A 72,089-nucleotide genomic window follows, 5' to 3' on the forward strand; every position below is an offset into this window, starting at 1 on the left:
CATTCAATCCTTTTCTTCTCAAATTCAAAATTTGTCGCATCATTTCGGGCACCATTTTTTGATTGTTCGAGGACTATTTTTCGCATTGTTACCTCGAAAATACGTGCCTGGCATTCCGAGACCCGAACAACAATACCCACATACTCCCATACCCACATGTATAAAAGACATCCACAAAACTGCGCTTTTTATGATTTCCTTCGATAGGCAGCCTTTTTTGTATTCAACAAAACCTGGTCCACAATGCCGATAGGTACAATAAGGTGGAGGGAGGGGTGATGGAGGAGGACACATCATCATTGGCAGAATCAACTTCACCATCATCATTTGGAACCATTGACGCCATCATCGTCGTGTCATGTCAGGGAGCTCAGTTTATTTCTGGGGTACATTTTTCCGAGTACTCGTGAATTCAGTGGAGAATGGATCTCTCAACGTTTCGTTTATTCCTATAGAAATTGAACTTGAACCAGGATCTAAAATTGGATTCTACCAATATTCAATACGCATTTTTTCATTTGCGAATCACTGAATCATTTGAAATTTCCTCGTCCTATAATGTTATGGGCATTATATTCTTTTGTGTTTATTGTGGAACTTTAAACATGGGGTCCAAATTGTAGCCTTTTGAATTCTTTTTTTTACCCAAAAATCATATGGCTGAAATCGCATGGGGGAATTTGTTTATTCTGATAAAGAAGCAAGATAGTTTCTAATTCGAGGTGAAACTGCAATATTTTTTATATCATGCATGAGTAATTTTTTCAGGCAACTACGATTTTTTTTACAAGATGGAAATTTGACTTTAAACCATAACAGCCGGGTGTTTGCTGCCGTGTGTGGGTTCATCCCACTAAAACCATCTTGGGCTTCGTGTGCCAGATGTGCCCCTTGGTTTCACCCTATGATACTACATCAAGGGGTAGGCTGTGCTCATGCACTTATACATCTCACCCTTTTCCACTTTCTCAATTTTGGTCTTTTTCCTTTTCTCCATCGCCAACTTCAGACTGGTACGGGAGACCCCGAGACGTGTGCCGGTTAGGTAACGCTTTCATAGTAACTCACGCCCGTCACAGCATCCACTATCCCGGGGACCTCGAGACGTGTGCCGGTTAGGTAACGCTTTCAAAGTAACTCGCGCCCGTCACAGCATCCACTCCCGCAGGATTTCTAACCACCAAGGCATGGCCGATTGAGAAACTACCAAGCTAAAATCCCGTCACGACCACCCCGAATGGTATCTTCGCTTCCTTTTGCTGCAGGAAAGATCGTAGCTGAGTACGTGAGACTTTTAAGTCCCACCACACGTATGAGTCCAGATTAGGGTTATACCGCGCCCTAAGATCGCGTTGCTTTTGAATTGAAGTGTCATACGAGGCCCAAGACTTTCCATTAGCTTGTCAAATTTGGTTGACTATCTCGCTCTCTCCGTTCATCATCTTTCCTGATTCTTATTAAATCGCGCATGATTTGCGAGATTTCGTCAACTATAGCACGCCACGACTGTTCGTCGCGACACATTTCACTCACAATAGTTTCAGCGGTCAAATTTTGAAGTTGTTGACGCCTTGAAGTGGCAGACAAAGATAGCATGTTCTGCCGATTCCTCAGTATCTACGCACTCCGGGCAATAAGGCGAGCTGATAAGCTTAAACCAATGAAGGTATTGCTTAAAGCACCCATGACCCGAAAGGAACTGCGTCAGGTAGAAGTTGACCTATCCATACTTCCGATTTACCCAGTCTGAAAGTCGCGGGATTAGCCTATGCGTCCATCTTGCGTTGTTCGATGCGTCCCATTGCTCCTGCCACTTGAGCATTGAAGCTGCTCGTTGAATTTTACGCACTCCTATTACAGCTCTTGCATTGTAACACTCCATATCCTCCGCCAGAGTTATATCGATGGGAATCATGCCCGCGATGACAAAAGCTGCATCTGCGGATATGGTGCATGAGGCAAATACGCTATTATCGACTGTTCTTCCCCGCGTGATGAAATTAGCATTTCCAGGGATCTTCGTTCTTGTTCTGCATCCGACACATCTGAGCCTTTCTACGTTTACTACCAAAACGTCGGTCGATGTTCCTGCTTGGTTGATTACTTCCTTGCCACGTCATGTTCCTGTTACTAAATCATCGCCTTTACAGAAACATGGCTAACCGACCGCACCAGTCAAATTATTGGCAAAGACTATGCAGTGATCCGTTGCGATCGAAGCCCCTTGAATAGCCAAAAGTCAACTGAAGACGAAGTTTTACTTGCTGTCAAGTCTAGACTCCCGGCTCAGCTTATCAAAGACAGTTCCTGAATCGGTTTGGAACTCCTTTAGGCTCATCAAATTGCATCACGGAAAAAACGCAGTAGAAATTCGCCCAGTAGACCGATTCTTTTGAAAATTTTAGACAGTAAAATAAAAACTAATCAACAACTTTTGGCATTTTCTTTTATTCATACTTCGAGCCCAAGCCCGTATGCTTGCACCTTCCTCTTTACCCCGTTCATAAGTTTCTGTACAACGTCAGGTTGTAGTTTTTTTTTTAACAGAAAACCATTTTCTCTTGAAGTTGAATAGTCGCCCAATATTGCTCTATTGGGCGAAACTTCGGCGCGTTGGGCAGGTTCATTTCCTTTGGCACGAAAGTGACCCCGTTGGCTTCGTACCACTCCAACACGTCCTTTGAATAGTGGCACGAAGCGAGATCCGGCCAGAAGATGGTCGAGCCCTCGTGCTACTTCAATAGTGGTTGGCACTCCTTAAGGTAAACCTTTCCGCAAGAGCAAATCGTTTGCAACACCATGTACTTTTGGGCAAACTTGGATAGTTTCTGCTTGCAAATCTCCTCCGGAACGCTGAATTTGTCCTCTGCGGTGAAGAACAACAGGCCCGGCAGCTGACGAAAGTCCGCTTTGACGTAGGTTTCGTCGTCCATTACCAGGCAATGCGGGTTCGTCAGCATTTCGGTGTACAGCTTCCGGGCTCACGTCTTCCCCACCATGTTTTGCCTTACGTCGCGGTTGGGAGCCTTCTGAACCTTGTATGTACGCAGGCCCTCCCGCTGCTTGGTCCGCTGGACAAAAAAACTTGACAAATTCAGCCTTTTGGCGACATCTCGAACCGAACTTCTCGGATTACGTCTAAACTGCTCAACTACGCGCTTGTGATCTTTTTCACTGACGGAGCATCCAATCTTGCCGCTCTTCACTTTCCGGTCGATGGATAGGTTCTCGAAGTATCGTTTTAGTACTCTGCTGACCGTGCATTGGAAGATTCCCAGCACCTTACCGATGTCCTGATGTGACAACTCCGGATTCTCGAAATGAGTGCGCAGGATTTATTCTCGACGCTCTTTTACGTTCGACGACATTTTTCCAAATTTACGAAAAATTTACAGTGAAACGTAGCGTACAGTAAAGGTAGCGAACACCTGATTTGCATGACAGTCGTCCGGCAATCTCGTAATATGTCCTGCCCGATACGCTGGACCAGCCTTCGCCACTTTCTGGATACTAGGTTCGCCGTAGAGTCGCGCGAGCTAGTGGTTCATTCTTCGCCTTCACACTCCGTTCTCCTGCACGCCGCCAAATATGGTTCTTAACACTCGTCGCTCGAACACTCCGAGTGTGCGCAGGTCCTCCTCGTGCAATATCCACATTTCGTGCCCGTAGGCCGTATCGCCTTGTCAAAGCCCCCCTGCGTGATTCTAATTAACTCGACAATTCACCCGGAATCCGCACACAAAACTGCGTTTCATCCATCGTCGCCTTGATCAGTCTGGTCAGCTTCCCGGAAAATCCGTTCTTGTACATAGTTTTCCAAAGCTCGTCACGGTCGATCGTGTCGTATGCGGCTTTGAAGTCTATGAACAGATGGTGCGTAGGGACTTGGTGTTCACGACATTTTTGGAGGATTTGCTTTAGTGTGAAGATCTGGTCCGTCATAGACCGCCCCTCAATGAAGCTGGCCCGAGGACTTCCCACGAATCTATTTTCTTTGCAGGCTGAGGACAGTGATTGTTCGGTAGTTTTCACAGTCCAATTTGTCGTTCTTCATGTAGATGGGGCATTAGACTGAGTCGATTTGGGGTCATTTGTGAATTTCTCAAACCCTGGGGTCTTAAAAGCTTTGTTTTGGTCCAAAACTCATCCATGATTTTTTGCAGAATTTTTAAGTTACGTTTATATGAGTAAATTTGAACTTTTAGGTTTGTATGGGAAAATTGAATATTTTGTTCTGAAAAATCAACATCATTTTTGTTTATTCTGAGGAACCGAGCCTGCTAATGGTTTTTGTGCCAATTTATGAATTCCTTCAATGAAATTTCCCGCTGAACAACTTTGTCGAATATCATAACTTCGTATCTTTTTAGACAAAAAAGTTATTAGCTGTTTAACAGGTGTATGTCTTTTGGCATTGATAAACAAGAAATTCAATGGACACCACTGCTGGGTGCCTAGCGAAGTATTGCAAGACCACTTTTCATGCCATACTTCGTGGGGCACAAGCAGTGGCGTCAATTGAATTCATGGTTTATCAATCCAAAAAGACATACATCTGTTAAACAGCTAATAACATTTTTGTTTAAAAAGATACGAAGTTATGATATTCAACAAAGTTGCTCAGCGGGAAATTTCCTTGAAGGAATTTATAAATTGGCACAAAAACCATTAGCAGGCTCGGTTCCTCAGAATAAACAAAAATGATGTTGATTTTTCAGAACAAAATATTCAATTTTCCCATACAAACCTAAAAGTTCAAATTTACTCATGTAAACGTTACTTAAAAATTCTGCAAAAAATCATGGATGGGTTTTGGACCAAAACGAAGCTTTTAAGACCCCAGGGTTTGAGAAATTCAAAAATGACCCCAAATCGACTCAGTCTAATGGGGCATATTACCTCGAGAGGGGCTTCGTCAATCTCACCCCATGCCGACAGCGCTACTACGGAGTTTTGAGCGCATTTCCACCATCACCAGATAGTGGTCTGACTCGATATTGGCGCTTCGACAGAATCAGATGTCGATGATGTCTGAAAAGTGCCGGCAAGAACTAGAGCAATCATGAATGGACAATTTTGCAAACAGTAGTTTCTACTGGATAAAGTTCCTGCAAATTAATTTGAAGATAGTCTCTATGCTTATATTTTTTATAAATTTACAAATTGTATGTGGCTTGTGATATTGCTCAGTTGGCAAGTCTGTTGTCTCCTGAGCCGATGTCCGCGAGTTCGAGCCCGAGAGTAAACATCGAACACAGTTGTACCGGATAAGTTTTTCAATAACGATCCGCCAACTGGAACGTTGATAAAATCGCGAATGCCATAGAGATGGTAAAACGACTATAATCGAAAAACAAATTGTATAAACCAATCTAGAGCAACCTAGAATGTCGATTAACATTCTCAATAAGGTGTTAAGCCTGTAACTATCAAGCTACCCAGCAGCATCCCCTAAAGATTACAACCCACTACAGAACTAAAGAAACCGTTTCGGTTACAATTGAATTTTTGCAAATCGTTTCCATTTAGGGGTATTCCGATTCAGCCAAATCTTTTCACGCTCTCTTGATCGCGATTGGCAGTAGATTTTCCCACCGCACCGGCCTCGGTCGGTCTTGTCTATCAGTCATCCTTGGAAGGAAGGAGTGAGGACTCCCTTTTTCCGACAAACAAACCGCAGCACAACGACGACGACGAATCGGATACTTTTTATGCTCAATCTCATTCTCATATAAGTATAAGAATACTAAAGCTTGCCAAAGAAAAAAATCCATTCCAAAACTGATTGGAGTGGGTGGTGTTTATTTGATAGCATTGTGTCTCCGGTGGCATTGTGCCGATGCTGTCGGTTTCTTTCTTCGTGGTAGAATTTATTTTCCTGCTGCTTTGTGAGAGGAAAAATGGAAATACTATAGATATATTGCACGTGTGTATGGAGCGTTCTCGTTATTCACAATCGCAAATAACAACTTTGGATGGTAAGGGGTGAGTCAGGAAAGAAAAAACTCTTTTTGCAACATTGAAGCTATTATTACGGCTTTTGTTGGATTACTTCTTTCTTTCTTGGGGCGGGTTTGGCAAAATGGAAATTTCCAATAGAAAGCTATCAAAAATATTTAAGGCAATACTTTCCAAGGATGTGTCATCGTTAAAGAATTCTCTCTTCTTCATTACAAAAACCTATAGTAGATGTCTTTTATAAAACAAAAATCTTTTGGCTTTGCCCTATGCTTTACCTGTAAAGTTCTTGCACAATAATCCTCAACACCATTAATTCTTCGATCCAGTAACCAATTTGAAACAAAAATAACAGAAAACCGAAATGTTTACCTTACTTAAGCTATAAGAAATTATGCCAAGGTGGCTCTTTTGGCAACAAAATCCCTTGATGGTGGCTCTTTGTTGGTGAATCGGGCATATCTGTGGAATGAAGTTTTAAAAAAGCATCATTAAAATCATTATTTAAGCATAAGTTGGAGCTCAAAATTTTTTTTTTTAAATCTGGGATTTTACAGCATTTTAAGATCATTTATCTCGATCTAACGCCGTATGGGATATCGGATACTTACGTTTCCTTATATTTTTGAATATCTTGGGGGCTCAACGAAGACCTCGTACTGGCTAAAGCTTCCAAAAGGTGCCTTTGGTTTATCGTTATCTTGTCCGGAACATGCTGTAAGTTATAAACGAAAAAAAACCATACTCATTTCAATGTTTTAACCCAAATTGTTTCTTTGTGCTTCAACAAGAAAGACTCAAACGTTTTAAAAGTCGCATAAGAAAGAATCATTTCCAAGAAAAGACACTAATGTTGTCGTTATCTTCATCCAGGCCAAAGTTCGCGGGGCACCATTTTCGCCCACGCTTTTTGTCTAATAGTCATCATTAGCATTATCAAGACGGGCGCGAATATTTCGAGACACCGTTTTCCTCTTTCTTTGCAACTGAGAAGCTACTCCTGATGGAGAAATTGTCGAATCGTTTTGCTCCCTCCGCCCGGGAAAACCGAAGAAAGTGGGATGGCTTCGAAGTCGTAAGTCCCCGAATAGGTGTCATCACATATGCATTTACATAATCTTTGTTGCCTGATGGCTTCCGGAAATGGCAAAGATTATGATGGAGGATGGAGCAGGGTTGATGATGGAAGCAAAGCGCTAGAGAACAACGAACGAGTTGGCGAATTTGAGACATTACCGTTTGGGAAATTGCGAATCGCTTTAGTTTTGGCAAAAGGTGAGTGAGTTAGACGGTTTGGGGAATGGAATTTCCCTCTTAAAATATGTATGTACGGTGTAGTTGAAGTAAATTTTGACTCAGCCAATACCAGGGTATCCTGAGACTTTCGAAAAATTCTTAATTCCTTCAGTTCTTCAAAAAAAATAATCATCTATTTTAGTAAAAACAATAGGACTCTTTAACTTTGAACAGTGCATTAGTATAAAAGTTAACCGTTGGGCAAACAAAAGTGCCAACTTCATGTAAAATGAATACAAATCGACTAATAATTTTTTTTTCAAAATTTATTAAAACTATCGAAAGATTACTGTTGTACAGCAAATTTTCAAGATGTCATTACATTTCTTTACTTGTTTGTAAATTTGATTTCGCATTTTGAATAGGGTACATTGAAAAAAAAAATAAGATTCTATGATGGATTCAACAAATTTCAGCGGTAGCAGAAGAAATTAAGCTAAAGTTTAAATAAAAAAAAAAATTCCCTTTTTGAAAGTTATGGGAAGTATTAGAAAAATATAAAGTATCAAAGAAAGAAAGAACATAAGCTGTAAATATCATAAATTTCTCGAAAAAGATACAATACAATGGCTCACCGGGAGGACTTGAACCCGCAATTTCCGCTTCAGTACAACGGCACGTTAGCCAAATACACTACGGTGAACGTGACGTAATAGGCTCCAGTATACGTACATGTCGGATTCCATCGGTCGACTGCTGGATCTTTTTATCGATACACCCCATGTATATCACGCATGAGCTCTTTGCCCACAATTGATCTCTCTGTTGTTTCTCTATCACCACCCATCGACTCGGGATATTATCCGAGCGCGCACATGGTCGATTGCTTCGGATTTGCCGCTACTTATACGTATACGTACACTGAAACCTGCTTTTTCAACAGGTTATTGGCCCAGATACGTCTGGATTTCGGAGAAACGAGTTAGTGAGAAGGGTACTCGCAAGTATATTTAACATGCGGTTAGCAACTAGAGCAGCCAGCAGCCAGAGGACCACCCGGAAGAAGGTCACTAGCCAGAGGGAGCAGCCAGCGCCGAGACGAGCCAACCTAGAAGGACCAGCCAACGGAGATCGGCCAACCAGGACAGAGGCCAGGCCGCCAAAAGTCCACGGCCAACCGGAGTCCGGTGAGGTTCGCAGATTGAGAGGGTTACTCTCGATGCCGTCACGAGCCACGTTGCGGTTAGAAAGTGTGAGCTCACGACCAACGGCCGAGAGAAGTCCCAGGATCCGCATCTGGGATGGTTCATCACGAAGGTCGGCAGGTCCACCACAGAACAATTGGGTGGAACTGATAGCCGAGAGGGTTACTCTCGTGCTTTGGCTGTGCGCTGCGGTCAGCAGAAGTTGCTGATCCAAGCACAGACGACCACCAGCGCAGAGGTTACGAGGTACTCCAGGTAGGCCTGAAGGTGCCACTGAAATTCGGGGCCGGAAAGTCGGGTTCCGAGAGGGTTACTCTCGATGAAGTTGTGAGCCCCGCTGCAGTTAACAGCATGTGTTCATTTCCGACGGCCGGGAGGAAGACTTTCGGGATCTGCAACCAGGATTGGTCAGGTCCGAATGCTCCAGACAGAGGATTAGCCCGCATCGGAGATTGGTAGAAGCTGTTCAACAGGGTTACTCTCGGGATGTGTAGCTACGCTGCAGTTAGCAAACGTGAGCTGATCCAAGCCGCCAGTTTATTTTTCCTGTGGAGTAGGAGATGGTTTGGGCGACGGTTAGTTGCCAGCAACTTCAGCAATGTGAGACTAATGGTCAGCAACTCCCGGATAATTATAGCTCAATCGCAGAAGACCCTTTGACTAATCTCAGGATCGGCCTACGGCTGGGTAATTGGAGGGGAACGCGGACAAAAACTAAGGAAACAAACTGTGGGTTTTCTACAATCAAAAACAATCAACAAATTAAAACTTTGGACGAGGAAATTACTTTTATTTAAAACGAGAAAAACTACTAACTAAACTTTGGTTTTTGAATTTAACGCTTTATTAAGCACGCTACTGAGTGGTGTGTTTGTGTAGGGTGTGGGTTGGACGGTGGTCGATGACCGTTGCGGTACGTACCGGATGCTCGATGACTGCGTTGGTGAGCGCTCACTGGTTACCTTTACCGGGGTGTTGGGTTCGACAATGGCGGATTGTTGATGGCGGATCAGGAACGGGAACTTGTGTCCTGATCAATTTACCAAAATGGTGGCAGTTCGTCTGGCGTTGACGAACGGGCAGGATACGGCGTCTTCCTTCGTTGACGGGGATCAGCGGACCACGGCAAGGCCGTATTGGCCGCGCTGAGAAGGGCTCTCTTTGGGAATTAGAGACTCCGAGGATTTCTCGAAGTCCCGAGAGATAGGCCTCCTTTACGATTATGGTTCTTACCTGAACCAGAGGCCGAAGTCTTTTACGGTAAGACGTAGACTACCGTCAGGTAATCTAGGCCAAATCGTACGACGGGATTCCTCAACAATAAACGGGGTGGCACAAGAACAAACACTCTGGTTTCACCAATTTCTTGGCTGGTGGGGAACACCTCTGACTCGCACGAACGCCGGAAGAAAAAAAGCCCAGAGTCCAAAACCCTTTTTGGCGCGATACTTCACTCCTTTCCTCCACCTTCTCCATTCTAAATACTTTAGGCGAGTTATTGCACCTTGCATGCAACCTGCATGCATTCGACCTTGCAACCAGTCTTGGCTGCAGACTTGTTGACGAAGATACCACACGCCCAACTTAAAACTAACAATAACTGTATTTGTTAAAACCTATCTTCTAAACATTTATTTAAAATTTCCCTAATCCTAACTAAATTAACAAATAGAAAAACAACAGTTCGAAACAACAATTAAAACAAAATGGAAAAATTACCTAAGGACTTTGTAACGAGGACTTTCTTCACTGATGGGTCAAAAATGGATAATAGAACTGGGGCAGGGGTTTTCGGACCTAGACTCAGGATCTCAATTCCTATGGGAAACTGGCCAACAGTATTCCAAGCTGAAATTCAAGCAATTCTAGAATGCACTTTAGCCTGTTTGAAAAGGGGATACAGGTACACAAGTATCTGCATATTCTCTGACAGCCAGGCTGCTCTTCGAGCACTAAGTACGTTCACATGTTACTCCAAACTAGTTTGGGAGTGTATAGTTGCACTAAGAAACCTGGCCATAAGGAACAGAGTATCTTTATTCTGAGTACCAGGCCACTGCGGTATCCTAGGGAACGAAGAAGCAGACCAACTAGCTAGGGAAGGATCTCAGGGACTGTTGATTGGACCTGAACCTTTCTGCGGAGTATCGAGAAGTGCCTTGACTATGGAGCTCAAGAACTGGGAAAGCACCACTATTGTTTCCAACTGGAAAACAGCGGAGGGAGCAACTCAGGCAAAAAGATTCATTGATCCAAGCGCACGACTCTCCAAAAACATGTTGAATTTGAGTAAGCACGAGTTAAGTACTTACACAGGCCTCTTGACCGGACATTGTCCAACAAAACAGCATCTCAAAAGGATAAACATAATTCAAAACGATGACTGTCGGTTCTGCGGGTACGAAAAAGAAACTGCAGAGCATCTTCTATGCAACTGCTGCGCCCTCCTAAATAGGAGAGAGCGAGTACTTGGGGCAAAGTTAATAAGCGCACAAGACATATGGTTGCATATCAGCCCTAAGAAGGTTATATCATACATCTTTGATATTATACCCGATTGGGATAAAATGCTTAGTCAGCAATCAACTGTCACTCCAATCAATATTGCAGGTGAACCTGAAAGCATATAGTAACGCGGGGTAAATACCACAATAGATCAGCTACTGGTCGCAGTGGGCTCTCCCCTACAAGGAAAAAAAAAAAAAAACGACGGTTACAAATGCATTAGCTCCAGATGTTTCGCAAGATACTGAACGTTGCCTTCCAGTTTTCCGAAGTGGTCAAAGCGTTGTCTTAAGGGGACGATGTCCATAAAGCTGCAAGTCGAGAGAATTATTTCCGTACTGCTGTGGTGTGGTAAGCATACACGAGCTTGGCTTTAACTGAGGGAAGCTGTTCCGAGTGCTTTGGAGGAGGTGGTTCGGGCGACGGTTAGTTACCAGCAAATTTAATTACCCTTAAATTTCTGAGGCATCATGGGCGGGTGCTGCCAGACGAAGTCTTGCTAATTCTCGCAGGCATCGAGAAATAGCACTACTTACTACAAGAGGTTGCGTTTCAGGGGTTACCAGAAAGCATCATTGTAGCGTTATAATTAGATATGTGTAGCTATTTTGTCATGAGTGTGTAATCAAGCCTACCAATAGAGAGAACAAGATGCCAATTGTGCGTGTTTAATTTTAAGTGTGTAAGCTGTCAAACGAAAACATATGGAGAAACGTAAACAAGCATCGAACAAAACAACATTATTCATCGATAAATTTTGCTGTTGCTGCTGGTTTCGCGCACTCCGTTGCATTCAGAGGTCGTGCGTGACCAAGGAAGTACCGGATTATTCCGCATCGGCTGAAGCTGAGCTAAAACAAATCACCTCAAACGGATCGCATATACATCCATTTCCCTCAACGCACAGGCCACGGTGAAGTTAAAGGCGACGACATCCAACCTGACGAGCAACCGGTCAATTCGTGAAGAGCTGAAGCTTGCAACCTGTGCTGATAGCCTCTGCCGACTATGCTGACGGCCCCAACAGGGTGAGTGACGATTAGCGCTTATGAAACTTTTGAGAAGCCTTTTGGCCAAGCCGGAACAGAACCAGCCGGAAGCAGACAGTGGAGGTGCTCCGGGCAGTGGTGCGTGCCTCTGGAGCAGTGCAACCAGGCAGGGTTGCCAGAAATTCCGTGATATTCAGCTGTGATAAACCTGTGCCGTCCAAGCAGCTGTAAAATGATTGTTGTGCGTTTGATGTTAGAGTAGGAAAAACGGGACCGTAAGTAGATAATGTAAGCTAGCTTAAGTTTTTAAAATGTCGTGTGTAAGTAAATAATTATAATTGCTGGTTTTTGAGTGTTTGTGTTTTGGGTTATAGTTAGCCATGCAGCACACACTGAAAGTCAGTGGTGCTCAACTTGTTTCAACATGCAAGAAACTCTGTTCGTTCACGTGCTGAGGTATCAGCCACCGGAATCAACGAATCATCGGTTCCGGAAGTTCCGGAAGTCAGCGTATGACGCGAGACGAGAACGACTACGAGAGTAGCGATGACGGAGATGGCGATGATGATCAAGACTCCGTCAATCCCGAACCGAGCAATAGACGTAGCCAGCGAACAGGAGAAGCTACTCAACGCTACGTGGCTAACGTAGCCGCTGAAAATGGGGAAAAGCAACTTCGAATCGTCAGCAAGCTGAAGGGCCAAGAGGACTGCTTTTTCCAGAAGACAACCATCACTGAACAACCGTTCAACGCTTTGATCGATTTGAATCGGAGCTGGTAGAAAAAACTAAGTTCTAAGGAAAAATGAGAATTTCGTAGCCTTGTGTTACCGAACAAAAGAAAAAAAAGTAAAAACAATCAATTCTAATGCAATAGTATTGTTATTTTGTTTGTTGAAACAAAACCTCATTTTAACATTCAAATACAATGATATTTTTCTGATACACTTCACTCCCCGTTTTCAATATTTACTTCGTCATCTTTATTATCTTTAATTACTTATATTATTTTTATATTGTCATAGGCTGACCCCAGCTCTTAATCTTTTACCGATGGTCATGGGCTTAACCCCGGCTTACTATCGGTTGCTATGGGCTGAGACCCAGTTATTTTATGTTACTATCTTTTATTTCTCAACGGCCATGGGTTGAAACCCGGCTCACTATCGAATCAGTATTTGAATAGTTTTAATTTTAATCTCGAATAACTACACTCACTTTATTACAAAGTTAAAAACACTCTTTGGAACATTTGCTTTATTGGGCTGTTGAATCCCTCTTTGCCCTGATGTGCGATCGAATACCGCTTATGCCCTGACGGGCGGTCGGATCCCTCGTTGCCTAACGGGTTTATATCACCAGTACTGGGTTCCCTCAAGCAATGTTCGGAAAATCACTCAAGAAAAGCAATCAGGATTCGTTTCAAGCTAGAATACTTATACCTCCGATTGCTGTGATACGCACGTGGTAAAAGTATCTGTTGAATATTTGTCGAGCATTAACTCCAACTAGATACATAAAAATATACCATGCCCCATCGGGGGCTACCGTTGCTATTCGTCACGTGGCTTTTCAAAGGTGATCGACATACGTGATGATACATTTTGAACGTCGCTCCCACAATCATTCACTAACGCCTATCCTCGCATCATTGTTTATAATGTTCGGTATTGATAGACGATCATGAATGTTTCAGAAGGAAAAATCTGAATAAATAATAGGACCACATGTTTCAAAAAGCCGTAGCACATGCTGGACAGTTCATTGCGGTTACCTAGTAACGATTTTGTCCTTCTACGCAATGCGAAAAATTAAAAATCATATTGTAACCTTTACACATCTCTCAGAACTGATACATATCAGTTGTGATCCTAGAAGGTTGAAAACCATCAAGGAAGGCAATCACCATCGAGACGTTCGTCGCTGATAGTCTGCGTCCTTCTTTACCACATCATGTTTTGTGGGAATGTATCAAATACATCAGCGTCGTTGTCATGCATGATTGTTTAAATGATTTGGTTGGAAAGGAAAAATTGACTGCTTCGATTTTTTGGATGTGAATGCAGTAAAGCATCGCTGATCGAAAATGATTGATTTTCGGAACATTGCCCTCAAGCACTGGCCCATTCCTCCCTCCTTCCTGAGGAAAAATGCCAAAAACACTGGCATCACTGGATCGCCAATGTGGAGTCCCGGTTCGGGATCCTATTTAGATTCAAAACCAGACTGCCGCTCAACTGACCTTATTGCTGGCAAGATTCTCCATAGGTCAGTTGTGCTAGCGATTGCTCAACATCGTTGGTTAAGTTTGGCTCTCGTACACTGTCTGTATGGTGGGAGCGCAAAGACAACTTATATCAAAATGCCACAGTATCTGCAGAATTTGCGATGGCTCCAGAAAATATGTCTCAGGAGCCACCTTTGTTTCGAAAAACCTAATTTCCCGGAAGCTCAATTTCGAGTAGAACGGAATACCTTTGTGGACGAACTCAGTCGTGGTGGTCACAGTTAGACATTGAGTAAAACCAAACGTCAGTCGACAAAGCCGCCCTCCTTCCACCTCCCTTCGCGTGCCGGCACCCGCGCAGTCATTCGGTGAGCGAGTGCCATCGAGGAAGCTGAACCTGGTCACAAATAATTGTGAGCCTAGGAAATGGAACAATCCTCTCCAAAACCTTTTACCGAGGACATTTTGCGAATAATCTTTCGGGGGACAATCAGAAAAAAATATTTTCAGATCATCTGCGTATATCAGCACAACATGTTCACAACAGTGATGAAAAAAAGTGGTCCCAATTGTCTGCTCTGTGGCACACCGCAATTAACCGAGAATGCATATGCTTTATTCTCACATACTGAATTCTTTCAATAAAGTAAATGTTATTTCTCACTGTTGATCGTCTTTTCAGAAAATCACGTTGAATGTCCAACATTATTCTTTCCAATTCTTCCATCGTAAAAAATATTCTCGAAAAGATTGGGTATAGCACATAGAATTGTAACCCCACGGTAATTTTCTACAAAACGCTTTGAAGCACTTTAATGATTCTTCTCACAAAGCTGAAGTTTTTTTTTCTTCTTAAAGCACTCACCTTATCATCCACCGCTTCCGCAAGGCATTCCTGCACCGCCATCATGTTGGCCGTCGTTAGCAAGCTACGAATATCGGCACCCGTATGACAGCTCGTTTTCTTGGCAAAGAACTCTAGCTGCACGTCCTGAGCCAGCTCCAAACTTCGGCAGTGGTTGGTGAAGATAGCCAGACGAGATTTCTGTTTTTAGGAAAAATAAGTTTTAAATGAATATGTCGGAGATAAACTATTCCTTCGTATAACTACCTCATCTGGAAGACTACACTCAACGAGCCGATCAATTCTTCCGGAGCGCAGCAGTGCCGGATCCAGAAGTTCTGGCCTGGAGGTTGCCCCAATCACAGTTACCCCCTGCAAACCTTCAACACCGTCTAGCTCGGTGAGCAGTTGATTGACTACACGATCGGTGACACCGGTGGAATCGTGTCCCCGCCGCGGAGCTAAACTGTCGAATTCGTCGAAGAACAGAACACACGGTTTGGCTGATCGCGCCCGATCGAACAAATTACGAACGTTTTCCTCACTTTGGCCGATGTATTTGGCCAGCAGTTCCGGCCCCTTGACCGAGATCATTCGCAGGTTCCACGTTTTCGCCAGCTTGGAAACTTAAAAAATACGTTTTATTATAATCAGAATACCTTGTTGTTGAATTTTAACAAATTTACCTAGATAAGTTTTTCCAGTTCCCGGTGGTCCAAACAGTAGAATTCCTGCTTGATTTCGTAGCGGTGACTTCTCGAATATTTTTGGGAATTTACTAGGCCACATAAGCACTTCCTGGAACACTTCGATGGCTCCCTCCAGACCCGGTATTTTATCACCCGGAACATCCGAATCGTCATCTACATCTTCTGAATGCTTGTGATTTTCAATCCCTTGCAAACAGTACTCATTGGTAACATCTAAGGCACTCGCGACCATATCTTCCGTAACGAGCGGACACTTCAGGTCTCGCTTAAATGCATAAAACACTGCCCGATCAACCATCTGAACTAAGCTACCGATGCTATAACCCTCTGTAGCCGCACCTAACCACTTCCAGTTGATACGCCGATCCAGCTTACACTGCTTTGCTACGAACAGCTTTTTGAGCACATCTTCACGATCAGTCTTGTCCAGATTCGGAACCCGCCGAATCTGGTGAAATAAGTGGAAACCTCGCGAAGCGTACAACCGCCGATTGAGATTGCTCACGTTTCCCACGGTAGCAATCACCGAAATCGGATTGGAAGCCGTAAACTCCTCGATTTGCTTCCGAATTGAGTCCGATACCCTAAAAACACAAATTTCGAAAAATCAATAAAACAGTTTCAAAACTTACCTTTAAAAACGTGTCTTACTTGTTGTGATATTCGGAGTCCTGGGTGTTCTGATCGCCGGTGTGATGGGCTAGCACATCGAGACCATCGATGAACAGTACCGCGGGGCTGTGGAACATGCACAAATAGAACGAGTGACGAAGTTCCTTCTGGATCGAGTCCGGTTTGCGACCTTTGTGCTTGGAGCAGTGAAAAGTGGTTGAGTAGCAGTGGAAGGGAGCTTCGCCCAGGCGCTTGAGGATCGTCTGGCAAATGGTACGTTTGCCGCATTGGTTGGAACCTTGAACGAAACGGTTGTTAGACAGATAAAACACATTCAAATTCGAGAGAAAACTAAATAGTATGCTTCTTTCATGCGGATCGATAATCCGTACAAAAATTTGTCGGAAATGCTGAAGATCCGTAGATTTGGAGCATCGATGTAGATCCGTAGAAGTGCTTCAAATCCATAAAGTGCTCCGAAACCGTAGATCTGGCCAAGCTGTCGAAGCCTCACTAACGGAACTTTTATCAAGAAAGGGTGTCCACGATGCAACTGCCACACTCAAAATTGATACGCAAAATTCGAGTTTTCATCCTATTGCCATAAAATTTTCAGGGATTGAAAAATCACTATTAATCTTCATTTTACCATTTTATCCGTATTTTATTTACAGTCCATACGCAAATGCCCGCACCTTGGCCTTAACCCCGGCCGTAAGATCCTGCACAACCTGTGAATCAACCGTTTTATGCATGTAAACCCATACTTTCTTCAGTTCCTCGACTGTCTTCACTACCTTAGGTCGTTTGAGAAGGTGCTGCTTTATAATCGCCCAGTACTTCTCGATGGGGTGGAGCTCCGGAGAGTTGAACATTTTCCGCATACTAACTACTTCAACACGTCCTTGGAGAGGCCATGAGGCCAAATCCGGCCAGAAGATTGTTGGGACGCTGTGTGCCATCAGGAGAGGAAGCAGACGCTTCTGGAAGCACTCTTTCATGTAGGTACACCTGTCCGTTCATCGTGTCCTGGCTCACGAAAGGTGCACTCCGCCTCCCGCACGTGCAGATGGCTTGCCAAACCAGGAATTCATTCGCAAATTTGGACATCTTCTGAGTGCGGACATGCTCCGGAACGCTGAACTTATCCTTGGCCGTGAAAAACAGGTTGCCGGAGATCCGTTTGAAGTCGGCCTTCACTTATGTTTCGTCGTCCATGATCAGCATTCAACTTTCTTCAGCATGTTGAGATACAACTTCCTGGCACGGATTTTGGCGGACCTGTTCTGCTTCTCGTCGCGATTAGGTGCAGCTTCTTAGCTGTAGTATCCTACTTTTTATATAAAACGAATTATGCGAACTGAATTGTATCCGAAGATTATATGCAAAATTAGAGAGAGCGTTGATCGCTCTATCTATTCGAAAGAATAAATGGGTCATTCGATTCTTAGCCACTAGTGGAAGTGGAGGCATATTTTAGGTGTTTTATTTCTTATCAACTTTAAGTTACTGGTGACTTCATTTAGTTATTATTATAAAATACTAGCTGACCCGGTGTGCTTTGCTACACCTTTCAGAATCAAATGATATTTTCAGAAATCATTCAAATTTTTATTGTTTTTGGTATTATTTCAAATCAAATTATGACGAAATTAATAAGCAACCACTATAAAATGAGAGCTTCAGCTGGAGTTTCAAATTGCAACACAAACCATAACATATATTCTGAATCTTGATTTATAAATTTGTTTTAAAGATCTGATAATTTTCATCTGTTTCCTTAAGTTTCGCCCTAAAAAAGAAGGGTCCCAAATTAATCGTTCGCAAATAATCTAACTTATAAAGTATGGTTGTTTTTGCTTGATATGTTCTGGATTTATGCTAAAAAACTGATTAGAGAGCCCCCCCCCCTGTCCTTCCCTTCACCCCCTGCTGAATGGAGATTGTAATCTTTAATAAACATTTTTTTCGTTCCCAAAAATCTTCTTATGTCCTATATAGTTCCATTGGTTGATAAGTATTTAAGCTTTACAACAAAAATTGTATGGAGCCTCTTTCTATATTTCCCTCTCTACACTGTAAAGCATAAGAGTCTATAACAATCGTAGAAAAATATCTCGTAACCAAGTACCTTTCCATGCCATATTTGTTTCCATTTGTTGGCTTCGTAAGCATAAATTGAGAACATATGCTAACAAAATTGTATTCGGCTCACCTCCCTCCTCCCATGTACCTTCTCACTGAAAGGAGGATGATGTGTCAAATAATCATAGAGTCATACCAAAATGATTTTCCATGTTAAGTATTGTCCATTTCTCGGATTTTGTAAAATAAAAGTTAAATGTAAGCTTCCCTCTTCCTTCTTATATTCCATGCCATGCCAAATTTGGTTTTATTTAAGTAGTAAATTTATGAGTTATGTAAAAACTTGAAAGGGAGTACCATCCCCCTTACCGTTCTCTTCTTTCAATAGAGGGGAGATAACTTAATATTCATAAAAGTATTTTTCGTACTGAAATACTTTTTGATGATTATGATGAAACTTGGTTTCATTTGCTTAATTAATTCTCGAGTTATGCAAAAAAAAATGGAAACCCCCCCTTCTTCCTTTATATCTTACCGCTTAAAAGGTGCGGCTTAAATTTATAATAGAAACATTTCTCGTATCCAAATACACTCACATGTCAAATATGATTCAATTTGCTTGGTCAGCTCTTCAGTTATACTGAAAATTGTAAGGGAGACCTCGTCTCCCCCTTTTCATCCACCTCTTCGAAAGAGTCAGGGATACCAAATATTCATAGAAGCATTTCTCGTACCCAAATATCGTTCCATGCCAAATTTGGTTCCATTTTCTGTTGTAGTTCTTGAGTCATGCAGTAAAAATTGTATGAAACTCCCCTACCTCTTTCCTTCCTCCCCGCTGTAAGAAGGAAGGGGTCTCAAACAATCATTAGAACATGTCACGTTCCCAAATACCCGCCCATACCAAGTTTGGTTTCATTTGCTTAATTACTTTCTTAGTTATGTTGAAAACTATAAAAAAAAGGCCCCTCCCCCCTTTATATCTCCCTACTGTAAAGAGGGAGGGGTCTCAAATAATCATAGAAATATTTTTCGTATCTAAATACCCTCCCATGCCAAATTTGGTTCCATTTGCTTTATTAGTTTTTGAACTATATAAAAAATATGAAAGAGGCCCCTCCCCCTTTCAACTGGAAAGAGGGAGGGGTCTCAAATAATCATTGAAATATTTTTCGTATCCAAATACCTTCCCATGCTAAATTTGGATCCAATATCTTGATAAGTTCTCGAGTTATATGAAAAATTGTAAGGTAGCCCCCCTCCCCGCTTCCTATCACGCCACTGAAAGGAGGGAGGGGTACCAAATATTCATAGAAATATTCCTCGTTCCCAAATACCACCCCATGCCAAATATGATACCATTTGCTTGATGGGTTCCCGAGTTATGCAAAAAATTGTCTTTTGTTTGGGAGGCCCCTCCCCCCCTTCATGAGAGAGGGAGGGGTCTCAAACCACAATAGGAACCTTCTCCTGCCTCCAATACCCCCACCTGCCAAGTTTCACGCAAATCGGTTCAGTAGTTTCCGAGTCTATAGGGAACAGACAGACAGACAGACAGACAGACAGACAGACAGACAGACAGAAATTCATTTTTATATATATAGACTAGCTGACCCGGTGTGCTTTGCTACACCTTTCAGAATCAAATGATATTTTCAGAAATCATTCAAATTTTTATTGTTTTTGGTATTATTTCAAATCAAATTATGACGAAATTAATAAGCAACCACTATAAAATGAGAGCTTCAGCTGGAGTTTCAAATTGCAACACAAACCATAACATATATTCTGAATCTTGATTTATAAATTTGTTTTAAAGATCTGATAATTTTCATCTGTTTCCTTAAGTTTCGCCCTAAAAAAGAAGGGTCCCAAATTAATCGTTCGCAAATAATCTAACTTATAAAGTATGGTTGTTTTTGCTTGATATGTTCTGGATTTATGCTAAAAAACTGATTAGAGAGCCCCCCCCCCTGTCCTTCCCTTCACCCCCTGCTGAATGGAGATTGTAATCTTTAATAAACATTTTTTTCGTTCCCAAAAATCTTCTTATGTCCTATATAGTTCCATTGGTTGATAAGTATTTAAGCTTTACAACAAAAATTGTATGGAGCCTCTTTCTATATTTCCCTCTCTACACTGTAAAGCATAAGAGTCTATAACAATCGTAGAAAAATATCTCGTAACCAAGTACCTTTCCATGCCATATTTGTTTCCATTTGTTGGCTTCGTAAGCATAAATTGAGAACATATGCTAACAAAATTGTATTCGGCTCACCTCCCTCCTCCCATGTACCTTCTCACTGAAAGGAGGATGATGTGTCAAATAATCATAGAGTCATACCAAAATGATTTTCCATGTTAAGTATTGTCCATTTCTCGGATTTTGTAAAATAAAAGTTAAATGTAAGCTTCCCTCTTCCTTCTTATATTCCATGCCATGCCAAATTTGGTTTTATTTAAGTAGTAAATTTATGAGTTATGTAAAAACTTGAAAGGGAGTACCATCCCCCTTACCGTTCTCTTCTTTCAATAGAGGGGAGATAACTTAATATTCATAAAAGTATTTTTCGTACTGAAATACTTTTTGATGATTATGATGAAACTTGGTTTCATTTGCTTAATTAATTCTCGAGTTATGCAAAAAAAAATGGAAACCCCCCCTTCTTCCTTTATATCTTACCGCTTAAAAGGTGCGGCTTAAATTTATAATAGAAACATTTCTCGTATCCAAATACACTCACATGTCAAATATGATTCAATTTGCTTGGTCAGCTCTTCAGTTATACTGAAAATTGTAAGGGAGACCTCGTCTCCCCCTTTTCATCCACCTCTTCGAAAGAGTCAGGGATACCAAATATTCATAGAAGCATTTCTCGTACCCAAATATCGTTCCATGCCAAATTTGGTTCCATTTTCTGTTGTAGTTCTTGAGTCATGCAGTAAAAATTGTATGAAACTCCCCTACCTCTTTCCTTCCTCCCCGCTGTAAGAAGGAAGGGGTCTCAAACAATCATTAGAACATGTCACGTTCCCAAATACCCGCCCATACCAAGTTTGGTTTCATTTGCTTAATTACTTTCTTAGTTATGTTGAAAACTATAAAAAAAAGGCCCCTCCCCCCTTTATATCTCCCTACTGTAAAGAGGGAGGGGTCTCAAATAATCATAGAAATATTTTTCGTATCTAAATACCCTCCCATGCCAAATTTGGTTCCATTTGCTTTATTAGTTTTTGAACTATATAAAAAATATGAAAGAGGCCCCTCCCCCTTTCAACTGGAAAGAGGGAGGGGTCTCAAATAATCATTGAAATATTTTTCGTATCCAAATACCTTCCCATGCTAAATTTGGATCCAATATCTTGATAAGTTCTCGAGTTATATGAAAAATTGTAAGGTAGCCCCCCTCCCCGCTTCCTATCACGCCACTGAAAGGAGGGAGGGGTACCAAATATTCATAGAAATATTCCTCGTTCCCAAATACCACCCCATGCCAAATATGATACCATTTGCTTGATGGGTTCCCGAGTTATGCAAAAAATTGTCTTTTGTTTGGGAGGCCCCTCCCCCCCTTCATGAGAGAGGGAGGGGTCTCAAACCACAATAGGAACCTTCTCCTGCCTCCAATACCCCCACCTGCCAAGTTTCACGCAAATCGGTTCAGTAGTTTCCGAGTCTATAGGGAACAGACAGACAGACAGACAGACAGACAGACAGACAGACAGACAGACAGACAGAAATTCATTTTTATATATATAGATTAATTGAATAGCAATCAATTTATTAAATATTTTAGTGGCGACGAGGAAAAGTAAGTGCTCAAACGGAAGGTTCGTTGAGATTCCAGTGTGGGCCTAAGTAGGTATTGTTGTAAGCAAAGAAGTGTGTTTTGGCAAACCTGTATCACAAGGGTTGGAAGCTGTTTAAGGTATTATTCGATTAATCTTGCGTTGCGAGATAGTTTTGATGGTTTCGGTTTCGAGGATATATTGAAATAATTGTGAACATATTGCCTCGTGGTTACCGACATTATTCTTTTACACACCATTTTCTTTTATTCCACAGCATTTCTAAAGGTTCTATTCGTTTGAATACGTTCCATTATTACTATAGAGACGCACACTGATCGGTGAGCTACTCATCGCTGTCGTTCGAAGTGAGCACATTTTTCCATCCGTTAGCGAGTAGTGAGGACAAGCATCGTTCGTTCCAAGTTTTGGCGAAAAGATCATCAACCAGTCAATTTTGTTGGCGCAGTTTGCAATTGGTTCAATTTGCATTTTAAAACGTTTGGCTGCAATATTAAATTAGGACAAATATCATCAGATTGGGCAGAAATATTTCTGGAAGCAGATCCCGGTACTGGAGGTTGTTTTGCTGTGGCGCTGGAAAGTTGTGTTACTGCTGTTGCTGATTGATTCTTATGCTGGTTGCTCTTGCTGGTTGCTACTGCTGGATGCTAGTTGCTGGTGCTGAGTGCTAGTTGCTACTGCTGGGTGCTGGTTGTTGATGCTGATTGCTGCTGTTGGTGGCTGACTGCTACTGATTCTTGCTGTTGCTGCTTGTTCTGCTGTGGGCGGAAAGGTTTGTGCTGGTTAACAGTGAGTAGAATCTTTATTATTTTATTTTCCTTCTTTTGATTTTGTTTCATAGAAACTGACATTATAACCATGTCTGTACCAGGTATGATTGGGTCACTTGATCATTATCATCCCGGAAGACCATTTTCAAATTACGTTGAGCGATTCGAAATTTTGTGTAAGCTTAACAAAGTTTCTGCTGAGACTAAGCAATCCTGGTTTATTTCGCTAAGTGGCGATGAAGTCTTTGACGAAATTAAACTGCTCTTTCCGAAACAAGAAGTAGAAACTTTGGCTTATGATGAAATCATTAAGAAATTAAAAGCGCGTTTCGATAAGACAGAACCTGCATTGATGAATAGGTACAAATTTAGTAAAAGAGATCAAGGAGTCGATGAATTGGGAGAAAACTTTATTTTGGCAGTAAAGCTCTTGGCTGAAAATTGTAATTTCAAGGAATTTAAGGACGAAGCTATTCGCGACAGGTTGGTTTTTGGTATGCGTGAAAAAGAACTGCAGTACAAAATATTGATGGAGGATGATATAAGCTTGGAAACAGTTGAACGTATGATTGTTAATAGCGAGCTTGCTGGTCAGCGAGCTAAATTAATAAGCGAGAATAGCGGTTTAGCATCTGCAAATATTCTGTCCATAAGGCATCGTTTGGGCCGGCGTGATGATTTTGATCGTCGTGTTGAGGGTCGTGAGCATAATTCCGGGTATCGTTCAAGGACTCGGAGCAGGAGTCGGGACCGTGACAATAACAGGGAACGGAATAATTATGATTTCAATCGCGATAAACCGGAATGGAATAACCATAACAATGCCAAATGCAACTATTGCAAGCGTAGAGGGCATTTTAGAAAAAATTGTTATCTTTTAAATAAAACAAAATCGGTCAAATTCGTTGAGGAAGACAAAACGACGAATTCTGTGCCTTTCGACAAGTTCAACAGGATGAGGTTGGAACAGTCTTCTGACGAATCTGATATCGGTTGTATGATGATTTCTAGAAAAAATAATAATGCGCCTTGTATGGTTGAGGTGATCGTTGAAGGAAAAAAAATATTGATGGAAGTGGATACAGGTTCGGCGGCTTCAGTTATAAGCATGGCTGTATATTTAAAAAAATTGAAATACTTGTCGGTTACTAAATCATTAAAGAAACTTGTAGTAGTCAACGGTGCTAAACTATCGATATTTGGCGAAATTTTTGTTGATGCTAGATTGAATAATTTAGTATACAAGTTAAAGCTTATAATTTTGGAAAGTGACATTGACTTTACTCCCTTACTTGGACGAGACTGGTTGGAGCTATTCTTTTCCGATTGGAGAGCTAATTTTATCCCTTGCAAAACGATCATGGCTTTGAAAGCGGACAGCAATTTGGAAAACACTATAAGTAATATAAAAACTAGATTTGCTAAAGTTTTTACGCAGAACTTTTCTGAACCTATTACAGGGTATAAAGCGGATCTTACATTCAAAAGTGACCATCCAATTTTCAAACGGGCGTATGAGGTTCCTTTCAAAATAAGAGACCAGTTCATAACCCATTTGGACATGTTGGAGAGCCAAGGCGTAATATCACCAGTTAAGGCAAGCGAGTGGGCCTCTCCAGTAATAGCGGTTCTCAAGAAGGACAATGATATAAGAATGGTAATAGACTGCAAGGTATCCTTGAACAAAATACTAATTCCTAATACCTATCCTCTTCCACTTGCTCAAGACATCTTTGCGTCTCTGGCTGGTTGTAAGGTTTTTTGTTGTTTGGATTTGGCAGGAGCTTACACGCAACTTGAACTTACTAATCGTTCAAAGAAATTTGTAGTTATAAATACTTTGAAAGGACTTTATACTTACAACCGGTTGCCACAGGGGGCTTCCAGTTCGGCAGCTTTATTCCAACAAACGATGGACCAAATTTTAAAAGGTCTTGATCATGTATGTTGCTATCTAGACGATCTGCTTATAGCAGGTGCAAATTTTGACGAATGCCGTAATAAACTTATTCAAGTTTTGGAAAGGCTCGAGAAAGTAAATGTACGGGTTAATTTTAAAAAATGTAAATTTTTTGTTTCTTCTTTACAGTATTTGGGTCATTTGATCACAAGTGAAGGTCTTTTACCATCCCCTGAGAAGCTTTCAACTATTGCAGAAGCAAAAATTCCTGAAAATGTTACAGAATTGAAGGCTTTTCTTGGGCTTATCAATTATTACAACAAGTTCGTTCCAAGAATGTCGGTTAACCTCAGACCTCTATACGAACTCTTAAAAAAAAATGTTCATTTCAAATGGTCCTCTGAATGTGATTCGGCCTTTAAACAAAGCAAAAACAATTTACTTAAAGCAAATATTTTAACTTACTATGACCCTAAGAAGCCTTTGGTTGTAGTTACAGATGCTTCATCATATGGACTTGGTGGTGTTCTGGTACAAATTGAGCAAGGTATCGAAAAACCAATTTGTTTCACATCCTTTTCTCTGAATGCCGCTCAAAAAAAATATCCCATACTGCATTTAGAGGCTTTAGCCCTTGTATGTACTATAAAAAAATTTCATAAGTTCCTGTTTGGACAAACTTTCAAAGTTTTTACAGATCACAAACCACTTTTAGGCATATTTGGGAAAGAGGGAAAAAATACCATTTGTGTGACAAGACTCCAGAGATATGTAATGGAGCTCTCTATTTATGATTTCGTTATTGAATACAGACCTGCCTCTAAAATGGCTAATGCGGATTTCTGTAGCCGTTTCCCTTTGCAGCAAACTGTTCCCAGCCATTTGGATGGTGATAAAATCAACAGCCTGAACTTTTCAAATGAATTTCCTCTGGATTTTACGACCATTTCGAAGGAAACGAAAATCGACCATTTCTTGGGAAAAGTTTGTCAATACGTAATCAATGGATGGCCGGGAAAGGTAGATTCAAGATTCAAAGATTTGTTTGCTCAAAAAGATAAATTGGAGATTATGGATGGTGTTCTATTATTGAACGAAAGAGTTTTGATTCCCGAATCTTCTCAAAAGCAAGTTATGAAAATGCTGCACATAAATCATTGCGGTATTGTAAGAATGAAGCAACTGGCTAGGAGAACTGTTTATTGGTCCAGGATGAGCTCTGACATTGAAGAATACGTAAAACGTTGTGAAATTTGTGCTAAAATGCAGATTGTGCCAAAACCTAAAGAAAAATATGGTTGGGTGCCAACCACACGTCCTTTTAGCAGGGTACACGCGGACTTTTTCCACTTTAACAGCAGCATTTTTCTTATTATGGTTGATAGTCATACAAAATGGCTTGAGGTTGAGCTTATGCGTACCAGTACGACTGCTAAAAATGTTATAAAAAAATTTACCAGTATGTTTGCTCGTTTTGGGTTGCCTGATGTTATAGTTACGGATGGTGGGCCACCTTTCAACTCTCGGGAGTTTATTCAATTTCTTGAAAGGCAAGGAATAAAGGTCCTCAAAAGTCCACCTTATAACCCAAGTAGTAATGGTCAGGCAGAGCGTTTGGTTAGGGTTATTAAGGATGTTTTAAGAAATTTTTCACTTGACAATGAAACAAAAGTTTTAGATATTGACGATCGTTTGAATTTATTTTTAATAAACTATAGAAATAGTTGTACGGGAACTGAAGGATTGTTTCCTTCAGATAAAGTTCTCTCTTTCAAACCGAAAATGCTTTTGGATTTGATTAATCCAACTAAAACTTACAAACAACATTTGAAGTATAGTTCTGAAAAATCTTTTAACAACAATTATGAGAAGGTGGATTCCCCAGATCAATTTGACAAGCTAGTGGTAGGGGATAGACTTTATTATAAAAATAATAACCAGCATGACATCCCTAAATGGCTTGATGCAAAATTTCTTAAAAGATTTTCGAAAAATGTCTTTCAGATATCCATTGGAAGTCACGTTCTCACGGCCCACAAACATCAACTCAAAATGGCGCATCTTCCTGTGGGTCGTTCCAAAGTGTTCGTGTCTCGGAATAGCACAAGCAAACGTAGGAGAGACTCTGTAGATAACGAGGAGGAGTTCCTTGGGTTTCCATACGGATCAGTGGGACTCGATGCTGCGTCGTTGGATAAACAAATGATTAGCGGGAGAAGTCCGATTCTTACTCGATCTCGAAAACGTAGACTTTTGGACTAACATGTGGAAGCGCGTCGTGCTACCAAAAGGCATTTTATGCCCTCGAATGAAGTTTACAGTAATAGCATGTTTTACCTTCACGATTAGATATTGTAACATCAATTCATGTACGAATTTTCTTAAAAGGTGAAGAACTGTAGTATCCTACTTTTTATATAAAACGAATTATGCGAACTGAATTGTATCCGAAGATTATATGCAAAATTAGAGAGAGCGTTGATCGCTCTATCTATTCGAAAGAATAAATGGGTCATTCGATTCTTAGCCACTAGTGGAAGTGGAGGCATATTTTAGGTGTTTTATTTCTTATCAACTTTAAGTTACTGGTGACTTCATTTAGTTATTATTATAAAATATTAATTGAATAGCAATCAATTTATTAAATATTTTATTAGCCACATCCCGAACTGAGGCGTTCGGGTTTCGGTTGAAGGCCCCAATTTTGCGGTTGTGATTTTTGGTGTTGTACGGAATACTTTTTTCTTCACTTTTGAGCTTCCGATCGGTGTCGATAGTTCCTCGAACCGCTTAATCACTCGCGACATCGTGTAATCCGCGATTCTCATCCTTGTTCTTGTAATGAATGCGGAAGATTTTATCACGCACGAGCTGCTCTTTTTTTTTCCTTTGGAATTGTCTACTTTAGACTGGCTCGAACCAAGTTTGGTCCATCTGGCCAAAGCATATTTTCGGAAATGGAAATTTTTTTTCATATTATTGTTCCTTTTAATCTGATTGTCTCAGACTTGGGTGTTTGTTACCTTGATAAATTTATATATTTGAATCATGTTGAATTCGCATTCTTCTTTGAAGATCGCATCTTCTTGGAAAATCGGATTCTGGTGAGTATTCTTATTTGTTCATGCAGGATTTAGATTGAAGTGTTTACACCAAAGGTCTCTTTCTTTCGGGTGTTTCTGCAAATCTGAAGTGCCACTTGCTTTTGTCTTGTGATATTTGCTTGTATAAGCTTATCCAATCCTGCCAAATTTCCTTCTTGCTTACAGCTCTTGCATCGCCGATCGTTATTCCGTTGGAGATTGTCTGATATTTTTCGGTTTGCCTGCCTGACTGCAGCTTCATCAGCGATCTCATTACCCTTGATTCCGGTGTGACTGGGAGCCCATTGTATTTTGATGTTTTTGCCATCAGTCTGGAGGAACTCTCTATAGATTTTCCAGGCACAGTAGTTGATTTCGAAGATTTTTTTTCGTTTAATAGGATTTGGCATGCGCTTTTGGAGTCGGTGGTTATGACCACTTTGTGGTGTCTCTGTCGTTTGGCCCATTTGATTGCTTCCAGAATTGCCAGAAGCTCCGCGTTAGTGATGCTGAAATTGTTACTGATGGTCTCTGCTGAGATATTGTTTTGGGAATTCGTCTTAGAAAGCTTGAGCAGTGCCTTGATTGGTTTTTGATGCGTCGGTGAAGATTCGTTTATATTTAGAGCTCATGCATTCCAGGAACAACTTATGCCATTGAGAATTTAGTACGTTAATTTTTTTTATTTTCAGGGCTCTGCTCCAGACGGACCACGTAGCGAAAATCGACTTCTCCCATGAGTCTCATACGTTTTAGGTACCTGAAGTCTTTATCCATTGGATGTACTTGGTATAGCAAATCGGCATATCTGTCCGCTACTTCGGATGTGTAGGAACCGTTCGGGGTTTCCGTTTGGTTAAAGCCTCTATTCTTAGCTGCAATGGAATTTGACCGGTTTCTGACAGCATGACATGTTGGGGAGTGCTTTAAGCATAGTTCATGGCGATGCCGATGAAGTTGTTTTGAACTGTTTGAAGCTTTTTCAGGTTCAGGCATTCCCATAGATTCCTGCCCCATATTCTTATCTAGACCTTACAATTGCATTTCCCACCTTAATCAGTGTGGCCTGGTTGGAGCTACTCTTGGACATAGTTCCTCTTTACTTTCCTTACAATTTTTTTGAATTTAGCCCTAACTTTTTGTAATTCGAGAAAATTTGTTAGAGATCTTGAGTTATTGTACGATCGCAGTGTCGTTCTTTTTTCATCATAAAGGATTTTGATCGCATCAGACCACCACTTTTTTAGGTAGTTTGATTTTTTGTTTTCTACCGTGTAGGAACAGTTTCTTATCACCTCGGAGGTGACTTCGATAAGTTCTTCCGGGGAGTATATAAATTGTGGTGGGATGTTATTAAAGTTTTCTATGGCTCTTACCTTGTTGATTCGTTGAGTTGCTTTTTGGTATATTGGGCTGTTGTTTCCTACCTCAATCCAGATTGCTTGGTGTACACTACCAAACTCCTCCTCCTGGACCGACCATGTTGCCTTTGCAGCTATTCCTGGTGTTTCCAGTGTGATGTCTACTGCCAAATCTTTTTGTCCCCGGTTTGCCACCATCGTCCTGGAGCCGTCGTTCAATAGTACCATTTTCAATGTGACGATGCAGTCGTTTAGGATAATTCCTCAACCGCAGGTTGTTGCTTGTCGGCTCCATGTAGGATAGTGAGCGTTGAAGTCCGCACTCAATATAATTTCACCGCTGACCTTATCCAGGTGTTCGAAGAGATCCTTAATTGACTCTATTATTGCTCTGCTTTCAGGGGATATGCCTGGTGGTAAGTAGGCGGAAAAGAGGATTACCGGTTCAAAACCACTCGTGATTTGGACTGCAACGGTTTCTAGTGGCGAAAAATCCGAGATAGACACCTCCTTTCATTGAAGTTCCTGTCTGAGCAGTATCCCCACTCCACCGTACCCGTTTGTCCTTCTGTTCGACACCAAATCGAATCCCTTCAGTCGGAATGGTTCGTCCTTTTTCAGACAGATTTCCTGTAGTAGAGTACCGCTGATTTGGTTTTCGATGAGGCTGACATAGAGCTCTTCGCGTTTTTCGGTTGGTCTGATGCTTTGGATGTTGTTCTGCAAGAGTTTGAAATTTTTAGATGATGGTTGAGTTATTATTACCTGTGGATTGTAAATCATCCGCATCTAGCGTTGCAGCTTCCAACAGGCCGTTCAGCGTCACACTGACATCAATGAGTAGGCTGTCTGTGTCGATCTCCGTCTTCCCATATTTCAAACAGGATTCTATTCGGTCCCGCAACTCTGTGAGTGGCTTAATCCACAGGTTTGGCGCGCAGTAGTCCATGAAGCATCTTCTCAGGAAGGCTACAAAGTGCTCCATATCCGTAGCTTTGAAGAGATTATCAATAGCTTTAGCCTCAGTGGATTTTTGCGTGTTTGACCTTTGGCTCACGTAGTTCGATGGTCCCTGATCGAATTGGGAATAGCTGATTAATCTGTCTTTTTTTTGGCGCGACCGTCCGGTCATTCTAGGGTCTGTCCGGTAGTCCGACGAGTCATCTAGTGTCAGTTGTTGGTCTCCTTCTTCTTCCAGTCCGTCAAATCGGTTTGACAGCTTCGGGAAGTTCTTTTCGGCTTCGGTAAACGTAGATCGGTTTTTATGCATTTCGTAGTTGATGAGTCTTCTTCTTTGGCGTTCCGGGCACTTTTTATCTGCCGCTCTGTGGTTCCGCCCACAATTTAGACATCTTAGACCGGCCGTGCAAGGAAGGTCGTCTTCGTTGTGCTCCCCTTCGCAGGTTTGGCACCTCTTCCTTCCGCGGCAGAACTTTGCGGAGTGCCCACTGCCCGTATCTCCAGCAGTGTTGACATTGTCGGACCGGAAAGATGAAAAGCTCCGCGCGGAAATTGCACCCATATATTTTTAGGGTTTTCGGAACCTCTTTCCCCTGTACCGTAACCTTGATGTTTTTCGTTGGCTCTAGTTTGTCCTCTTTCCCTTTCCGGCGTACCCTTTCGACGTCTAATACCAGGACTTCGCAATGCGTCTCGTCTTTGAGGTCCTCGTCAAAGTCTAAAGGAACGTTTCTGACAAAGCATATTGTTTGTGTCCTTTCCCTGATCTCGGGAACGTTCAAATTAATCCTGTCGAGAGGAAGTGATTGGAAGAAAGGAAGAAATTCTTTGCTTTTTAGGTTCACCTTAAAGCGGAATATTCCCACTTGGGTGATGTTCTCCAACCCCGTGAACCCTTCCTCTTTAAAGAATTTCCCTAAAATGATGACGTGCTTTGGAAACTGGAGTGTTCTTTGCAGATTGGCTTGATGCAGGGGTTGGTTGGGGTGCTGCGTTCCCAGTTGTTGGGGTGGTTATTGCCCTGCCTCTTGATATAATCCTTCCACGCTTCTCCACAGCTCTTTTTGAGGCCTCCATTGGGGTCGTCTTTTTCATATTTCTCGTAGTCGTCGGCATCCGTCCAAAGTTATGCACCGCGAGTTAAAGATGGCGACCGATTTCAGCTGCAACTGACGCGGATTTTTTTCACAATATTATGCTTTTAGAACTTCTTTTCCTTGTGAAAATTTGACTTAATGCGATAGCCTTTGTGTTCTTCTACTTGTTAGGCACTTTTCGCGTGAAAAATTCGTAATTAATTTAAAAAAAAAACTGTTTTTGTAGAAAGTTGATAGAAAAAACGCTTTTCGTTGAAAATCCTTGAAAATTCTTCTTTTTTATGAGCTGTTCTTTCGACTTCATCTCCGCGAGTTTTGATCACAGGACATTAAAACTTTCAGGATGTAAACAATGCACTATGAATTAAATCCACCCAAATTTTCATTAAATTCTACCCAACGGTTAAAAAATTAGAGCAATTTGATAGTGTGGCAATTTCATCGTGGACACCTTTAAGAGTGATTGATTACATCTTCGATGATGAGCTCGATTCTCATACAAACTTTCAAAGGTTAACTCACCTGAAATAATTATGTTGTGAGCCTTGCGATCACTGTTTCGTTCATCAAGGCACAGTTTCAGCTTCAACTGATCTACGCATTCATCAATGATACTATCGTATTTATCTATCTTAACAAGCTTTGGAGCAGCACTCACATCAGCTGGCTTCTTCTTGCTGCTCGGTTGCTCATTTTCACCATCAACAGCAACCATGTCCCCAACACTTTTAACCTCTTCGGCACAAGTTATCTTACTCTGCCTCAGAATAACACCGTTCACCATGCAATATTTCAAATTCGACGGCTGCAATCTAACGGTAAGATAGTATTCGGGCAGCTTGAACACCTGCCCTTGGTTAAGTAGCACAGGGTGGACTTTGGAGTTGAACAGAATAAATTCCTTGAACTTTTCCACCATATCAGTTTCGACTTTGACACTTACTTTAGTCGTCGGAATAAGCTCAATTAAGTCAACTATATTCAGGGCATTATGTTTGCTTCGGAGAGTTACTTTTTCTCCTTGATTCACTTCCAGCAGTTCCATAAGGCGATCGTTGATTTCCACCGTAGGGTAGACGTTTTTCGGGAATTTTTCCCCATTTGTGGCAAGACGAACATTCACATAATACTCCCGATCGTCATTTGTCGTCAGCAAGAATGGATGGTTTATATCGACACCGGCTGGAATGTTCTCCTTGGTGATGTAGATATCGCAGATCTGCGAATTACTTCGTCGACAGTTCCAAGTACCTCGAATCACTCGAAACTCATGAATCTTAGGAACCTCCCGTGTTAGCGTAGCCACAAGATCGTCCAAATGTTGACTTTTGTTCTTGAAATTTCTGGGATTCCGATCTTCTACAACTGGAGGTGTTTCTTGAGTTGCGTAATCGTTCATGAAGTTGGCCATCGATTTGCTGGTCTGAAGTTTGTTTAAATGTTTCTCCAGATCGTTTTCGAATAGGGAATTACGCAAAGCAGTTTTAGCATTTCCAGCAACAGCACCATTCGATGTAAGGGTTGAGTTCCGTTTAACGACCGACTCTTTTGGTTTGTTAGGCTCAGCGTCTTTTCCGTTTTCTATTCCATTATTCCTATGCCAGGTCAGTGGACGCTTTTTATCCTTATCGGGTAGCCCCGAATTAGTTAGGAACGAAGGGGTGCTTATCGAAGCTTCTGAACCACCATGGTACTCTCCATTGTCAAAGTCTCCCGAAGCTTTGCGCTGTAAGTTTCGCTGTCTTACTAGTTCAGCTATGTTTAGGTTGGTGTTGCTGCGAATCAACGAACCTGGTACCGGATCAGGATCTTTCTTAGCTAGTTTTGAGGCAGGTTTTTTGTACGGTTCTACCACCAGTTCGGTGTCATTTTCCAATCGTCCGAACGGAAGTGGCGGGATAGTAAATTCTAAAATTAAGAAAATGAGATAAATAATAGGAATTTCCACATTTGATGACTGGTTCAACTTACTGATTTTGATCTTGATGCAAATAGAATCGTTTACCCATACAACCAAATGTTGACCCTTCGTAACCACTCTAGTTTGATCAAGCAGGATAGATTGGATGCGGGTACTGCTGGCTTGCTGGAATATTAGAAGTCGATTAGACAGACTGGCAACGGAAGTGATTTTTTTTTGACTCACCAGTATATTCCATTCCTTCTCCGTTGTTGCCGTCACCTCGACCGTCTTCAACGATCGCACCTCCATGATCAACGCCACCAGAACCATATCCCCCTCTTTGAGTCCCATCGATGCGGCCACTTGTGCATTCATGCCAATCCGATTGTCCTGGTACCCGGCCGCCGCTGCAGTCCCAAACGGGGACCATGACATGTAGAAAATATCGATTCCGTGCGATATGCTCAAACAGCCGTTTTTCTAAAAATAAACACCAACAAGTTGTAAGTTTGTTTTTTGTGTGGTATGTCTCATCGTCACTCTTGGTCAGTTACTGCAAAGAGGCGGAAGGAAAGAGGCCGGAGGAGCAAAACACCGCATCCACTTATTAAACGAGAGATCACTCTCGATGCGGTTTGTGGAACTGATGACGAGATAGCGAAGATCCCACAAGCCGGCTAGGCGACGACGACGACGCTATTTTGCTTTTGGGGATTGTGAGATTATTTTTATCTCATTCTGAAGCGTCATCTTCATGAAAGAAAATATTGCTTATTGAAAACACGGGGAGAAACGTGGGTGTTTTTATTTTCAAAGACGAGCCGATTTAATTATATTTTGACTCAATAATGGAATGTAAGTTTTCCGTTTGCTCATTCAACCTCGATTTCCCCTTCCGGTGTGCAGTTCGTGATGAATGGAATTTTAAATATGTAGAACGCGTCGAGTGATTTTTTTGTTATTTGATCAATTTTTTTTTTAATAGTTCTAGATGAATACTTACATAGCTGGACAGCATCCGGACGTAACTATCCGGTAGTACGACGAAATTGTTCCGGAACGGCGAATAGGATACGGATAACGTTCGACGAAACATTCTCCTTATCGAGAAATCACTTTTTGTGCAGATTAAAACCGATTTCAGTCGATTGGCGCCGCTTCACAGGTTTAGTGATAGCACTTTTGACCCCCTTCAAAAGAGACCGTCTCCCCACGAACAAAGGTCCAACTTGCTTCACACTTCGATCACTTCTGCTGATGAGAGATAGCGCAAGAGAAATAAGAGCAGGGACATTTTTTTTTCGAAATTGTTTTGATAATGAGCGAAGAAGGTGGAAAGTGCAAGGAATGCGAAAAAAACAAACTGGCGAGGAGTGCATCGATTGACTTCACGCTCACGTGCCCGAGCTCAAATTTATCAAGAACTCAAAACGATAAAGCTCAATTTTTAGATTCAATGAGTATTCTCAAAAATGATTTTGTCGCCTTAACCGAGATAAATCTTTTGTCCATCATATCCGAAACGTTTTTTAAATTTTCATAAAAAGAAGGTTAGATATTTCCCGAGCCGTTCTTCTCAACCTATACTCAAATCGTTAAACATAATTCTTGGCAAGGAGCTGAACTCTACTCAAGATGTTTAACAGTTGATTACTTCACACATATCAGTAATTATTTCCTTGGCAAGGAGCTAAACTCTACTCAAGGTATTACTGTGAAATGAACTGAACTTCATTAGCTATATTACTATATGTATACATTTAAAAACCTATTTCTTAGTACGAAGCTTAAATAAGAAACTTTACTTTGAATATGACTTCTTCGGACAAAAACTTAAAATTCGTTAAGCAAAAAATATTTTAATGATTTTTTATGGTTTGGTGATTTTTCGATTATTTTATTTTATTTGAATAAGTTAGCTTTTGATCCAAATAGCAAACTGAACAAATAGTTTTTTTTAGTGTTGCTAACCTTCAATTGATTCATGAAACCATTACCTAATCATTTGTTGCAGTGTAATTTATTGGTAAGAGCCTAAGAAATTTTGCTTATTCTGGCGAAAATGTTGTTTTGTCCACTATCTTACGAGTACGTACCGTTTCAGCGTAAGTTGCTTTCTCCTGGCAGGATCGCCAATGTAATATTCGGCATTACACAATATCACAAACCACGAAACAATATTCACTTTAGAAAACACACCTCCACTTTTATCTCGTTTTATACACGCTCGATTACAAGAGCCCAAACTCAACTTCAAGACTGTGCACTTAGGGATGCCACACTAACAAACCCTCCTTCCTGTGACGACCGTGGAGATTTAGAGGTGTATTCGGTCTCTAGTAGCAACGGAAGTCGAACTAACAATCCTTTCCTTTCCCCGATGAACCGTAAGGACGTGGCCGGCGCCGTTATTGACCATATAAGATAAGGAACCTTCGAAACGTGCACACAGAAAATGGTAAGCTAATCCCAAGCCCCATTTATTTGGATCTATGTGCAATTTTGATGGTTCTTGTCAATCACGGAGTAGCAACTACTGAAATGTACGGTTTATCTAAGCTCAAGCTCAAGCTCGTACGCTGAAGTAAGGTGAGATTCTATTTTACGAATTTAGGTTAAATTAATATAATTATTTTATTTTCCTCTATATTCTAGCAACCAGGCACCAAGTCAAGGGTAAGTTTTTATTGTACAGGTAGATATTCCATAGAAGACACTAATCAAATCTATTTTTACAGGTGGCGGATGATCAACATTTTGGCACAAAGCGGCCACCCTAGAGCCGGTTGTAGGGTACAGATTAGGCAGTAAAAAGAGCAAAGCCAAAAGTTCATGGATTCTGATTCTGGTCAGGAACCATCTGACGGACAGAGAAAATGAGATAATCGGATATCACGGACTACTTTGATTGTAACACATTCGAGCGAAATGCGCGGACAAATTTCCTTTAAAAAGAACAGCGCTCGTGCGGAAAGGTCATTCTTAATTCGGATTTTATAGTGCGAACATCAACAGCCTAGAGAAGACGGTAAATACTGACGATGGAATATCCTGGATTTACGACAATGGCGCAGTTGGCAGCATTTTCGGACCTAGCTTCAAAAGGATATCACACTCATTGACTTGAGCAGTCGATACGCTGGAAATCCACGTTTCAACGGAACACTGAAGGAGATTGAATTTTTCTAAGCACTGAGTTTTATTTTGAACTTTTCAGTTTGAATACACCATTCAGTATGAAACTGCAATGTGTGAGTATGGAAAATTTCGATAGAAAAGGCGAAATTCACCCTGTTTGCTTTGGCTCTCATGATAGAACAACATAATTACTTTGGTAGGAAAGACAAAGTAATTTGATAAAAGGGTTCTGATAGAGAAGGCAGAAACCCGGAAGCAGAGCATAGAATTGCTCATTTAATGCCTCCGATTGGAAGAAGGTCGACTGAAAAAAAGAGTTCTGATGGGAATGGCAGAAACTTGAGAAAAATAAATGATTCAGACTAGATAGACGATTGAAATAGGAGTTCTGATAGAGAAGGCAGAAACTCCTGGAAAACAAATAAATGATATGGGATGTCTTCGATGAATAAACAGAAGACTTAAAAAAAAATAGAGTTCTGATGGAGAAAGCAGAAACTCGAAGAAGCAGGGAAAAGAGCTCACATATTTTTCCAAAAGTTAACGGATGCCTGAAAGAAATGTTCTGTTAAAAAGGAAAGAAGTTTATAGAAAAATTGGCAAGGAATCTTAAAAAGGGTGGATGCACCAAATATGAAAAAAGGAGTTATCACCTGAGTAAAAAAAGTACGTACGGAGACCTACATTTTGAATGCCCAAAGTTATCTGAAGATTTGGTTCTCAGGAAATAATGAAAACAAAATATTTTTGCTGGGAGCTTATGGCACTGTAAAATTTTGATACCAAAATGAAAATTGTAATAAGAGTACAGAAGGGAAGTATTGTAGGGTACAGATTAGGCAGTAAAAAGAGCAAAGCCAAAAGTTCATGGATTCTGATTCTGGTCAGGAACCATCTGACGGACAGAGAAAATGAGATAATCGGATATCACGGACTACTTTGATTGTAACACATTCGAGCGAAATGCGCGGACAAATTTCCTTTAAAAAGAACAGCGCTCGTGCGGAAAGGTCATTCTTAATTCGGATTTTATAGTGCGAACATCAACAGCCTAGAGAAGACGGTAAATACTGATGATGGAATATCCTGGATTTACGACACCGGTGTTAGAAAGTTGTGAAAAAAAAGTTTTTTTTGAAAAATAAATTAATCCCTTATTGAAAATGGGAGAAAATAGTTGTTTTTATTGCTTATTATATGCACAGCCAATATTAAACTTTAATTTTGAATTGAAATATAAATTGCATACTAAATACTGCCGGTTGTGTTGAAAGAAATAGCTGGTTTCCAGCAATCTGGATTGCTGATTTTCCAGCAATTTGAATTGCTGGAAACCAGCATTAACGTTTGCTGTTTTTTCCAGCAAATGAAATTGCTGGAAATTTTGCTGGAAAGTTTGCGTTACCAGCAAAAAAAAAATTTGCTGTGTATATGGCCGAAAAATAAAAAAACGTAAATTTTAAGAGCAATGAACAAACTACGAACTGTTTTCTATTTTTGAATTGGAAATTACTGGCTAAAAGTTTAAGACAAACACTGCACATTGGAAATAGTTAAGCCTATAGTCCACATTATATAGATGCATTTTACATTTAAATAAATGAATGGGCTCCGTTTTGGTTGTTCGCACAGGAAAACTCCAAGAAAAATTAAAGAAATCTCGCCATAAACTGAAAAGGTGAACTTCAAATTTATTTAACGAAATTCGGTTTTTATCCTTAGATAATTTAAATTTCAAATTTTGAAAATCAATCCAGATTTTATTTCGACTACGAAAAAATGAAGTCATAGTTTACGCGATTTTATTTATCATCTCATTTTCACTCAGAATCAAAACAACCCAAAAATAAGAACGCCAGCGCATCAAAACAAAGTTCGACTGGCGTTCTTGATTTTGGGCTGCTGTCAGTCAATGCACCAAAATCAAAGTTCGAAGCTCGAACTGACCACCCCGAAAAAAATTTCCCTTTATTTTCAGTTGGTTTCGTTTTGCAAACAAAAAAAGTCAGTCGCATCGAATACAATCTCTGGTAAATTGCTTTAAATTTTACAAAATTTTATCCTGCTTAATAAATTTCAATTTATGGATTTCCAGAAAACGTTTATTCGTCGATAATATTCACATCATGCCTCCAGCAAATTTCCGGAAGGAAGAACAATCAATGGAACCGGACGATCTGGAATAATCGCAGCACTTGCCATTCACACGGAAAAAAATTGAGTGGTCATCCCAAAGACGCTCTCATGATAATTTTACCATTTCAGCGCTATAGTATTTTCAACCACAAAAAGTTTAACATCGATTTTGTGAAAGTGCGCATGAAACAATATTGAAATTACTATGTACCTGGTAATTTTCGATAACTCTCAATGTTTGTTGTCGAAAATACTATGATCATGATAATTTCATCATAATTTCTATCACAACTACCGTCCGCATAGTAATTTTGACATTATGGCACCAATTCATATCAAGAAAATACTACGCACATCGTACTTTTGAGAACAAAATATATTTGACTCAAAAACATAAGTGCGTATGATAATTTTACTATGGTAAACATTCTTGTTGTTTACACTAATTCAGGATCATTAATCATCAAACCCGTTTGTAAAAAAACTAATTTTGAGCTGCTTTATAGTTACATAACTTTGAAAATCATTCCAGAGCATCGGGAGAACACACTAACATTGACCGACGTGTGTCGGAAGTGTGAATTTTCATGTTTCAAATAATGTCATAATGCATGCATGCAAATAAACAAACAAACATACATAGTAATTTTATTATTTAAATCAAGCTCCTCGCTCCTCCTAATCTTTATCATAACACATATTGCTGATCCACTCTTTTTTTCTATTTCTGCGATAGCTGATTTGGGCTCCCGTAGGGTACCACTGTAAAAAAAATTACAGTATTCAAGAAAATAATGAGCATTATTCTTTATAAGGATTATTTATCGACTGAAATTCAATCGGATGAATAAGCGGAAAACATTGAAAGATGATTTACTAAAAAGTTGTCAAACAAACATGTATACCAAATATTATTATCGGATTATCTATTGTTTATAAAACAAAAAATTGTGTTTGCCTTGAGCTTGGTCAATCAGCGGTCAAAATCACGGAAAAAGGAATAATAAAAAAAACTGTTTGCGATGGGGTCAATCAGCGGACAAATTCACGAAAAAAATGAAAACCTGTAGTTGTTTAAATAAGTTTAGAGTTCGACGACACGGTAGCGATCATTCACTGAATGTTGGATTTCGTGCTATGTTTTGCAGTCGGAGTTATCCGTATAAAGTTTAACTGAAAAGCGGTTAGCGTGTAGAAAACCGTCAGATTTTATACTGATTTGACAGATCGCACAAATTTCGCAGTTATGAGTGCGCAGTCCAATTATTTGTGATGCGAATGGTATTATTTCCTATAATAGATTATTCACCGTACGCAACTCCTTTTTTTTAACTTCTCATATACGATTTGTTACATTTCAACGACAACATAATTGAATTCGACCAGCATATAAAGTATCAAAGACGCATTAATCGCATCAAAAATCTTCGTCATGCCAAATTCGTTAATTCTCAGGCCATGGAAAAATGTGTTTTCAATAATGTAGATTGTTTTTGTTTTGTCTGGGATTTTGACGCTCGTAATTAATTCAATCTCAATGAATACTAAGAATAATAATATTTCATTCCGATTACTTCATGTTTAGGACAAAACTCTTGCAAAATAATGATTTGAAGATAGATTCAAGAATTTACTTCTTAACTTTTCGATGAAATTAGTGAGTAAGAGTGAATTTTTTAACTGTGTTTACTGCTCCGGCTAGCCTACCGCACGGAAGGCTACCGTCGCGCGATTAGAAATTCTCCCAGTAACCGCAATACTAGTTTCATCATGAAACATATTAATTTTACTAGGGACGAAGTAAAACAATGCATCATTTCATTGACAATTTTACTAAAACGCAGTCGAATTTACTATGCGCAGCCAAATTGAGCATATGGTAAAATAGCTATGCGTAAGGTATTATAAACAACAAAACATATTTGACTCGCCTGTTGTTCGTTTAAACCACGGATTTAGTAATTTTACTATGCTTTTTTTTTTGTGTGCACGACCTATTGGAAACGGGAGCTTCAGATATCACTATGCTAGGTAGTCTCAAGATTGTGAGGACATGTGAAGTTCCTAAACGCTGCCAATCGAGTTTTCGACATAACATGAATTCGGCTGTTCTGCACATCAATCGTAGCTGTGGATACTATCCACTGGAAAGTAAATTCCAGTGACGATTGAAGTCTGGTTTTTCTTCCGGGTGCATCCTGCAGGTCAGACTTACTGATTTGAAGGATGAATCATCCTAAAAGGATGAAAATCCGTAAAAAAAGACCCATTGATTTTGAAAGACAAATGTAAGTTTTAAGTTCCGTTCTTTATGGTGTCCACAGCATCCTGTAATTCCAGACCAAAACCATTGGAAATGGCTCTGGATAAATGAAGCTGAGATTTCCTTAACACGTTCGTCGCCACGTCACCCATATATGGGTGACGGCTCTCTTAAGCAAGGTTGCCGCTCAGTTCTGCCACGCGTTGTAAATATGAAGCTCTCTCGCTTTACTTTCATGCTCTGAGATTTTTTTTGGGCGACGAACGTGTTAATTACCTTTTACGAAAACTTCTGCCGAGATCAATTGTGAAAAAAATATTTTTGAAAATAAAATTTTAAAAGGAAATATAAACAGAAATATTGTCTTTAATAAATTTTTTATAATCCCTTTCGATATTTAGTGCATCAAAGGAAAAAATCCCAAAAAAAAATCCCTGCCGCATGACATGCCCCAAAATTAAGTTGCAAAAATGACGTTTATTCTCAAGTTTGGGAAAACCCCCTTAAACTCATTTTCGTCGGGAGCCAGTTTCATCCGATTTTGCGGCATTTCAACTTGGTTTTGGGTTGTTGCGGCTTATACCGTATTCGTTTTCACCACCCGAAAGTTTTGCACCATCCACGCTGAAAACGAGCATGAATCGAGTTTTGCACTCTCCTTTGTAGGTGTGCGTGAAATCGGCAGTGTCAACAAAAAACATCAAGCTGTCAAAAATCCATTACAGCTGGTATTTTGTTTTCGTTTTACTTCGAAAATTGAAATGAAATTTACTTTAGTTGATCATTGTCTTTTAAACAAAATGAAAATTTTAGCATGAATTTATGTATTATGTTGAATTGTTAAGATTTCAGATTTATTTTGCTTAGTAGATTCGCCTCTGGCTCTGATGAACTGCAATACCGGCTGATTCTGGGCGGTCTATGTTTGCTGCTGCTAGACTGCAGTTACCCCAGCTTGAAGGTCCCGGTATTTTGAACGTTTATTTCTCGCAAATCCTTCGTTCGAGTACCTATTTCCATTTAAGATTATTACAAAAAAAAATTCTTGGAACTCGGATCACGGAAGTCGGGGAAGAAAATTTTGCTAACAGACCGAAACGAACGAAATTCAAGCTCCCAATGCGGGTGTAGTATCGAACTACCGTTTTTGAAGGGCAACGGGTGGGAATCCGGGACTTGGCGCGACCGAGCATCGTCACCCTAAGGCACAGCTCGAAGCTTGCTGGTAGCAGAGTAGCTTCGATGCAGCTGAACGCTTCTTGCTGTGAAGACCCTCCCGAACAAGAATACTTTTCGGTTTGGGCGATTCCACCAGATCTTTGGGTTGGCCTTTTTGCACTCTGATTTGCTGCTCTTTTTCGGCAACGCCTGGAACCGATTGCAGCAAGCCTTCTGGACACATTTCTTCTTGGGAGCGTTGTTTGCTTTGGAACGTGCCATCCAGGTGAAATTCTCCGCCTCTGTTGGAAACGACACTGGTATTGAATCCGGAACAAGTTTCCGTTCTTCGGGATAAAAAGAGAAAAAAACAGCTCGAACGCAATTTTTGCGGTATAGAAATAAACCAACCAGCTGATATTTGTTTACATCGGGAAGCACGTGTTTTCAAATTCATGATAGTATTGGTGAGAGCGCAAGCAACACCAAATATTTTCAGAGTGTTCCACCGTCCACTTTATGGTGCACTACCAGTGCACTACTTATCGTGAAAACGAGCATGAAAACGATAAAAAGTGCACTACCGGTAGTGCACCGGTGCACCACCACTTGAAAACGAATTCTCTATTAGAGTGTTCAAATGATAAACGAAAACAAACTTTGCGCTAAGTTCAAACTTTATTCTGAGCTCTGCCGCAGAAGCGTGTTGTTTTTTTTCGTTTTCCTTCCCCCGCGCTTCGCATTCACAAGTTGCGGAGCACGTTCAGAGATGTTTCATTAAAAAAAAAAGGTGAAACAACCCCCGCAATTTCAAAACAATGAAAATTTTTCGGCTCCGTCTCAAAACAGTTGTGAAAATTTAAGAAACTATTGTTTTTCCTTGTTAAAAGCATGTTCGAGTGGTAGTTTGAGTGGTTTTCTTGTTCAGATAGTGAGACTTTATTCGGGAAACAAAAAACTTTTGAAAACAAACGTAATCTAGTTCCGTTTCCGGAATGTCCAATCCGAATCGATTTACTTCGCCCACTCCATCGGCGGCCACGGTCGCCTTGATAGGACCGAGTACCAGCGGCAGTGTGGGGTCCGGCATAGTTTCCGGGGTTCCGACCGGTCCAATTCCGAGTGCCGCCAACAAATGGAAGCGGATGCTGGAATGTGACGAATTTGTGGGGGCGCGACGTTCCAAACATACCGTGGTAGCGTACAAGGATGCCATTTACGTGTTCGGTGGGGACAATGGCAAGAACATGCTGAACGATTTGATCCGCTTCGGGGTCAAGGATAAATCCTGGGGAAGGGCTTTCTCAACCGGAACACCTCCTGCGCCCCGCTATCACCATTCGGCTGTCGTTCACGGAACTTCGATGTTTGTCTTTGGAGGGTACACCGGGGACATCCATTCGAACTCGAATCTTACCAACAAGAATGATCTTTTTGAGTATAACTTCCAAAATGGACAGTGGACCGAGTGGAAGTTCGTAGGCCGGACAAATCCGGTCCCGAGGAGTGCCCATGGGGCGGCCGTTTACGATAACAAGCTGTGGATCTATGCTGGATACGATGGCAATGCCCGGTTGAATGATATGTGGACCATCCGGTTGACTGGGGATACCCATCAGTGGGAGGAAGTGCAGCAAAAGGGTGAGCGGCCTCCGACGTGTTGCAACTTTCCGGTGGCCGTGGCCCGTGGTTGCATGTACGTTTTTTCGGGCCAGAGCGGACTGCAAATTACCAACACCTTGTTCCAGTTCAACTTCAAGGATAACACGTAAGTCTAAAGAAATTTTCAATTTTGAACAAATTATTACATGTTCAATGGAAAAATTCTCACAACTTAAACTATTTTTTTTAAAGTTTTTCCATAATTTTATCACACTTCTATTATGACTTTTTTCAACTTATCATACTATTGTCGTTATTTAGTCAATCCTTTGTTACCTTTTTACAAAAAAAAAATCATGATTTCGTCACAAATTTATGTTGGTTTTGTCTTGAAGTTGATGCTTCTAAATAAATTCTACCCGCTCATTTTCACCATCTTTCATTTCTTCTAACCTTCTGACCCTCTATAAAAAATTATTATAAAGAGTGTCCACGATGAAATTACCACACTATGAAATTGCTCTAACTTTTTAACCGTTAGGTAGAATTTAATGAAAATTTGGATGGATTTAGTTCATAGTGCATTGTTTACATCCTGCAAGTTTTAAAGTCCTGTGATCAAAACTCGCGAAAATGGAGTCAAAAGAACAGCTTGTGCGCATTCATAACGAGAACAAGGATCTCTCGCATCGTTCCATCGCTAAAACGTTGGGAATGGCGAGTTCCACGGTGTCGCGAGTCGAGGCTCGAGGAACGATTAACCACCGATCGAAAGCAAAGAAGTGAAGGAAAAAGTATTCCGTAAAACACAAAAAATCACGGCCTCCATTCGGGATGTGGCTAAGAAGCTGCACCTAAGCAGAAGTTTTGTCCAGAAGGCCAAAACAAAGGCTGGGATTCGAAAGTTCAAGGTACAAAATGCCCCTAATCGCGACGCCAGGAAGTTGTACCTCAACATGCTGACGAAAGTTGAATGCTGAATCATGGACGACGAAACATATGTGAAGGCCGACTTCAAACAAATTCCCGGTAACCTGTTTTTCAACGTTCCGGAGCATGTCCACACTCAAAAGATGTCCAAATTTGCGAATGAATTCCTGGTTTGGCAACCCATCTTCACTTGCGGGAAACGGAGTGCACGTTTCGTGACCCAGGACACGATATGAACGGACAAGTTAACATGAAAGAGTGCCTCCAGAAGTGACTGCTTCCTCTACTGAAGGCTCACAACGTCCCAACAATCTTCTGATTAGATTTGTCTTCATACCACTACTCCAAGGATGTGCTGAAATGGCATGGGGACAATAAGGTCAATTACGTGACGAAAATGTTCAACACTCCGGAGCTCCGCCCCATCGAGAGAAGTACTGGGCGATTATGAAACAGCACCTTCTAAGGCACCGACCTAAGGTAGTGAAGACAGTCGAGGAACTTGCAAAAAACGGTTACAAAAAACGATTGATTCACAGGTTGTGCAGCATCTTATGGCCGGGGTCAAGGCCAAGGTGCGGGCATTTGCTTATGGACTGTAAATAAAATTCGAGTGAAATGGTAAAATGAAGTTTTAAATCTATAAAAATTTCATAATCTTAAGATGTCCCTACTAAAAAGGATATTGCTTTTTACCGATAAGGCCGATAAATTTAGTAACGAAGCTTTTTTCGTGACGCGAGATCGGTTCGCAAATTCCAGTTTTCACACTATAGAGGTGTTGCCGTGAGACGTATTTCGTCAAAAAGGGTTGACCATACTCGAAATATTCTTCTGCTTTCTATGGTCAGCACTTTTGCTATTCGTTTCCAGCTCATAGGTATAAACCTCAGTTAGAAAGCCACTTCAAATAATCCAAATTCTTCCAGTTGGCGTCGTATCTCAAACGAACACATCCTCCGGGGAGCTCCTCCTCCACCGGCACGTCGTTACGGACACACAATGGTTCACCACGATCGTTTCCTGTACGTGTTCGGTGGGGCCGCCGATTCGACCCTTCCTAACGATCTGCACTGCTACGATCTGGACTCACAGGTCTGGTCCACGATTATTCCGGCCCAGGAATCACAGGTACCCAGCGGAAGGTTGTTCCACGCGGCCGCCGTCATCGGAGACGCCATGTACATCTTTGGCGGGACGATCGACAACAACGTAAGGAGTGGGGATATGTACCGGTTCCAGTTCTCAAGCTATCCCAAGTGCACGCTGCAGGATGATTTCGGAAAGTTCTTGCAGAACCGGCAGTTTTGCGATGTGCAATTTGTTGTTGGAACGGATGAGGTAAAGGTTCCGGCTCACATAGCTATGATCGTGGCGCGATCGCAATTTTTGCGGTCCAAGATACTGTGAGTAGATTGTCTCTTAAATGTTTGAGATTGTATCAAATCGTATTGTCGTTTTATTTTAGTGCTGCACGTGAGGCAAGGAATTTGCACTTCGAAAAGCTGTTTGGAACGACAGAGGTTCCTTTTGCGGAGCGCCCAATTTTGGAAGTGCAACTGCCAACTGCCCAACCGGAAGCTTTCGAGATGGTTCTCAATTATATTTACACTGATCGGATCGATTGTAAGTTTCTACATTGAAACATAAAAAAAAGTTGAATTATAACAAATTATTTACTAAATTCTAGTCAAGGATCCATTTTGCAACAAAATCGTACTCCTAATGATGGACGTCTATCAGTTGGCCGTTCAGTTCTACATTCCGCGGCTGGAACAGCTTTGCGTACAGTATTTGGAGTTCAAAATTTCGAAATCTAACGTCCTAGATGCTCTGTACAATGCCGATCGGATGGGTTTAACGTTGATCAAAGATCACTGTCTGGGATTCATCACCAAGGAAGATCACTTCTACGATATCGTAATGTCCCCGGAGTTTGCCGCCCTTGAGAAACCTCTGATTGTGGAAATTATTCGGAAACGGTTGAATCCGAGCAAACATTCAACGGATATGAAATATGACAAGACTATTGGAACTTCGCTGGAGAACGATATGGCAGTGTTTCTTAAATCCAGCGGAAAGGATTTCTGCGATATCAATCTGGTGCTGGAGGGAAAAGTGATTCCGGCGCACAAAAGCATTCTGGCTGCTCGGTGCACCTATTTCCAGGCTATGTTCCGGTCTTTTATGCCCGCTGATAATACTGTTAATGTAAGAAATAATTTTACCCTCATGCAACATTTCAACAAATTAATGATCTCATAATCCTTTTTAGATCCAAATTGGCGACATCTCCCCGTCACAAGAAGCTTTTAGCTCCCTGCTCCGGTATATCTACTACGGTGACACCAAGATGCCCCCGGAAGATTCCCTCTATCTTTTTCAGGCTCCCTGCTTCTACGGATTCACCAACAATCGATTGCAGGCCTTTTGCAAGCACAACCTAGAAAACAACATAACCTACGACAACGTGCTCCAAATACTGGAAGCCTCGGACAAGATGAACGTTCCGGACATCAAGAACTACGCCCTTCGAATGGTGGTTCACAACTTCAACCAAGTGGCCCGGCTACCGAAAATGCAGGAACTGACTCGGGAGCTGCTCCTGGACGTCATCATGGCTGTGGCCGAAACCAAAGGCGAGGGCAAACAGATCTGTCACGATTCGACCTTTGTCAGTTTGTACAGTGACATTTGAAGGATAGCATTTCTGCAACCGGTTCTTAGCATCCTTCTGGCCTGGTTGAGGAACAATAACGAGTTCCCGTAAGCTGGATTCTCTAAGGATATGGTGGCATATACTCAGTATTTCTCATTGACTATTGAAAAAAGAACATTTATCGTTAATCATTGTTTCCAGTGGATAATGTGTAGATCTATTGCCTAAAATCGATGTGCAAGAAAATTAGACAACTCTAAACTTTGTTGATGTTTGCTGCAGCGCAGACTGCACCAGATTCTATCGTTCTATTATCTCAGAATAGATATCTATTCGTGGTACCTATACTTTACTATAAAGTGTTGTACTTCATTCGTATAGCTTTTAATGATTTGATGTCTAGATGAATTGGAAAGTAATAAATGTAAAAAAAACAAAATCTCACACTTTATCAGATTTTGGTTTTGAAGACATCCAAGAGTACGCAAAACTGGAGTAATTTTCTGTTGTAGCCGTTGCAGCATTACGGAAACAGGAAAGGAGAAGCCCTTTTTGTTAGTTCATTTCCTTAAACTTACTCCCATTTATCTTTTAGGGTGCCAACTAGCGCAACAACCTTTCAACCTTTCGATAATACCTCTGCAGGTTAGAGAATCAAAAAGTGAAAAGGAAATACGTTGAACAATTTTAATCCCAAGCCTGAGTCGCCAACATTGAGATGCGCTGACTTTCATGAGTTGGTAATCGATGTTTTATTGAAACATGGTGTTAATGCAATTGTTCGTAATAAACTGGTACTAGATGGTACTGAGCTTGGAACTAAATGGTACTCCAGAAGACTTAGTGAAATAAAAAAGCTTTGATACAAATAATTTTTAAGAACGAAATATTCAAGAAGTTGGCATAAGTACAAAGTTGTGAGAAACGAATAGTCGCGAAAAAAAGCTTAAAACCAATATATTTAAGATAAGCTGGACAGAAACAAATCTAATGGAAAACAATCAAATGGTTGATGAAGTATCAGGACAGATTCGGGCTCATTCAACGGAGTTGAAGTCACAGAGAAAAAGAATAAAAGAAGTTCAATGACTTCTTTATTGATACCGCCAAGGAAATTCATAACAGCATTCCGGCAAGCTCCAATTGCTACGTGGATCAGAGTAAGTACAATAGTGGCGAATTTCGCACATTCGAAATAAAAAGAAGTCAAGATTTTGACGAACTAGTGAACGATATGAAAACCACAGCTGGTATCGAAAATGTCTGCCTAACAATTTTTGAGGATTCTTTTCCGCTATTAGCCAACCCGTTGAGAAATGTTATAAACACGAGTCTGCAGTTAGGAATAATACCTAAAACGTGGAAGTATTCTACTGTAGTTCCCATATAAATACAGAAAAATGCACGAGGGCGACGTTATATCGCCCTATAAACATGTTAAAAATTCCAGGAAAGGTGCTAGAATAAACAGTAAAACAGCAGTTTATACGCTTCATTGAGTGTGAAGACATTGATTGCTGAACAGTCTTGATTCAGGAAGCAGCATTCTACTGAATTTGCAGTTAACTTGACAGTTTGAAATTGAAAGATTAATATTGAAAACGGAAACTACAAAATGGTTGTGTTTCTAGACTACAAGAAAGCATTTGAAACTATTGATCGGTTACTGCTGTTAGAAGTGTTGGTAAAAATTTTCATCAACAGTACGTTTCTAAGGTGGTTCAAAAATTATTTGGATAACAGAATGCAACGAGGTGTCCGACAATCAGTGCATGAACCCTATAACAAAGTTAGCATGCTTAAAATTAAGGCTCGTTAAAAGCCGACCTTTTGAAACAAACATCTCAAAATTTGCTTTGGAAAACCTGTTACCCAAATTTATTTTTTTCCGACTGACAGTGAAAACTTTTTGTGAACGAACTCCAGTTCCAGTTTTAAAAAAAGAAGAAAGCGCAAAGAAGCATGCGTTTCCTCTGAACGCGCTCTCGTTTGTTTTGAACCCACGTTCTCCTTTTCTCGGTCCTTTCTTCGGTCGTGCGTGCGAGTGCATCCTTTCTTATCATCCAATTTTCCACTTTCTTGTGAAATGAATAATGCAGTTATCTGATAGTCGATAGTGATTTTATGTGAAATTAACACCAATTAGACACCGCAATGGATTCGGACGAAAGCGACGGAGAATTTGGACAAGATTGGGATAACCTTGAAACGATTACCAAGTTTGATGGTGGTAAGCGATTTAGGGAAATAAGAACATTCTAGATCTTTCTGGAAATATTCTGGTATTAATGCCGGAAATATTCTGGTATTAATTTTGTTTCAGTTCGATCCCGAGACGAGTTGGCTTCTCTAACCAGGGCTTCAACGGAACTAGTTAGCAATGGGCTTCGAAGCCGGCTGTCTTCTCATGCCAGCACACCGGTTTCCCTGCTGGTGGAAAGTCTGGTTCAGCAGCTTTGTGCCTTGCTCGAAAGCGATCCGAGCAGGTCCAAGGACCTTTATAAAACGATTTGCGAGAGGTTGCATGCGGTCAATTTGATCGATGAGACTTATGCCATGGGGGAATTCGAAACCATGAGGAGTCAGTATCAGAAAGCTCTCTACCAGTTGGTGAGCATCGCCCGGGGACAACATTTGCCGGTTGTGGCGCTGGAAAACGTATGGCCTCTGCAGCCGGACGCCGGGCTCGAGTGGTCTCGGTATCATCGGGAGTTTACCGAGCTTAGTTTCATAGCCGGTGGAGCATTTGGGAAAGTCTTCCAGGCTCGAAACAATTTGGATGGAATCGTTTATGCTGTTAAGAAAGTCACCATCCGATCAACTACAATCAAGAATGTCTTGGTTCATTTGGCCGAAGTCAAAACTCTGGCCAGTTTGAATCACATCAATATTGTTCCGTATAAAGCAGCCTGGTTGGAACCACTTTTGGCCAGGGGTGAGAAACGGGGATCCGATGTGCCGGATGGAAGAACAGGTCCTGCTACAGGGTTCAGTACCTTCGATGACGAAGACGACGACGACGATGAGGAAGATGAATCTACTTCGAGTGATGAAGAAGAAGAATCCGTTGATGAAATGATATCTACTAGATTTTCTTTCAGTTATCAAGCTGCGATGGTCGAGGTAAAATAAGCTTTTATATTATCTTAAATTTATAGATTTTAAACCAAATTTCTTCCATTTCAGTCTAAATCTCATCGTCGTCGACGAAGATCCACCCTGAACGATTCCCTGAAACGTCCCGAGCCAACTGTCGAAGAAGATGATAACGATGATTTCAGTATCCGTTTCGAGTACAGCAATGGAGAGACCAACTCCAATGGAAGAGATGAGCATAGTAGCGGCAACAAAAACCAACTGGCCGAATTGGAAGAAGCACGTGGACGAAGTGTTATCAGCGTCGAAGAAACACAACCGCACGTGAAGCTCAAATGGGCCACACTCTACATCCAGATGACGCTCTGTCATCTGACGCTGCGTGAATGGCTGGACGATCGCAATAGGTTCGGCTGTTTCGACAAATTCTATCACAATTTCGTACACAATCCGCGCAAGGATCGTGTCACAAGCGCAGTCCCAAAAAACTCATTCTGCCGCTCGAGTTCCCTGGTTGAATACGCTCCGGAATCAGTTCCTATCACTGCCAGAAACGAACCGAGTCCCTCGCAAGTGCACAACTCAGCGCAACACCTTGACGTCGTCACCGATGTAATGCATCAACTGTTGAATGGACTAACATACATTCATTCCCGAGGAATTGTCCATCACGATATCAAACCCAGCAATATCTTTGTCAGTCTCAATGATCACGATCAGACGATCTCTATCCAGCTGGGAGACTTCGGGCTGGCCTGTCCTCTCCAAAGCTCCCACACCGGAGCTGGATTCGGAACACCCCTCTACGCCGCTCCTGAACAACTAGAAGGGCGATGCGATCCCAAATCGGATATCTACAGTTTGGGAATAATCCTGCTAGAGCTCCTGATGTCTTTCGACACCGACATGGAACGTGCGGCTATGATAAGACAAGTTCGAAAAGGAGAGTTTCCCCCAGAATTGGACCCCGAATTCAGCGACCTACTCAAACAGCTACTTAGCGTTCGGCCAACGAAACGCCCAGACACATTTGCCCTAACGCAAGCAGTCAACTGCATGAAACTGAACCGGGACAAAGTGATTTCTCACCTGAAGAAAAGTCTCTCCGAACAAGAAGAACACATTCAAAACCTCCAGACCCGAATCGATGAGCAAAGTCGCCAGCAGGAGGAATCATTTGAGTCTTTCAACCGTTTGGAAATTAGTCATTCCGAAACGTTGATCGTCAAGGAGCAGGAGCTGATCTGCAAGACGATGGAAATCGAGAGCAAAAATCAGCAACTCCGGTTCAAGGAACTGGAGCTGCAATCCAAAGACGAGGAAATCGAACGATTGAAGGGTCTGCTGCGGAACTACCAGGAAAAAATAGGGGACAGTAGTCCGGAGATCGATGAATGTGCTACCAATGGGAAGGCTTCCTTCGATTAATTTAAACAATGTGTTTGTAAGGTAGAATAGCATTAAATCCTTTAATAATTCCGCCTCGTTATTGTCCATTCGAATAAATTTTAGGTGCAGATTCCGCAAATCATTATGAATAGCTTCCATTCGAAGTTGTCCGAATAAAAACTTTGTTCTGACCATTAGTCTGAAGTTTAAATAAAACCCGAAGTCCTAAAAAATCCTGAACACCTTATTTTAGATAAGTGCTCATCACATGATCATCGGCTGATTTCCTAGCTTTCAAAATGCCGAAATATATACATTCATAGTTTCCAATTCAAGGTTCAGAATTAAAAATCTGAAATAATAATTCAATTTTCAGAATCCAAAATTTATTGAACAAAAATTTTAATAATAATTATGAACTATTTACATCTTTTCAGAATTTTAGTATTCAACTTAAGAAACGGATTAGGAATTAATCATCCCTAAGTATGAAAATTCCGTTAAAAAAAAATCAGAAACGAAATATTTAACTCTTATTTGATCAGATTTCATAAAAAAAAATCAGAAAAAGAGATTCAGAATTATAAACTCAAGATTCTGAACTCCACATTTTATTAATCACTGTTAGTTTTGTATGATAGCTGATTTTTACGGATTAACATCCGAATCGCAAACCAGCACACAACAGTGGTCAGTATTCAAGGAGCTAACGGCCAAGATTGTTTCCAGAAACAGTGGCTTTTCGATTTTCTGGTTATGAGGAAGCCGATTTCGATCGACACATCTGCGTGGAGCATTCCTGAAGTTCCTTTGGCGGATTTCCATTTCAACGTTCCAGCTACGATCGACATAATCACCGGTGGCGAGTGCTATCAGGAGCTCCACACCGGCGTACGCCAATTTATTGGCAACGGCTTCCCGTTCTTGTTGGACACACACTTTGGCTGGACAGTTTCCGACTAAGTAACGACCGGCTCCACCAGCGCACCACGCGCGTGCTACATCCCCGCCGTTGACCAAAACCTGGACTCTACTCTGGAACGTTTCTGGGAGCTGAGCACCGTCGGTGAAGGCTAAAACCTCTCAGCAGAGGAACGGAAATGCAAAGAAGTTTTTTTTTTTTTTTATTTATAACTAGTTTATTAAAGGCCTTTTACTTTTACAAAGTTTAAATGTGCCGAGGGTATTCGATTCACTGGTTAGTAAGGAAGGGGGCCGTAATAGTCGCGGCGACTCAACAGTTAGAAAAAAAAAACTTTAAACAAGGAAAAAGGAAGGGGTTTATAGGGGTTATTCTTCAGTATCAGTTTTCCATTAGGGTCCGGTGGTGGCCTCCTTTAGCTGTGGTTTCGGTAGCTACGGTTTGCATGGTATCGGTTTCCAACCTTCTGGCCAGCCTTCTTCAGGAATGTGTCGAACCCGTTGGATGAGAGGTAGTACTAATAAATAAACAAAACAGACATTAAATGAAGAACACACAAGGGGAGAGTTTACGTGGGTAAGCGGACTAAACGACCAAGTCAGACAGCTTGAGATATTTGTAAATTGGGAACAAATATCCAAAATCTAAGTTTGCCAGAATGTCTCGAATTGGAACCCCAGGTAATCTACCTCGGGCCCTAAGGGTATCCAGTAGCCAAGCCCTCGTTTGACCATACCTTTCACACGTCCATACAACATGATCGATGTCGTGGTAGTCATCCCCACAAACGCAAACATTGGTTGCAGCGAGATTAATACGAAACAAGTGCGCGTCAAGCCAGCAGTGATTTGACATGAGCCGAGAAATCACGCGAATGAAGTCTCGACTCAAGTTAAAATGCTTAAACCATGCCTTCGTCGGAACCTTAGGGATAATCGTATGGAGCCAACGTCCCTTTGTGCCATTGTCCCAGCTAGACTGCCAAGCGTTAATCGCTAAAGTGCGAGGTATTGAAAAATATTCATTGTTAGTTATTATCCTCTCAAAGATTTCACCTTGTAACGCGCCCACCTTAGCCAATGAGTCCGCCTTCTCATTGCCTTGTATAAGACAATGAGACGGGATCCAAGCTAAGGTAATCCTATACGAATTTTCTATCAGAGCGCCCAATATCCCTGAAATTTCCAGCAAAAAATGGGAAGAGCGCTTCATCAGTTTCATCGATCGAATTGCCTCAACGGAGCTGAGACTATCCGAATAGATGAAATAGTGGTCTGCGGGCAGTGTGCGAATGTGTTTCAAGGTGCAGTAAATAGCGGCTAGTTCAGCAGTGTAAACGGAGCATGGCTCTCGAAGCTTGAACGAAGCTTCAAAGCCCTCATTATACACTGCGAAGCCAGTCGCATTGTCGATTCTAGAACCATCAGTAAAGAACATTTTTATAGGATCAATTTCACGTACTTTTGAAGCAAAGATTGAAGGAATAATGTTGGGTCGGACGTGATCTGGTATTCCACGGATGTCAGCGGTCATGGACAGATCGAATCTTATCAAGGAACTGCTACTCGGGTAAAAGTGACTCGTGTCCGAATTTAATAAAGAAGGATTTATTTCTAATTGAATAAAAGTTTTATAATTATTTACATATGTTACTTGCGGATTAATATTCATAAGCCTTTCCAAATTTTCTATCACCAAAGGATTCATAGTTTCACTTCGAATTAGGAAACGTAGCGATAAATCGAAGAACCGATTTTTCAACGGCATTATTCCCGCCAGTACTTCGAGACACATCGTATGTGTCGACTGCATACAACCCATGGCAATACGCAAACAACGATACTGTATTCGTTCTAGTTTAATCAAATGGGTTTCCGCGGCGGACCCAAAGCAAAAGCTTCCGTATTCTATGACCGACAGTATCGTTGTTTGGTATAACCTGATGAGGTCCTGTGGATGAGCACCCCACCAGGTTCCAGTAATCGTTCGAAGAAAATTGATTCTCTTTTGGCATTTTTGAGTCAAGTACCTAATATGTTTTCCCCAGAGGCATTTAGAGTCGAACCAGACACCCAAATATTTAAAACTAAGGGATTGAGTTAGAGTTCTACCCATCATAAGGAGCTCTATTTGAGGAGGGGAATGCTTCCTTGAAAAAACTACTAACTCGGTTTTACTAGGCGAAAACTCGATGCCTAGATTCCTGGCCCAATGTGATAAATTATTTAGAGTTTCTTGTAGCGGAGGTTTTATTTGAGTCTCTGTTTTACCTGTGAAATGAACAACACAGTCATCCGCAAGCTGTCTTAGCGTGCAATTTTGTGCCATACAAGCATCGATTTCTCGGACATAAAAGTTGTATAGCAGGGGGCTTAAACATGAGCCTTGGGGTAGACCCATGTAACTAATTCGTTCAACTTTGGTTTCTCCATGGCTAAAATGCATGATTTTTTCAGACAACAGGTTATATAGAAAATTGTTCAAAATTGGTGAAAGTCCGCAAGAGTTAAGATTACTAGATAGCACTTCTATGGACACCGAATCGAATGCCCCTTTGATGTCCAGAAATACTGCCCCCATCTGCTCTTTTTGGGCAAACGCCAATTGAATTTCTGATGAAAGTAATGCTAGACAGTCGTTCGTACCCTTGCCTCTACGGAATCCAAATTGTGTACTTGACAACAGATTGTTTGATTCAACCCATTTATCCAGCCGAAAGAGAATCATTTTTTCGAGCAATTTCCGGAGACACGAGAGCATTGCAATCGGCCTATACGAGTTGTAATCAGAAACTGGTTTTCCCGGTTTTTGGATGGCGATGACTTTCACTTGTCTCCAGTCATGCGGAACAAAGTTCAGCTCCAAACACTTATTGAATAAATTCAACAAGCGTTTCTTAGCGGTATCTGGCAGATTCTTCAACAAGTTGAATTTGATTCTGTCCAGTCCGGGAGCTGAATTGTTGCAAGACCAGAGCGCAAGTGAAAGTTCGACCATCGAGAATTGATCCTCCGTTTCGGAACTATTCTCTGTATCCCGATAGAGTTTCTGAGCTGGTGCTGCGTCCGGGCAGACCTTTTTCGCGAACTGTATCAGCCATCGACTTGAACTTTCTTCAGTTTCGTTCGAAGGAGTGTGATTTCGCATGTTTCGTGCCGTTCTCCAAAGCGTGTTCAATGACGTTTCTCGAGATAACCCATCCACGAATCGCCGCCAGTACCCCCGTTTCTTTCCCCTGATCAAGTTCTTGAACTTGCGTTCCAAGGCCAAGTAACGTTGGAACTTCTCTGGCAATCCGGTTCTGCGAAACTCAACAAACGCCTTGCATTTTTCACCTCGCGCGCGTGAGCAATCTCCATCCCACCACGGAGTGGGAGGCCGTTTCTGTATCGTCGAACTTTCATTCCGTCTGACCTGTGCTCCGATTGCACAGTCCACAATTGTTCCAGAAATAAAACTGTACTCTGCCTCCGGAGACAGTTCTTCCATTAAGTCGATGGCGTCGCTTACACCCGATGCATACTTTTTCCAATCAATATTCTTTGTGAGGTCATAAGGAATATTGATCTCTTCGGGTGGACTACGACCACTGGTGATAGAAATATGGATAGGCAAATGATCGCTTCCCTGAGGGTCTTGGATTACCTTCCACGTACAATCCAAGCTCAGAGAGGAAGAAGCTAAAGAAATATCTAAAATACTATGCTGTGTTTGGGATCCATTAATTCGAGTCACTTCCCCATTGTTTAAGACAGTCATGTTGAAGTCGTCGCACAGCTCATAAATAATGTTAGCACGATCATCATCACGTGAGCTACCCCAGCCCACGCCATGGGAGTTGAAATCTCCCAGAACTAACCGGGGTTCTGGGAGAAGTGAAAGAATATTCGCCAATTGGTTCCGGCTCACGCTTGAATTTGGCGGAATATATACCGAGGCTAGGCAAAGGTCTTGGCCTTTAATTCTAGCTTGGCAACTGACGACTTCAATACCTGGAGATGGTTGTAGTGGAATACGATAGAAAGAGTGGCATTTCTTGATCCCCAAAAGAACGCCACCCCCTCTTTGACCATCACGATCCAGGCGAATTATGTTGTGGCTGTGGAAGGGAAATTCTACGTTTGGAGAGAGCCAAGTTTCGCATAAGGCAAACACATCACAATTCAAATTGTGTACCAATATTTTAAATGGGTCTAATTTTGGTAAAATACTTCTGCAGTTCCATTGCAATACCGAAACAATTTCTCTCCCCTCATTGGATGAATTATCCATCGAAAGAAATTGCTTCTGCGATGAGGGTCATAGTGAGAGCTTTCTTTTTCAAGAATTCTCTCAAAAGGGGTACAAACATATTTATCATAGTCCTCCATCCTGCTGGTACACTGAAAAAGTCCAGAATGAACGCAACAATTTCCGAGAATTTCATCTTACCATCAGCCGAAAAGCTGGGAAAACCATTTGACGATGGGTCAGGTGCAGTTTCTCTGGGAATTGTTGCATTCCTGTTAGCTACTGATGGGCCTGAATTTCGAAGGGAAGCCTGGGGTTTTGACTTCCCAGAAAGTGGAGGGAAGTCCTTCGGGGACGGATTAAAACCCGGAGGACTCTGAATAGGAGGGGCAGAATTACTATTTCCACTTTGAGGATTTCTTTTAATTTTAATTTTGCTGGCAGCTAATCCGGTTTGTGTTTTAGTAATGCGTTTCCTTTTTGGAGCCTGTGAAACATTATTTTTTAAAAATGGCCCAGTTGATGTTCCTTCACATGGATCCTCCCCTTCGGACTCATTCTCGCTTAGAAGGTCAAACTGGTTCTCTGAGACGATTGGCAAAGACTTCAAAACCATGTCTCTATAGGACATTTTTACTCGATTTTTCAGAGAAGTCTTGATTTTTTCCCGGCGCGATATGTACTTAGGGCACGCCGAGAGAGCATGAGATGCTTCACCAGTGCAATACAAACACCTGTTTGTTGCTTTTGTTGTACACGAAGTTTCCGCATGCTTCTCCCCGCACTTAGAGCAGCGTGCCTGATTGCAGCAGTAGGCGGCCGTATGATCCAACTGCTTGCAGTTCTGGCAGAGCATAACCGAAGGCACATAAAGTCTCACAGGTAGACGAACCTTCCCGATCGCAACGTAATGTGGAAGTGCAGTGCCGGAAAAGGTAACCCGAAAAGAGTTTGACAGGGAAAACGTCCGTTTTTCCCCCTCGCCTGATGCTGATTTTAGTTGACGCGCGTCCAACACCTTGACCGTTGGAAGAGCAGGATCCTTGAATCGGCCAACCCCTGATTTCATTAGGTCATCGACGGTCAAACCCTCTTCCGTTACCACTCCGTCAATTTCCACGTCACGAGCGGGAACGTAAACGCGGTACTCGATCGTAAACCTCTCGTCACAAGCAATGGCGTTTGCTTCCTTCAAGCTACCAACAACAACGCGCATTTTGTTCCGACTCATCGGCTGATAGCTGACTACGGAAGAGTACGATCGGTCGAGGTCTCGGGAAATCGAAATTATGTTTAGAGGTTTTGATTTGGACCGGAAATAGACTACCCAGGGTCCCGTCGATTCATTTTGGTAAACCCGACGGCGAGGAGCAGATTTCGGCAACATTGAATCGTTTTCAAAGGAGGAATTAGCCTGGTTTGATGTTTGGGGAAGATTTTCAGACGTTGAGAGGGAATTGCCGAATCTAAAGGGTTGTTGGATTGCATTGGGGGCGGGGGGAGGGGAATCTTCTGTGTCCGATAGGTACATCGGTTGGATGGGGGTATCTTCAAACTCCTCGGAAGGGATTTCTTCCCGATATGGAGGGTGCTCATCATCCTCGCCGTCGTCATCCGATAGTCGGTTACTTTCCGACATACCGGGCTAGCGCGGAGAACGAAACCTTATAAACTCGATAATAAACAGAGAAAAAATTATAACAGACACAAGGGGAAAAAATTTAAAAAAGGGAAAAAAGTTAAAAAAAAAAAAAAAAAAAAAAAAAAAAAAAAAAAAAAAAAAAAAAAAAAAAAAAAACCGATCTGTTTTCGAACCAACAGCGAGGTCTATTGTGTTGTCTGATGACCATGCACGGTACCAATGCCTATTGTCTACAAGACGATGATGGTGATGATAATGGCGGTCAGCTTCGAGGGTGATGCGGTGGATAAAGAATCCTTTTTACCTTGGCAAAACACACGCGGATAACTTTAATAACTTATCGCACTTAATTTGCAATTGCTCGTAACTCCAAAACTGCTCGTACGGTAACTATACCCGGATTTCAAACAGCTTCTAAACTTCTTCTCGCACACGATAGCACTTGAACGCAAACTCGACTGTCTTCTACAAGCGACGCGGAACGAATGAATGATGCAAAGAAGTTCTTGCTAGCCATATTACACCCACTCGAATCACACTTGTTGACTTATTGGGAACGAATTAAAACCCTTGCGTTCGATTCACGATGGATATCGTTCCGTGACAATTTCATCTCGATGATCCACTGCAACGAGCACATACCGATCGCCAACAAGCAGGCAGTACCTATTACAGTCACTGGAAGGGGAGGCCAAGCAACCATTCGAGTCCGTGGACGGTCAAGCCGATAATTATTCATCGACATGGGACGCTTTGAAAAAGCGGTATGACAACAAGCGTTTCCTTAGGAAGGAGCTTTTCCGTTGCTTGTACATCCTTCCACCAATACAGCATGAGTCCGCATAAGACCTCAACACACTGGTTGATGATTTCCAGCGACACGTTAAGGCTCTTGAGAAGTTGGGTGAACCGATAGAGCATTGGGTTGGGACACTCCGCTTATCTTCATCCTAACGAACAAGTTGGATTCAGTGACGATTGGGAGCATGGGAGCAAGATACTCGACAGAAGGACGAGATGAAATACGACGAGCTCATCGAGTTTCTTATCCAACAGGTCCGGATGTTGAAATCCCTGGATAGCGATCTCCAGCATCGCTCCTCATTGTTCACCGTTTTCAAGGTGGCCGTACAAATCCCGAAGAAGCAAGCTCCCATCCTATCTGTCGTGAATACAGCTACATCCGAAACTCAACTCAAGCACTTCACCATGCCACTGTTGTTTGAGAACACATCCGCTTCACCAATGTCCAGCATTTTCGAACCTGTCAAGCACCCAACAGCGAGGGATTGTGACACAGCACAGCCTTTGCTGGAATTGCTTTCGCGCAAACCACCAGGCAAGCTCCTGCAAATTCAAGTTTCTGTGCAGAAATTGCCAAGCGAAGCACCATACGATGTTGCACGACCCAGCAGCAGTACCGAATGAGTTCTCACCCGAGAGATCACAAGCCACACATGAGAATCCAGGTACCAGCGGATTACTCAGCCCACCAGCGATAAATCTAGCCTTGAATTCAATTTCGACAGTTCTTTTGGAGACGGTTGCGCTGTTTGTCGTCGACCGATACGGTAGAAAGATTTCTGCTAGAGATCTGCTAGATTCTGCAACGATCTCCAACTTCATCATCAAGAAGCTGGCGAATGAACTCGTCACCCGTCAAAGCCCTGTGGACATCACAGTTGCCGGAATCGGAGAGTCAGTGAAGCGCATCAAGCAGCACAAGTTAGATGCCAAGATCATCTCCAGGAACAGCGACTTCTCCACCACACTCGATTTCCTCGTTATGAAGAAAATATCACATCTCCCCACGTCTCCGATCGATACAACTGCCTGGAAAATGCCAAAGTTTCCATTGGCGGATCCTCAGTTCAACACAACAAGCAGCCCTCTGTTACCGTTCTGAAGTACCTGTTCTGCCAAGCGAATCGTTCCGGATTCTCCAAAGGTCAAAGCCGCCACCGCATCGTTGCAGAACTGTCGCTGCTAAACGTGCAACTGCTATCCAGATTGGTACAGACGGGCCCAGTTGGAGACGCGTTCCGGGAGTGCACAATGCAGTCAGCGAGCCCTCCAGTAACCTACAACCTTCCGACTTACCTGCATGGTGTTACGATTCGTCGTCGCTGAAAACCGGCCCTGTTCCGTCACTTCGCGGTTACTAGATCGCCTTGCACAGCTTCATTCAGGTCGAGATGGAGTCGTTCCGGTTCTAGGACTGGAGACAGCCCAGAGAAATGGTTGTCACAACCACCGACGACCGGAAAAGGCTACAAAGACCGGTAGAGCACGCCGAACGTTGCTCAACGTGCTAATGGAGCGCTAACAGGTGATTAGCGTTCCTATTATTTTAATTCATATCGTTCGGATTACCGGGTCTTTTGTCGATTAACTTCTTGGAACTTGAAGTTCACAGAAGGCTATTTGAGGAACTTCTTGGAACTTGAAATCACAGAAGGCTATTTGAAACCTAATTTGTAACTTTTATGCTGTGTGGAAGCGATTGACATGTCACAAAAAAGCTATTTGAGGAACTATTTGGAACTTCAAGTCCATAGAAGGCTATTTGAGGAACCTTTTGTAACTTTCATGCTCACATACGAGAAAATTCGGTACCAATTCCCTTTGAAACCTTTGTTCAGCGAAATTCGAACTTTGTAGGCACGAGTTTAAGTAGATATGAGACTTTTGGTTGCTTGGGTTGATATTCGATTGATTGTCTAAGCGACACTTTATGCGAGGAATAATGTTGTCTTGTACCAGTGATTTTCAAAGTGGTCCCTACCGCCCCCTGGGGGGCGTTGAGAGCCTACAAGGAAGCGGTGAAAGAGCTCAGAACTATCAATTTTTTCTGTATTTCTATACAAATTTGTTCAAAAATACTCTATGGGGGGCGGTGAGCTCTAAAATATCGAAACAGGGGGGCGGTGAGTAAAAAAAGTTTGAAAACCACTGTCTTGTACGATATGGAGCGTAAAACAATTTTGCGAACCACTTTATGTAGCATATTATGTATATTATTGTGATTGAAATACGATTAAAGAAAGAAATACAAATTCCTGATAATTTCAATTGATTTTATGCGAAAAAAAATTGAAACATTTTAATATATTGTAATTGGTCTTCAGGGCACTTGGCGTTTTCCCGGAATGCCTTCTTATCCTTCCTCCTTTGTTGGCTGTTTCTTTTTCGGTTGCTTATAAATGTACCTGTTTGGGAAATGAAATTGTCATAAAAAATTTAGCTCAGGTTTACTTTCTCTTAACTGAAATTTTTGAAAAGGGTCTTTGAAGTGAATGATCTTGACGAGATCCTCGATGCGCAGCTTACTTTCAACAGTCAACGCTCTTCAGTTATCAACAAAGCGAATCGTCAGCTCGGCTTCATCACAAAAGTGTCACGTGAATTCAAAGATCCTTTGTGCTTGAAATCACTGTACTGCGCCCTCGTCAGATCTATAACTGAGCATGCTGCTGTAGTTTTGCTCCGTATCAACTAAGTTGGATTTTGAGTATTGAACGTGTACAGAAGCGGTTTGTCAGATTCGCCTTGCGACACCTGCCTTGGCGTCATCCCGAAGATCTTCCAGCATATTCAGATCGGTGTCAGCTTTTGGGTCTCGAAACCCTCAAATTAGACTGGGCCAAATTTGTATGGGATGATTTTTACAACCTCTTTTTCAACGCGGCACATTCAATTGCGGATTACTCATCTCAGTCAACTCGTATCGTCTCACAATCTTCTACAAACTTGTTTGTCATTGTTTGAAGGACAATTCCTGAAATTATGAGCTTTCTAGCATACTGGAAAAATTTTTTAGAACACAAAGAGTGAAAGTATGTCGATTTTTCATACATTTTGCCGAAAATCTCCATACAAATTTAAAGTCCTTTGCGCCAGCTCGTGCTTCTGCCAAATGACCTGAAACTTTCAGAAAGTCATTTTTTCACCTAAAGGCACCAATCTAGGGGGTGCCGCGTGGAATATAAGGATTTTTTTGGTTTTGGGCCAGTCTACCTCGAATGTCGCCGAAAGACTCAACAGGCTTCTTTCGTTGTTAAGATTATAATTGGAGAAGTTCAATCGCCAAATCTTCTAAGGATGATAAACCTCAGTGCCCCATCGAGAGCTCTGCGATATAATTCGTTGCTGTCACATCAAATCCACCGAACATCGTATGGCTACAATGAACCATTCAGTGCAATGATGCGTATGTTTCAGGATGCTGAGCACCTGCATCAGTTCAAAGAATCATCCAGCCGATTTATTCGTCGAATTCGTCAGTCCAAATTGTTTTACTAATTTGATTGTAACTAAAACTATTCATTTAAACATTTATGTTCGATGAATTCAATTATAATAAAAAAATAAATAAATAATAAAAATTTACCTTTTTTATCTTATCCTATGTTCAATTTAGCCGCTTCAACTCACACATTATTCCAATTTACTGGATAAATTTCAGGCACGATAATAAAAATGCATCATTTCGAACACACGTGCCTTTTTATGTCCGCTTAATATACGATGATGTTTTGATTTACGATGTGGGCATATGTGTCCGGTAACACGAGTCTGATTCGATATACAAAAGATTCGAAAGACGATGCTTACGTGGTATTCTTTATGAATTTATTTGAAGTCATTTACGATTTCGATACGAGAGTAATAAATGTACGAATAAAATGCGTTTTAAGAAATCTTATGTGATGATTATAAAGCCTAGTCCACATTCGGAGACGGTTCGTCTCGAGACGGTTGCTGAGACTTGTTTATGTTTACATCTTGGTTGCTGAAGGTCTCCCATACTTGTCGGGAAACTTGAGACGTGCATCTCATCAAATGTAAACAAAAATAGGTCTCAGCAACCGAAATCGCAGTCCAAGTTGCCTAGTGTGGACTAGGCTTAAGATTTCATTTGACATCGGTCGAACTAAATACGACTTCATCCAACATTTCGTAAATAAAGTCGTATTTCATTTCGTTTAAACATCTTTTACGACGAATATACGATATGGTCGAATGTTAAGTATACACTTTTACGATTCCGATTTGAGTTGAATCTATATACGAGTTCGGCGATGATTTCTTTTACGACTGTCAACTGTGCAACTTATCTGGAGTTTCTGTGTTGGTGGATGCCCAAGCAACCAAAAGTCGCGTTTTTACTTTACTCCGAACTCCGAAGTTCACATTTGGCTGAAAAAATGTATTACGGGAACTTCAGGTGACTCTTGTCGCGTAAAAGTTACTCAGGAACTTCCATCGCCCTTTGAAAGGTTAAACTATCGATAACGGAACTTCTAAGCGCTTTTAATGGAACTTCTTTCAAGAAGGTCGATAACGTTCGCGTAACATTCCAAAACGCACCATTAAGATACTTGAAGGTGTTTTAAAGAACCTATATGGGAAATCTAAGCGACATGTCAAAATGTTTTTCAAGAAGGTCGATAACGTTCGCGTAACATTCTAAAGCGCACCATTAAGATACTTGAAGGTATTTTAAAGAACCTATATGGGAATTCTAAGCGACATGTCAAAAATGTCTGTCAATTTCTTGTCATGGTATTTGTTTTGTTTATATCTGTACCGATATTTACAAATGGAATTCAAGATTTTGTCGAATTTTTCTTATAAATGTTAAATAAGATATTCGAATAAATTTTTGATGATGCGAATTTTTGTTATGATTCATATTGTGTACTGAAAGTTCTTTGAACGAAATAAGGTACCTTCTATTGACCAACCCACTCAATCATCTCAAATGACATTAAGTTTAAATACTAATCATTACAGTGGCAATTAGCTATTGCTGGATTGGTCGAAAGGCTGGTGAGTTTCATTGCAACCTAGAGAGCAGCGGTTCAATTCTCTAGGCGTGTAAGCAACTTTTGTAATCAAAACAATTTAATTAAAATCAATGAGATAGACCATGATAGACCGGCAACCTAGCAATCTGACATGTGGTTGTCAGAGCAATCTGTCAAACGGATTTTTTTTTTCGGCGCGTAGAAGTTTCTTGACATTCTCTTAGAAGCTGAATAGCGTTCTCTACAGCCACCTAAACGAACTTGAAAGTAGCTTTAAGAACTTAAATTTTGGGCTGATTAGCATTCTCTTCAGACACAAACGAGAGCTGATTAAGCTTCTATGGAACCTTTTTAAGGGAATTCTGGTTGCTTGGGTGTCGTCGACTGGAGACGGCTAGTAAAACTCGAAGTCTGAACCCCCCATCATCGGTAGCAAACCCGAACATCCGGTTCGAAGGACCAAATTTAAACAAAGAGATTTTCAAAACAAAATTTCTACCCGCACATTTTAACATCTGTAATTTTCTTATACTCTTCTTCTATTCATTTATAATTTTAAAATCTTGAAAATTTCTTGCTCTGAGAAAAAACATTCAACGAAAAAGCCGCAAACATTGATTGTGGCGCTTGGGATCAGAGGGGTGCTCCCAAGCAACCAAAAGTCCCATAAAACAGGTACAAAAACGCTTACTCAGCCCCATCATTGATATGAAGTACGTTCTATGCAGCTAAAAATTTAAGTTCTTATTGATACTTTCAAGTTCCAAAACAAGTCTTAATGATCTTCTATTCAGCTTCCAGCGGCCTCTTAATTCAGCTTCCAAAAAATCGCAAAATGAGCAAAAAAATCTCTCTCAATCTCAACTGAACTGTTGGCTTCGGTTCATATCACCTTCTCTTGATTATTTACTGTGTTCTGTACCGGTGCCGCCATGATGCCACGCGCCGGATTTCAAACTCGACAAATTGCTCAATTGCTTCTTTCCTACATTTCCTACATATATCGCATCAGAACTCAAGTACAAAATTACTTATTGAAAAAAAACTTGCCCGGCTTAGTGATCGAACTCCAACCTTCGTGGTGAGAATCGAACACGCTACCACGAGACCACGCCTAGATGTTGTTCTAACTGAAACTAAAACTCGAAGAGGTGATTTGATTTTGAAAGCACATCAACGCACTTTTTGTGACTTATCAAATCCCGTTTGAGCACTTTTGTGCCCTTTATGTGACTTACCGAATCCCGTATTGAGCACTTTTGTGCCCTTTATGTGACTTAAGTCCCGTATAACGTACGTATAGATCACTTTTGCAGCTTTCAAGTTCGTTAATGAGCACATATAGTTCACTAATGGGAATTGGGCAAAACAAGTCACATACAACGTACATATTAATCACTTTTGCAACTTTCAAGTTCATAAATGAGTACATAAAGTTCACTAAAGGGAATTGGGCAGTTGATTCTCTTTGTCAGCCAATATGTAACTTTCAATGCCTTCATTCAAGTAAATATGTGACTTTTGGTTGCTTGGGTAGTGCTAAATGATAGTTTCGAGAAAACGCGCTTCAAAGCCGAGAAAATGCTCGATTTTTCATACATTTTTCAAATTCGAGCAGTTTTTACTTAATCGAAAAACTGTCAAAAAAAAAAACTATAAAAAATTATTTTGCTCCAGATGTACAATGAAACATGAAGAATCGCTTGGTATACTTAACTAAAAATTGATGATTTGGGATGAGTTGGGGCCTCAAAACTATCAAATATATATAAGAAAATTTTAGAATTTGGCATTTGTAATTTAGAATTACAAGTTTAGAAGTCAGAAGAATAGGGAATTTGAAATTAAGAAATCTCAATCCGGAAACAAGAAAACACAATTCAGTATTCCATATTTCAGAGAACAGAAATTCAAAACAAGGAGTTAAATTTTCAAAATTTTAAATAAAATTTCAAAATTGAAAACATTTAATTTGAAATTAAAACTAAGAATTCAAAACTAAGAATTAAAATTTTAGGATTGAGATATCAAAATTCCAAATTCAGTGTTCAAGATTAAGAATTAAAAATTAGAATTCTATTTCCAGAGTTCAAAGTTCTGAATGCCAAGCTCTTAATCAATTAAAATTGAATGACTTTATTCTTAACTTGTCATTTTAAACCTTGCCTTTAAATCAATGATAGGAAATTTAATGTTCTGAATTTTTAATTTCAAATGCTGAAATTGGCTCTGTTGTGGTATGAGCCTACTTGGTTGAATGATTCAACTGAATCAAAGCAATCGAAAGATTCCTTTTAATTCAACCGTGGATACCGTGGTTGAATTAAAAGGAATCTTTCGATTGCTTTGATTCAGCTGAAATCTGATTTTTGTAGCTTTGGAATGTTAAGGCTTAAAAATTTTCAAATGGAGTTTTAAATTTCGAAATCTAATATTTGATCTCTGTTTTCGAAATGATGAATTGTAAATTTTTAACCTTCGTTCAAAATTCAGAAATCTGAATTCACAATGAAAATGAAATAAGATAACTGAATTTCAAACTAAAAATGAAGAATGAAGAACTCTCAATTGTGACGTAAACACAGACAACAGAATTAAAAATTCGGAAATCAAAATCGAGAGTTTTGAGTTCAGGATTAAGAATTCTAAATGCAGTATTCTTTTTAATAAAAATTTGTCAGCACATCGGGGAAAATTTATCGTTGAAGAAAAAAAGTTATAATTGAAAATTCTTAGACATTCTTTCTAGAATTCAGAGTTATAAATTCTAAATTCGGATTTCTGGAGTTGGAATACAAAATTTTAAAATTTGGTATTCGGAAACCTGAGCTCTGAAGCCATCTGAACTTCAAAATCTCTTGTTTAGCTATCACTATTCCTACGAATGAATCCCAGGCGTAGAATTTTGAATTTTATTTTGGCATGCGCATTTGGGTGTATACATTTTTTAAATGTTTGTACTTTCTTTTTTTTGTTAAAATTTTAGTTTCGAGTTAAGTACCCGAATGTGCCGAAAGTTATACTGTGATTAGGGAATCCCGATTTTGTTTTCTCTAATTGATGACTTTTTAACCATGGGTGAAAACTCTTTGTATTGAAATTGGATCGTTAAAATCTGAATTTAAAATCTGAAATCAGCAACAACATGTGAGAAGGGTATAAAAGACAAAGTAAACAAAACCGGTTTTCAGTGGATTCAAATAGCCCAATATAAGCTCTTTTTATCACAAAAATCGTTTTTAGTTTTTCAGTGTTCGTAAGATTTATAATGCAGTTTGAGTAAAGGATCTAAAAAATTTAGAGCCATAAAATGACATTATCCTCACACAGATTGTTTTATACACCCTTTACTCCACAACAAAGCAAACGGTCTAGATGCAAAACATTAAAAGGGGAAGAATGCGGATAGCTATTCACTCACTCCTATAGCGAGAAACATAAGCCTTTGTCAAAAAATAGGGGAAATTTTATCTCCATCTCACTCACACATATGAGACATACAGTACAAAGCGAAGGGTGTATAAAACATTTAGACGAATTTCATACTCCAGCTAGGGTCTATAAACAATTGCGAGCTATTTTTACATGATAAAACTGCCGTATCGATAAAAACATATTTAGAATGATCATACGTACCGTTTTGACCATAAAGACTTGGGAGATTGCTCGTGAATTTTAATTAGCGATTTAAAAAAGAATGCAAAATTTTCAAACGAGTTTTTCTAGAAACGTCATAAATGAACATAGACCCTTTTCACGTGTTGGTGCTGAAATATAGAAATATGTTATGATTCGGTATTCGAAAACACTTTCTTGAGTTCTTACATTTTTATTAAGAGAACGGAATATTTTAAAACAACTATTTTGATAGGACAATCTGTTGAAAACTTCTCATATTCGGGTACCATTAAATAAACATAAGCGATTGAATTCACAAGCAAGGTTGTCAATAAAAATCTGTTAAATTTTGAAAAAAATATTTAAATTTTTGTGATTTTATCCAAATATTTGTAATTTTTTTCTGTGATGCTATTTCCATGAATTATAATGAAAAGTCCCGACAAATTGAGTCTTTTGTATAATTTCCTTTATCAATATTTTTTTCATTTCCAAAGTAATAATTCTGAAATTCATATTGACACGAAAATTTATAATTTTGAAAATATTTACTTATAAAAATAAAATCTAATATTCTTCCTCCAAGAATATAATTTCATCAAAATGTTGGAATTAGAATTTTTAAAATCAACTAAACGGTGGTTAACTTATTTTGGAAGAAAATACATTTAAAATGAAAAAAATATATATGAATATTTCCAAAATTCTTTGTTCTGTGACACAGATTCTATTGTGAAAATTTCTCAAAAATCTGTGGCATTATAGATTTTTCTGTTGTTTCGGCAACCTGATGTTTATTTTCATGATATTTTTGGAAGATAATCAACCATCTTCAAAAGCAATCAGCTAAAATAAGCTAAGCGGAAGATTATAGCATCTTCAAAACCCTGTGCACCAGTCAATTAATTTAAATATTCACACCATATTTTTTGCTCCCTAAGCCAAAGCAACTGCAACAATGCGATGCAAGAAAACCGCGACTTCCATTCATCATGCAATCGGTGCCAGACCGCAGAGCGCAGCACAGCAGGAAACGCTTCATTGTTGCAAATGCAATTTACGAACTCGCTCGCAGCCGGAAGTTCATCGAACAGACTTCACTCCGTCATGAAGGTATAGTGAAGAGGGCGAAAGCCTTCACAAATGGTCGAAGTGGGGTGCGTGCCATCCAAAAAAAAAAAAAGTTGAATGAATTGAGCCAGCAGGCTCAGAGCAAACCAAAAAAAAAAGAAGGTTCAGAAAATCGCGCTCAGTTCCAAAATTTTAAAAATAGGCAACGCGTGCCGGCTGTCATGCTTTCGGTAGTCAGTTTAAGGCTTTGGGTTCATCAACGAGCCAAATCGAGGCGTACGAGTTTTCTAAAGCCGTCTGACGCTAGTTTTAATTTTTGGGATATGTGCGTGGGTGATTTGAATGCTGCCTGACTCCTGACTCCTGATGGGCCATCCCCGGATTCGAGATGGATTTCGGATGTTGCCTCTAGCATATGGTGTGATTCGCGTTCGAGCTCAATTTTATTGGTTCGGTTAATCGGGATCCGACAATCTAGGATGAGGGTGCAAATGTTGCATCTCCTTTCAAAACATTTTTTTTTCAAATCTAGAGGGTTTATCAGCTGCATTCGGCATCATGTATTTTTTGAATTCATAGATAAGGTTTAACAACAATTTAAAATTAATTCACAAGAGGTTTTTGAGAAAATTGTTAAACATTAAAAAAATCTAAAACGGTTTTAAATCAATGCTTAACTTTTCCGATCACTGCAAGTAATTTTCACCTCTGTGAAAAAAAAATTTTTTTTTAATTTAATTAAAATGATTTTTAAGCAATAGTCAATTCGTTTCGCAGTCTTCAAAAAATGTGTTGAATGAAATAAAACCTTTTTTTTTATAAATTTCTTTAGCGATGCCAGAAAAACTTGTAATGATATCTTTTAAAATTTCTAAAAATTTTATATAATTTTATATACGTTCCATATACATTATTAAATGATCGTCTGAAACTCGAAAAATCAGCATTTTAATACCAAAGTGGAGGCAATATATATACATACATATTTTCAACTTCTGGCTAAAGCGATAAGAGTATATAATTTTGACAATATTCTACACCATATTCATACATACTGTAAGAATGCAAGAGAGCACAAGTTTTTTTTCTCTCAACTCATGTGATCCGTTGCCAGCGACAATATTTGCTGCCTCTGACATTGGGCAATTCTTGCAAGTCATCCAATCCTAACATATTCTTCGCAACAGCCTTTGTAACTCGCGGTTGCTCAGCGGGTGGGTGGTTTGTTTATGATTTCAGATTTGTGGGTGGAATTGGTGGAACTCAGGGTCGTTTATGGAATGGTTAGCACGGGCTACTTCCTCAAGTATTCCAAATAATATATTCGGAGGAACTGAATTAGGGATGCTCACGATGCGGGGTAGATGACCAGTGCCACATGACGAGTGGTACCTCGCATGTTGCCAACCGGGTCAAACTATTAATAATCAAAATGTTAAAGAATCTGCAAGGGATCGATTTGGATAGGACAGTGTGGTGGGCGCTCTAGGTCCCAAACGCAATCACGGACAGATATGGTGTAAAGGGATTAAAATTATCTACCAAAACAGAAATCCTAACGGAGTCAATTTTACATTATTGGGGTTTATTTACGTAGATGTTCCCTACCGACGTCACTGACATTTCTAATACTTGCGGTTAGCTTAGCACACTTGGCCGGATGGTCAACTTTTTGGCCTCCCGTTGAATCCGGGACACGAATTCGTGGTTTCAGTGAACTGCATTGCATGGCGGATGTTTTCGGTGAATGCATTGCGGGGTGGATATTTTCGGTCCCCTTCCGGTTATCATAGGCTCTTGTCCGGCGTCCCGGAAGAGCCCTCGATCAGCAGTTTGAGGTTAACAGTCGATGCGTCCTTCGCAAAGCCAGAGTGGTAAATCGGTCGGATGTAAGGTATTCCGATCGCTTTCTTCTGTCCGGATTAGCTTTCGTCTGCGTCGTGTGCTATTAAGCGAAAAATACATAAAAGGCCCCTTTGGACCTGCCAAAATAGGTTATGATATCTGTGACGTCTTTTTAATATGCACGTGTTTTACAAATTTTTGTTTGTGTTTTTTATATAACAATTTACCTTTTTATATTGTCTTTCGTAGAATATTGTGTTCACTGTATGTGGTCTTTGTACTTTTAACGAGTCTATCCGACGCCCATGAGCATCTCTCGCGAGAGAAGTGTCTGCGTACTTGGTTCAGGAATTCGGCCCTTGAGTGCCGTTGGCTTTGACATTTCTGAATTGAGGTCTTACTTTTCAATGTGTCGAAGACACATTTTAGATAGGTAACGAACGGTTACACCTTCCCAATCTTTGATTTTCCTGTCTCTCTGTCCTTGTTTACCAGAGCGGGCAATCCGAAAACGTTTTTACCAGCAGCTTTCCTAAACTTTTCTTGTCACTCTTTCTCTTTTTACGACAGCCGGAATGATTCGATAAAATTCTAAGAAATAGCCTTCCCGACCAGAAGGACAAAGCAAAACACACAATCTTCAGCAATAGCCTTGAAAATCTGCGCTTTCTAGGCCAATCTTCCTTTTCCACCGGAAGGTCGAATCAAGTCAAACAATCAGCCGAAGTTGAATTGAAAATCTGCGCCTCATAAGCCAATCCATCCTTTCCCACCGGAAGGCGAAATCAAAACATACAATCTAATATGTGTTGTGAGCCTACTTGGTACTGCGCTTTCTAAGCCAATTCCATCTTTTTCCACCAGAAGGTCAAATCAACACACACAATCAGCAGAAGCTACCTGAAAATCTGCACTTCCAAAGCCATTCAGTCTTTTTCCACCGGAAGACCAAATCATAACAATCAATCTGCAGCAGCAGCCACAAAAATCTGCGCTTTCTAAGCCAATTCCGTTCTTTTTCCACCGGAAGGCCGAACAAAAGCAAACAATCAGCAGCCTTAAAAATCTGCGCTTCCTAAGCCAATTCAGTTTTTTTTCCACCGGAAGGCCGAACAAAAACAAACAATCAGCAGCAACTTTAAAAATCTGCGCTTTCAAAGCCATTCCATCTTTTTTTTCACACAATCAGCAGCAGCAGGTTCAAAAATCTGCGCTTTCTAAGCCGATTTCGTCTTTTTTTCCCCGGAAGGCCAAATCATAACAAACAATCAGCAGCAGCAGCCTTAAAAATCTGCGCTTCCTAAGGCAATTCCGTTTTTTTT

The 72,089-nt window shown here is 40.8% G+C and overlaps 3 protein-coding genes across 3 annotated transcripts; 2 read left to right on the plus strand and 1 right to left on the minus strand.

Annotated features, from left to right (window-relative positions):
• Positions 1 to 6,183: 6,183 nt before the first annotated feature.
• LOC129748493 (peroxisomal ATPase PEX1) lies at positions 6,184 to 34,539 on the minus strand. The gene is made up of 10 exons (XM_055743143.1): positions 34,262 to 34,539; positions 33,502 to 33,738; positions 33,327 to 33,441; positions 31,878 to 33,263; positions 16,326 to 16,584; positions 15,651 to 16,258; positions 15,232 to 15,590; positions 14,986 to 15,165; positions 6,570 to 6,673; positions 6,184 to 6,420 (listed from the first exon to the last, which is right to left on the minus strand). Exons 1-10 carry the CDS (start codon positions 34,352 to 34,354, stop codon positions 6,351 to 6,353), a joined length of 3,411 nt encoding a protein of 1,136 aa, XP_055599118.1. The 5' UTR covers positions 34,355 to 34,539; the 3' UTR covers positions 6,184 to 6,350.
• An 8,198-nt stretch (positions 34,540 to 42,737) lies between these two features.
• LOC129748494 (leucine-zipper-like transcriptional regulator 1 homolog) lies at positions 42,738 to 47,550 on the plus strand. Its single transcript, XM_055743144.1, has 5 exons — positions 42,738 to 43,721; positions 45,415 to 45,891; positions 45,954 to 46,111; positions 46,176 to 46,696; positions 46,761 to 47,550. Exons 1-5 carry the CDS (start codon positions 42,949 to 42,951, stop codon positions 47,181 to 47,183), a joined length of 2,352 nt encoding a protein of 783 aa, XP_055599119.1. The 5' UTR covers positions 42,738 to 42,948; the 3' UTR covers positions 47,184 to 47,550.
• Positions 47,551 to 49,149: 1,599 nt separating this feature from the next.
• Positions 49,150 to 51,815, plus strand: LOC129748495 (eukaryotic translation initiation factor 2-alpha kinase 1-like). Its single transcript, XM_055743145.1, has 3 exons — positions 49,150 to 49,374; positions 49,468 to 50,267; positions 50,331 to 51,815. Exons 1-3 carry the CDS (start codon positions 49,299 to 49,301, stop codon positions 51,666 to 51,668), a joined length of 2,214 nt encoding a protein of 737 aa, XP_055599120.1. The 5' UTR covers positions 49,150 to 49,298; the 3' UTR covers positions 51,669 to 51,815.
• Positions 51,816 to 72,089: the final 20,274 nt, after the last annotated feature.

The sequence above is a fragment of the Uranotaenia lowii genome, chromosome 2 (assembly GCF_029784155.1).
Source record: "Uranotaenia lowii strain MFRU-FL chromosome 2, ASM2978415v1, whole genome shotgun sequence".
Lineage (NCBI taxonomy): Eukaryota > Metazoa > Arthropoda > Insecta > Diptera > Culicidae > Uranotaenia > Uranotaenia lowii.

Bases quoted from the DNA above. Each gene is read 5' to 3' on its own strand.
- LOC129748494 (XM_055743144.1), top strand. From the start codon at position 42,949: ATGTCCAATCCGAATCGATTTACTTCGCCCACTCCATCGGCGGCCACG. The intron at 45,892-45,953 runs GTGAGTAGATTG...GTTTTATTTTAG, and splicing joins TTTTTGCGGTCCAAGATACT to TGCTGCACGTGAGGCAAGGA. The intron at 46,697-46,760 runs GTAAGAAATAAT...AATCCTTTTTAG, and splicing joins CCGCTGATAATACTGTTAAT to ATCCAAATTGGCGACATCTC.
- LOC129748493 (XM_055743143.1), bottom strand. From the start codon at position 34,354: ATGTTTCGTCGAACGTTATCCGTATCCTATTCGCCGTTCCGGAACAAT. The intron at 15,591-15,650 runs GTAAATTTGTTA...GTATTTTTTAAG, and splicing joins AACTGGAAAAACTTATCTAG to TTTCCAAGCTGGCGAAAACG. The intron at 6,421-6,569 runs GTAAGTATCCGA...TTCATTCCACAG, and splicing joins ATTCAAAAATATAAGGAAAC to ATATGCCCGATTCACCAACA.
- LOC129748495 (XM_055743145.1), top strand. From the start codon at position 49,299: ATGGATTCGGACGAAAGCGACGGAGAATTTGGACAAGATTGGGATAAC. The intron at 49,375-49,467 runs GTAAGCGATTTA...ATTTTGTTTCAG, and splicing joins GATTACCAAGTTTGATGGTG to TTCGATCCCGAGACGAGTTG. The intron at 50,268-50,330 runs GTAAAATAAGCT...CTTCCATTTCAG, and splicing joins ATCAAGCTGCGATGGTCGAG to TCTAAATCTCATCGTCGTCG.